Below are 72,089 nucleotides of genomic sequence, written 5' to 3'. Positions count from 1 at the left end.
TTAACATACTACGCATAGTACAGTATAGCACACTGGTTAGAACCACAAGCTTTGGAATAAAATAAATTCAGTTCAAAAAACAACTCTGCCACTTTACTAGCTGTGTGTGACATTTAGAATGTTATTTAACGTGACCCAGTCTTTCTTGGGCTCATTTGATCATGACACCATGTTGATCTTAAACATCCAGGCTCCAGAACTGTGAAAAATAAATGTTTGTTGTTTGTAAGCCACTCAGTTTATGGTATTTTTTTCCTATACAGCCACCTTAACAGACTAAGATAGATGCATTCTAAATGAATTCTTTAATACTTTCTTCCAAATTACTATCTTCAACTGCATGAAGAGCTTACAGATGTATTGTGTGTATATGTACGTGTGTGTATATATATATATATATATATATATATATATATGTATATTATGATATTTTGAAATCTTAAAAAACTTTTCTAGTTAGGCAGAGATTATACCTCACAGGGTTAGCCAACTCTTAGAGGTAGAAGGAGATGCAGGGATTCAGCTAGGAAACATACCTTTGATATGCAAACCAAGCAATGCAAAGTCACACCATCTCTATACAGTGATGCTAGTACCACAAGGTACTAGGGATAGAAGCTTCTCTACTGGCCTTCTTACTCACTTCAGCTCAGTTCAGTTCAGTCACTCAATCATGTTCAACTCTTTGTGACCCCATGGACTGCAGCACACCAGGCTTCCCTGTTCATCACCAATGCTCAGAGCTTGGGCAAACTCATGTCCATTGAATCAGTGATGCCATCCAGCCATTTCATCTTCTGTCATTCCCTTCTCCTCCTGCCTTAAATTTTGCCCAACATTAGGGTCTTTTCCAAAGCATCAGATAGTTCTTACATCAGATGGCCAAAGTATTGGAGCTTCAGCTTCAGCATCAGTCCTTCCAATGAATATTCAGGACTAATTTCCTTTAGAATTGACTGGTTTGATCTCTTTGCTGTCTGAGGGACTCTCAAGAGTCTTCTCCAACACCACAGTTCAAAGGCATCAATTCTTCGGCCCTCAGCTTTCTTTATAGTCCAACTCTCACATACACACATGACTACTGGAAAAACCATAGCTTTAACTAGATGGACTTTTGTTGCCAAAGAAATGTCTCTGCTTTTTATTATGCTGTCTAGATTGGTCATGGCTTTTCTTCCAAGGAGCAAGTGTCTTTTAATTTCACTGCTACAGTCTCCATCTGTAATGATTCTGGAGCCCAAGAAAATAAAGTCTATCACTGTTTCCATTGTTTCCCCATCTATTTGCCATGAAATGATGGGACCAGATGCCATGATCTTCATTTTTTGAATGTTGAGTTTTAAACCAGTTTTTTCACTCTCCTCTTTCACTTTCATTAAGAGGCTCTTTAGTTCTTCTTCACTTTCTTCCATAAGGGTGGTGTCATCTGTGTATCTGAGATTGTTGATATTTCTCCCAGCAATCTTGATTCCAGCTTGTGCTTCACCCAGCCTGGCATTTTGCGTGATGTACTCTGCATAGAAGTTAAATAAGTGGGGTAATAATATATAGCCTTGACATACTCCTTTCCCAATTTGGAACCAGTTCATTGTTCTATGTCCAATTCTAACTGTTGCTTCTTGACCTGCATACAGATTGCTCAAGAGGCAGGTAAAGTGGTCTGGTATTCCCATCTCTTTAAGAATTTTCCACAGTTTGTCACGATCCACACAGTCAAAGGCTTTGGCATCGTCAGTAAAGCAGAAGTAGATGTTTTTCTGGAACTCTCTTGCCTTTTCTATGATCTAAGGAATGATGACAATTTGATCTCTGGTTCCTCTGCCTTTTCTAAAACCAGCTTGAACAGTATGAAAAGACCTTCTTACTACAGATGACCATTTCCTTCTGCCTTAATCATACCAGGGCCAAGTATCAGACAAGTGAAGCCCCCAGCTATAGCTCAAAGTACACTGAAATCATGCAAACTAAATAAGGTGCTATGCTCAATCATTTCAGACATGTCTAACACTTTGCAGCCCCATGGACTGTAGCCCACCAGGCTCTTATGTCCATGAGATTTTCCAGGAAAGAATACTAGAGTGGGTTGTCATTTTCTTCTTCAGGGAATCTTCTGGACTCAGATGGGGTCTCCTGTGGTTTCTTTACCACTGAGCCATCTGGGAAGCCCATGGAACCTAGCACTGACAATAGTGCCCGTTGACACAGCACTGTCTTTCTTCCTTCCCATGAAAATCCCCAAAATGGTCATAGCTTAGGCACTTCCCAGCTCCTGCTTCTGCTTCCTGACTAAAACCTGGTGTTTCTCCAGCAGCCTCATGATACAAGTTGTGCTGGTCATTTCTAAGAAATAATGAGTAATTTAAACTTTTTTTTGTTTTCAATGGCATTGCCTTTCTGTGTTGTCTCCAGTCATATGTGTAAATGAAGACCTGGGCCTAGAACAATATGATTAATTAAAATATTTTCATATTTTAAAAATATATTTTTATTTTCAATATTTATAATTTCTAAAAAACATAATTCCTTTAAAAATCTGGCCTATGTTAGCATAAAACAGGTTTGCTATTATAAATGAATCAACAAACATCTATTTTTTTCAATTCTATTTTCTATGATGGTAACTATGAAATATAACAACATACTGAAAACCCCCTACAAACCAAAGCTTGGGGTATCTTCAATCATTTTTAAAGGGACAAAGGGACTCTAAAACATTTGAGAGTCACTGCTTTCTAGTGAATGGAAGCTTTTTCCTTGTCTCAAGTGAAACATGAAGGAGAAAAAGTATAGACAAAGCATTCTATTCTATAGATGTGCCAAGAAAACGCTGAGAATCCACACATTAGAAGAATCCACCCATTTTAAAATGCCATCTTAGCACAGGTACTTGTGGACATTTTTGAAACAAAAATTAAGATTTGGCCAAGCTTCATACTGTTTTTAATGGATTGTCAATAAACATTAAGGCAGTTCTTATTCGAGTCCCTTAATGTTGGGAAATGACAGAACAGGAAAACAAGTGAGTCGTAATCCCAAAACATGCCACGCTGCCGCAGAAGTAGATGAGTCAGTTTGCCCTCGGCCTCCTTAAATCCTTGTGGTTTCTTACCCATCTCACGGATGAATGAATATTTGGGAAGAAATTGTCTTTATTGAACACGTTATTTCTCTACTATGAGCTTCTCCACTTCAAGAGAACACTTCTGGGGCAATGAGTCAAGTAACGTATTTGTTGATTTCACATTTGTCAAAAAATAAAATGCTTCGGGAAGCTTCAAACCAACATTCACTCTAGTCCAATTACTACCGTCTTGCCTTCACCATCCGTAGCTCTTTTTGCACGCTTCACTTCCTCTTCAGCTTTATTCTAATGGAGATCCTCAAATTGTGTGCTTTTTGTATATAACGCGTTGCCATCTTGCAACTTTTTCCACATGTTTATCTCACTGGTGAGTAAACCCTGCATTGCATGAGCCACTTGGAGTCACTGTCCCATCTATTTCCTTTTATTATACCTCTGAGCAGCTTAAGTGAAATTGTTTACATGGTAGATTTGAGCCTTTACTGAATTCCCTTTTCAAATCTATCCACTTATTTTCTAACTTAAAGCACAGCTGTTTTACACTGATTTGTATTCACTTCTACCACCAATAAAACTAGTGACCTCCTCTGAAGAAATGTCCGTTTGAAAAAAACAGGAAGTTTTAATCTGTTTTTGGGGATTTTTTTGGCCTATAACACTTGGCTCAGAAATTAATTTTCTCACATCCTGGAGGATAGAAGTCCAAAGTTAGTGTCAGCTGGGTCACATGCTCTGTAAAGGTGCTAGGGCAGAAATCTTTCTTGTATCTTCCTAACTCCTGGTAGGTGCCCGCAAACCTGAGCATTCTTCGGTTTATAGCTGCTGAATCAGTTCAATCTCTGCTCCATCTTCTCATAACCATCTTCCCTCTGTGTGTATATCCTGTATCTGTGTCTTATAAGGACACCAGTAATTGAATTTGGGACCCACCCTGATCCCTTATGACCTCATCATAACTAATTACATCTGCAACAATCCTCATTCCAAATAAGGTCACATTCTGTGGTTTGGGATGTCTTCTTTTAAAGAAACAAAGACTTAGGGTTTTCATTTTTTGCTTAATCTCTTTACCTTAGCTTTTCATTGTGTGTTAAATACTTGACAAAATACTTGACAAAACAAAACGAACAACAAAATCCTGAACCAGAAATGTCAGGCAAGTGCCTAGGCTGCCTAGGAATTTTCCAGGCAAGAATAATGGAGTGGATTGCCATTTCCTACTCCAGGGGATCTTCTCGAGCCAAGGATGAACCCACATCTCTTGGTGTCTTCTGCATTGGTGGGCAGATTCTTCACCACTAGCGTCACCTGGGAAGCCCAATAAGCACACATTCCGAATTATGAATTTCTGTGTACTATGTATCTAAGTTCTTCCAGGAAACACTGAGAAACTAAAAATGTGAATATGATGTCCATTAATCCTAAGGGTTGACTCATTGGAAAAGACCCTAATGCTGGGTAGGATTGGGGGCGGGAGGAGAAGGGAACGACAGAGGATGAGATGGTTGGATGGCATCACCGACTCGATGGACGTGGGTTTGGGTAGACTCCGGGAGTTGGTGATGGACAGAGAGGCCTGGCGTGCTGCAATTCATGGGGTCGCAAAGAGTCGGACACGACTGAGTGACTGAACTGAACTGAACTGAATCCTAAGGGTCCCATATATTATATCCTGTAATGAGAAAGATAAGGGTCAATAAGTCTTCCCTCAAGTACCAACAACCCATACTGTATTGTTACCATCTCTGCTCTAGACATCGGAGTCTAGAAGGCAAAAGTTACTATTAAACAGAGTTATAGATGGTCACGATTACTTTCATAAGCTGTAATTATTTCCATTTTCCTTAAACTCAGATCAAGATAAAAAAAAAAGAAACAGGAATTAAATATTTTGTGCTTTATCTCTCCTCACTTAAACCCTGTGGGATTAAAGGAGATGAATTTAATTGAAATAAATTAAAGCCAATGTTTGTCGAGAATTTATGAGGTCTGATGTTGTATGCACTGAAGGTGTGTGGAGATGGGTGTGACTGTCTTCATACTCTGGGATGGCACTCTAGAATGTGGCAGAAGGGACGGAAATATAAGCACACAAATGACTTCAACATTATCATGGAGTATACACACAAAAAGACATGAACAGAAAAAGTAAAGTGCTTTTCTTTAAATTCATCTTTACAAGTTCACTCAGACATCAAAGGTAATGACCATGAGAAGAAGCACCTCTCTAGGCCCTTTTAGGGTTTCCACTTTGCATCAGGCTATTCTCCAAATTTATCACCTAGAATGCTTTAAATATGTTATCCTTCACAGCCTGAGTGGTGTTCTTTCAAAACCTCCTTTAAGGACAAAGTCAGAGAGACTCTGAGCCAAAATACAAATGGACATGAAAGAGTTAACGTAAAATCCACAACTGCTGCACTGGGATGAGAATAATTATAATTATATGTGTGTGCTCAGTTGTGTCTGACTCTTTGTGGCCCCATGGACTGTAGCCCATCAGGCTCCTCTGCCCATGGAATTTTCCAGGCAAGAATAATGGAGTGGATTGCCATTTCCTACTCCAGGGGATCTTCTCGAGCCAAGGATGAACCCACATCTCTTGGTGTCGTCTGCATTGGTGGGCAGATTCTTCACCACTAGCGTCACCTGGGAAGCCCAATTACAATTGCAATTGTAATACAATCATATGATAATAATTATAATAATTGTTAATATTTATTTGCTGTTCACCAGGTACTTCATGCATATTTAAACCCTTAAATTTTCTAAGAACCCAGGAAGATATGTGTTCCTATTGTCACTTTTTTTGCAGATGAAGGAATAGGTGCAACAAAGGGTCTAAATGATTTCTAAGTTACAGGGATCACAGACAGTGCCTGGCCTGAGATAGAAACTTGGGCTTTTCGCTCGTTGCTGCTGATTGGAAAGATGGGCTGAACCAGAGAGCAAGTTGGCACAGAGTAGACTTTCTGCCACTCCTATGCCTCACAGTTTGGTAGAAGAATTTTCTTATGATGTTCAACTCTGGCGGTTTTCTCTAATTACCAAGAGCCTGGGATGAATGTCTCTCCATGCTGTGGGGCCGACACACAGAGGGGGCAGGGAGCCAAATATCTCTTGAGAGCACACATCAGAGGGCTGCTAGGTATCCTTATGTTCCAGGATTTCACAGACACTAGCAGTGCTTAAATAGATTAAGCAGATTTAGAATCAAAGAAATACAACTGAAGTCTCAGATTTCACTAATCATAAATGTGAACATTTCTGTAATTAATGAATCAACCCAGATAAAAACTGTTGATGTTTTGACACTGATTATCATGAGACACAGGAGAACATAAAACACAATAACAGGAACTACAGTAATAGGCCAAATGTGCCATCCATTTATTAGTATAAGTTTCACAGCTAACATGAAACAAATATATTAATATTATACATTCATTCCTATAATCATTGATTCAAAAAATATTCAGACGTTTATCACATGCAAAGCACCATGTTCCAGACTAGAGGTACTGTGTCAAACAAAACAGGGATGTGTTCATTTAGGTTATTTCTATTTGAGGTGACAGAATTCCTAATTAAACTAGCATGAATGAAGATCTTACTGACATTGTGGTCCTAATATTACTGTTATCCCTTTTTTCTCCTCCCTCTATCTTATTTTCTCCCTCTTGCTCTCTTTCTCACCATGGCTTGGCTTCATTCATAGTCTTTTTCCATTTGGTGGTCTATCTAAGATAAATGGCTGTCATCAAAGACAGACTCGATATTATTTTTGTCCCTTTTCTTCTTCTTGGTTTCATCCCTGCCTATCTCAGCTTTACGTCTGGGTGGGTCCCTATGTCTGGTTATACCAATGGACTATTAGCTGAAATGAAGTATGTCACTGGGCTTCCCAGGTGGTGTTAGTGGCAAAGAACCCACCTGCCAATATAGGAGACATAAGAGACGCAGGCTCCATCTCTGGGTTGGGAAGATCCCCTGGAGTAGGGCATGGCTACCCGGTCCAGTATTCTTGCTTGGAGAATCTCATGGATGGAAGAACCTGGCAGGCTACAGTCCACAGGGTTGTGAAGAGTCAAACATGACTGAAACAACTTAGCATGCATGCACACATTGAGAAGGGAGAGTATATACATACATTTCTATGTTTGTACATATTAAATCCTACTGCCACAGACAGGACAGACAAGCGATGCTGCTCTGCTCGGCTCACAGCACTGCCAGGAAGAGGTAAGTAAGAGAGTGCCTTACCTACTCTTTCTTTCTTGCCTAAGTGAGAATTTGGGGCAACAGGTGAAGGATGGGGTAGATTACAGGATAAAACAAGGTTGATTCTAGATGGATTGTATGGAGCAGCACTCCACCTGCCATAAACTAGCAAAGAACAGTGACACCAAAGGCTAAAACATGATTATGTAAAAACACTGAGAATTTGAGGAAGTTTATTATAACAGTTAGAATAAACTTTAATTGTGTGAGACCACTGAGAATTTTTTTTTTTACAGCACTTAGATTTCCATTTTTATTAATTGTCCTTATATCTTCTGATCATGGAGAAAAAATTAGATGGCTAATGACCTGGGCAAATGTCCCAAGTGGGAATCCAAAGGGCAGAGTTCTTTCTGGAACCCACCAATTTCTGTGGCCAGGTCAACGGGGTGTTCTGAGCTTCCAGGTTTGGTATCAAATGCCAACACATGTGGGAAAGGGGTAGCAATGGGATCAGTTTTACACAAAGCATCAATTGGGTTTCCCTGAAAAGATGTGGTTTTCTTGTTAGAGAAAGAATGGCTAAGAAAGGTGACACAAATATCAAAAAAACACATGCAGAAATAACATAGATGTTTTGCATATATCTACTCATGTATCCCATTTGCCAGTTACCAAGAATGAAACTGAAGTTACAAGGTGATAAAGATAAGCACGCTTCCTGTTTTCATGGTACATACATTCCAGTGGAGAAGACAAACATAAAGAAAGAAAGAGGGGACTTCTCTGGTGGAACAGTGGTTAAGAGTCCCCCTGCCACTGCAGGGAACACCAACTTGATCCCTGGTGCAGGCAGATTCCACATGTCACGGAGCAACTACCCATGTACCAGAACTACTGAGTCCACATTCTAAGGCATGCAAGACACAACTACTGAAGCCCGAGCACCCTAGAGTCTGTGACCCATGCAACAAAAGAAGCCACTGCAATGAGAAGCCCATGCACCACAACTAAAGAAAAGCCCTCACACAGCAGCGAAGACCCAGTGCCACCAAAAATAAATAAATAAATTTAAAAAAGAAAGAAAGGGAGAAAGAGGGAGGGAAAAGGAGAAAGAAGGAAGAGAAAAAGGCCAAGAGTAATTCTGAGACATGGAGTTATCTTCAGCTTGCATAAAGTTGACTTGTGTAGGAGGAACCCAACCATTAGACTTGTCAGTGATCAAAGGCAAAAACAAAACAAGGTTTATGATAGAGAGGGAGAGGGAGGGAAACAAAGACAAAAATGCCTCATAGTCTCAAGACACTGTTTTGCATTTTTAGGGAATAAATGGTTTGGCTCAAAGCTAGCGGAGAATCAGTCAAGATAGTTTGTCTTTTAATCCTCTGAATACCAGTATTTTAAAAAATTATACTCAGATTTTACAAAAATTCTGTAGAGTTTAACTATGGAATATATGTGAGACTTTCTTTTTTAATTTAATTTTAAATTGAAGTATAATTGCTTTATAGAATGTTGTTTTCTGTCAAACATCAACATGAATTATCCATAGGTATACATACGTCCCTTCCTTCCCAAACCTCACTCCCATCTCCCTCCCCATCCCACCCCTCTAGGTTGATTCAGAGCCCCAGTTTGAGTTCCCTGAGTCATAAAGCAAATTCCCATTGGCTATCTATTTTACATACCATATTATGAGTTTTCATGTTACACTCTCCATACATCTCACCCTCTCCTCCCACTCCCGTGTCCATAAGCCTGTTCTCTTATGTCTGTTTCTCCATTGCTGCCCTGCAAATAAACGCACTGGTACCATCATTCTAGATTCCATATATATGTGTTAGTATACAATATTTATCTTTCTCTTTCTGACTTACTTCACTCTGTATTATAGATTCTAGGTTCATCCACCTCATTAGAACTGACTCAAATGCATTCTTTTATATGTCTGAGTAATACGTGAAGTGTGAACTTCCAGATGTTCAAGCTGGTTTTAGAAAAGGCAGAGGAACCAGAGATCAAATTGCCAACATCCGATGGATCATCGAAAAAGCAAGAGAGTACCAGAAAAATATCTATTTCTGCTTTATTGACTATGCCAAAGCCTTTGACTCTGTGGATCACAATAAACTGTGGAAAATTCTGAAAGAGATGGGAATACCAGACTACCTGACCTGCCTCTTGAGAAACCTGTATGCAGGTCAGGAAGCAACAGTTAGAACTGGACATGGAACAATAGACTGGTTCCAAATAGGAAAAGGAGTACTTTAAGGCTGTATGTTGTCACTCTGCTTATTTAACTTATATGCAGAGTACATCATGAGAAATGCTGGGCTGGAAGAAGCACAAGCTGGAATCAAGATTGCCAGGAGAAATATAAATAACCTCAGATATGCAGATGATACCACCCTTATGGCAGAAAGTGAAGAAGAACTAAACAGCCTCTTGATGAAAGTGAAAATGGAGAGTGAAAAAGTTGGCTTAAAATTCAACATTCAGAAAACTAAGATCATGGCATCTGGTCCCATCACTTCATGGCAGATAGATGGGGAAACAGTGGAAACAGTGTCAGACTTTATTTTTCTGGGCTCCAAAATCACTGCAGATGGTGACTGCAGCCATGAAATTAAAAGACGCCTACTCCTTGGAAGGAAAGTTATGACCAACCTAGATAGCATATTAAAAAGCAGAGACATTACTTTGCCAACAAAGGTCCGTCTAGTGAAGGGTATGGTTTTTCCAGTGGCCACGTATGGATGTGAGAGTTGGATGGTGAAGAAAGCTGAGTGCCGAAGAATTGATGCCTTTGAACTGTGGTGTTGGAGAAGACTCTTAAGAGTACCTTGGACTGCAAGGAGACCCAACCAGTCCATCCTAAAGGAGATCAGTCCTGGGTGTTCATTGGAAGGATTGATGTTGAAGCTGAAACTCCTATACTTTGGCCACCTCCTGTGAAGAGCTGACTCATTGGAAAAGACCCTGATGCTGGAAAAGATTGAGGGCAGGAGGAGAAGTGGACGACAGAGGATGAGATGGCTGTATGGCATCATCGACTCAATGCACATGGGTTTGGGTGGACTAGGGAGTTGGTGATGGACAGGGAGGCCTGGCGTGCTGCAATTCATGGGGTCGCAAAGAGTCGGACACGACTGAGTGACCGAAATGAACTGAACTGAATATTTCATTGTGTTTATGTACCACAACTTCTTTATCCATTCATCTGTCCATGGTCATCTAGGTTGCTCCCATGTTCTAGCTATTGTAAATAGTCCTTCAATGATCACTGGGGTTCATGCGTCTTTTTCAATTTTGGTTTCCATAGGGTATATGCCTAAGAGTGGGATTGCTGGGTCATGTGGTGGTTTTATTCCTAGCTTTATAAGGAACCTCCACACTGTCCTCCATAGTGGCTGTATCAATTTACATTCCCACCAACAGTGCAAGAGCATTCCCTTTTCTCCACACCCTCTCCAGCATTCATTTCTCGTAGACTTTATGATGATGGCTGTTCTGACCTGTGTGAGAAGCTTTCTTTATGTCATACTTTACAGTTTCTTGCCATGAATGCCTCTACCTTATTTATTTCCTATCTGCCTCATTTTTCTCAACCCACTTTTCTAAAAGATATATCGAGCAAAGAGTTAGTAAAGTGTTAGTGGCTCAGTCACATCTGACTCTTTCCGACCCCATAGACTGTAGCCCACCATGATCTGGGTCCATGGCAAATAGAAGGATAAAATAATGACCTAATTGATTACTCCTATGGCAGAAATAAATAAGGATCTGAGATGCAGAAAATCAGGTTAGAGAGATTATATATAGCTCATTGTAAATATGTGTTTAGTAATTCACAACCAACTACTGATAACTAGTTCTAAAGTCACGAATCAAAAGAACTCTTTCAGGTATAATTCAAGTCGCCTAAAACATTTGGGCCCAAACTGACATGGACCATCAAGACTCTGATAATGTTTGTGAACGGATATGGTGAGGACTCTGTTTAGAGGATGATTTGAACGCAGGTTTGAGTTTCATGAATGACAGCATCACTGCCTCAGTCTTTCTCATCCAGTTCTGTTTTCAAGAAAATGTGATGACCCACATCCTATTTTCAAAGACGAGCGATTGAACCTTATTGGAACCCTGGGGCATGTCAGTAATGGTGAAAGGGGAATTTCCAACAGGTCCAGGATGGGCCAACTGGAAGGAAAAAGGAGGGAGAGTTGATGGTGATTGTCAAGTAAGGGGTTCCTTCTTGGAACTTATTGATAGAGTAAAATCTTTATTCAGTCAGGCAGTCAGAGAGTAATGGTGACATTGTTACTTCCTGTTAACTCTGGGAAGAGGAATATAGGAAGAGTGACACATGTGAAATTAAAGAAAATAAGTAAACACTGCAAGCTTTTTACTTGAACTCCCATCCTTATGTAGGGTCATATCCAGGGTAACTGCTCCATCCATCTACTAGTACCTGCCCAGGAAAGGTATATGTTGGACAGGTTTGTGTTGGTCCACGGACAGTCATGAAAAAAATGATACCATGTATCTCTTCTCAAACAATCTAAGCAACTTTCAGTGATCCCAACAGCATGGGTGTAAGGTATGCTTATTGATTAGATAGCTACTGTGTTCATTTCCTTACTAGCCAGGGGTGAATGAGGCAGGAAAAAATAGCTTTGTCTGGACTAACTTCTGCTTCTTACCTGACTGAGCAGAATAAGGCAAATGTGCTTAATAAGGATTGACTTGTTTCTAGGGAGATCAAGAAACCGGAGAGCTTGAACAAGGTGTTGTTACCATGTAAACTTAAAAAAAAATAAAAACTAATCGTAGGCTTATAGAAAACAATTCCTAGCTACTACAATTACAATGGCAACTACTACTCATTAAGTAATTTGAAATTTTTGCTTAATTTGTCATCATGAAGGAAAAAATTAAAACCTCAAATGTTTCAAATTACTCTAGGCTGGAAATTCCTGATTTTCCATGTGTTTCCAGTAAGGTTTGACTTTGAGATGATTTCCGGAAAATAAAGAAAAAAAAAAGAACTGGAGCAACTCATAAAAGCAAGTAATATGCACATAATTGTGTGAGAAAAGCTAAAACAACATTTCACAGCTGGTCAGCATAAAAACTGACTTGTCGGTTTTACTTTACAGATAGCACCTGTATGTCTTAAATAATACACATGTACATTATTCACGTGAAGACTTTCATACTGTATAAAATTTCTGTGTGAGAAAAAGGAAAATCTAGCTTTTCCCAGCATTTTTTTTTAATCAAATTAAGTAACACTGATTCTGAAGCATATGCTATCCATCACAACAGATAGACTGTTCTGTAATCTGTCCTAGACAGAGACAAAAGAAAATGATTTTGAGTTTTATCAGGAATGTGGCATATTTCTCTAAAAAAACAATCTGCAATGCAGGTCTCAAGGTTTATTTTCTCTGCAAGGGGAAAGGAGGAATTGACATAATACCTCCTCCCATTTTCTCAGAACTTGCTATACTCTCATCATGTCAGTACAACCTACATGGAATACTGAGTTAGAGCAGAGGGTATGTGCGCATGCCTGCACAAGGTGATGTGTGTTGTGTGTAAAATATGCACAGGATTGTGCATGTGCATTGGTGTGTCAAGGAGCACTTTACACCATTGTGGATTGTGGGAGGAAAATGGACAAGGAGATAAAAGGCTAGGAAAAAAGAGAAGATAGTTTAAGTAATAGTTTCCCCTTTAAAAAAAAATTAGGGTTAATATCAAAGCTAGCATAGTATATATACTCCCTTTCCTATTTCCAAAGTGCAACCTTTGGTTTTCATTTTGTTTCGTGTTAAGAATATTTAATGAAATCTACCATCAATAAACATTGAGTGTACAATGTAGCATTGTTAACTACGTGCTCAGTTGCAGCTGACTCTTTCCGACCACATGGACTACAGTCCGCCCAACTCCTCTGTCCCTGGGATTTCCCAGGCAAGAACACTGGAGTGGGTTGCCATTTTCTAATCCAGGGGATCTTCCCAACCCAGGGATGGAACCCGAGTTTCCTGTGTCTCCCGTATTGGTAGGCAGATTCACTGAGTCACCTGGGAAGCCCCTATTGTTAACTATAGGCACACTGTTTTACAGAAGATCTCTAGATTTTAGTATTCTCAGTAACTGAAACTTTATACTCTTAAAGAGCAACTCTCCATTTCCTGCTCCTGCAGACCCTAGCATCATCATTCTTCTCTCCAATTTTAGAAATTTGACTCTTTTATGTGCTTGACACAGGTGAACCTGAAGGACACTGTGTGTGTGTGTTCGTCACTCAGTCATATCCAACTCTTTGCAACCACATGGACTGTAGCCCAACAAATTCCTCTGTCCATGGAATTCCCCAGGCAAGAATACTGGAGTGGGTTATCATTCCCTTCTCCAGGGGATCTTCCCAACCCAGGGATTGAACCTGGATCTCCCGCATTTGCAGGCAGGTTCTTCCCCATCTGAGCCACTAGAGAAGCTCCAAAGGACATGAGGTAAAAGGAAATCAACCAGTCATAAAACAGACACTGCATGAGAGCACTTGTATGAGACATCTAAAATAATCTTTGGTTTTGAAGCAGGTCTTCTGAGAATTTGCAAAGGTGAGGGGCACTTGCAGGGAAGGGTGACCTAGAAGCTTTAAAATGTGCATACAAGGCCTCAAGCAGCAGTGAAGCTGGACTACTTGCTGCATCTAGCATCCGGCCACTTGGGGACATGACACTCGGGGACCTCAAGATACAGCAAGACCTATAGGGTAGGGACCATGATATGGGAGAAACTATTACAGAGTTGAGAGACTGAGATTCTCCAACTTGGGAGGTAAGGAACAGGTGTTTGGCTGGAAGGGAATATTTTATTGTCCGTTATTTCCTCACTCTTAGCATTAAAATCATAGATGGGGGAAGGGGAGGAAATAACACTTTAGCGAATGGAAATTTGAGAAAATATTACTTGCAAGAACATACACATCCTTTGCAAGGAAGCTGTGCTGGAAATACACAGCTGAGAGCACCTGCAGAAGTTGTTCTCTTGCTTTTTTTCCCCTCTCTAGTTGAATTTTCCAGTTTGCACTCCAAGTATTTCTTGGTACAGTTGGCTCTTTTTCTGAATGGTTAGCATCTCTGAATATTAATCATGGCTTATTCATCTTTATATGTCTCTGGAGAACCTCCAGAGCACTCTGCAGTGGGTGCTTGGCAGGTATTTGTTACACTGGGTGGATTTTAAGAGACATGGATTGAGCATCACATTATAAGGGAAGTGATTTTAGCTTCAGGAGAGCTGGCCACTGGTGGACTTTTGGCTTACTGGCAACTCATTTTGGTCTTGACTTTCATAAAATCTCTAGTTTCCAACTGATAACATTCTAGAGTCGAACATCTGTTTTCCTTTGGGGAAATGTGAAATTACACATCAGGGGTGTTCATGTACTCTAGAAATGCAGTAGACACCTCTCATTAAATATGCACAAACAAAACTGTTACTTAGAATAATAAAGTAGCAATTAGTCTCCCTAAAAGTGATGCCTCGTATATTTTCTCTTTCTACTTTAAAAAATGAAAATAAAAACCCAGACTACTTCCATACAGTGCAAATTATTTCCTTGGACTGGAACATTTCTGGAATTTTCATCTTAATCCACAAGAGTAACATTTTAAAAGTGTTACAAGATGAATTTCCTAAAGTGCCCAAGTTACTTTCACAGAAAAAAATTATATCCAAGTAGAAGTTTTCTGAATGTGTAAGAATTTACTCATTGTATTTATAAGCTGTATTAGTTTCTGCCCTTGTAAATATGTGGTTATATTTATTACTCGATATTTATGTTTGGAGCTTTATCTGTTTCTATTCTGTTGTTCAACATATCTCTAAACATTTAAGTCATCTACCAAACCAGTCAATCCTAAAGGAAATCAACCCTAAATATTCACTGGAAAGACTGTTGCTGAAGATGAAGCTCCAATACTTTGACCACCTGATACAGAGTCAACTCACTGGAAAAGACACTGATGCTGAGAAGGATTGAAGGGAAAAAAAGAAAGGGTTGACAGACAACGGGATGGTTGGATTGGATCACTGACTCAACGGGCTTGAGTTTGAGCAAATGCTGAGAGATAGTGAAGGACAGGGAAGCCTGGCGTGCTGCAGTCCATGGGGTTGCAAATAATCGGACACAATTTAGCAACTGAACAACAACCTGAGTACAAATATCATTCTATAATTAAAACTGAAGGCCTAAAATTCAGAGACGTGATTCATGGGAGAAATTCAGTGCTTTGGAAAGAGGAGAAAAATGTTCACTAAGAATAAAATTCATTTGGAATTTCCTTAAACGCTAAATAAGAAATCTGTGAATGCAAATGATTATAGTTAATTAATGCATACCACTGTCATCTAAAATGCTTCTCTATCAAAACGATCCTTTGAGATTAACCATGATGAAAAGGTTAAAATTATTGAAACTAAGTTGTTTTAGAGATGGTATTTTGCGACATATATTGGACTGCTTTTTACTGAAAATGGTAATAGCAATAGTAATAATAATAAATGCTATCTATGGGCACAAGACAGTGACCACTAAAGAGAGAATGGCCAGCACAAACTTGAAGACTATTGGAGGAAGAGGAAAACTGCAAGAAAACTAGGTTGTCCCCCTTTATTTCCTGATCTTGAAAGTCTGCAGTTCCTCAAAATATTCAACTGGTAGTATTGGTCTTAGACTGAGAGCCTGAGGGATTGTGGAATTAAAAGCAATGGCCCGATATAAATTCCCAGTAACAGTGTAGGAGGGTTCCCCTTTCTTCACACCCTCTCCAACACTTAATGTTTGTACACTTTGATGATGGCCATTTTGAGTAGGGTGGCAAGGGGTCGGGGGAGTGTCGAGGGGGCTTCCCTTTTGGCTCAGATGGTAAAGAATCTGCTTGCAATGCAGGAGACCAGAGTTCAGTCCCGAGGTTGGGAAGATCCTCTGGAGAAGCAACTGGCAACCCAGGCCAGTGTTCTTGCCTGGAGAATTCCATGGACAGAGGAGCCTGGTGAACTACAGTGTATGGGATAGCAAAGAGTTGGACATGACTGAGTGACCAGCACTTATTTACTTATTCTGACTGGTGTGAGGTGATATCTCCTTATAGTTTTGATTTGAATTTCACAGCTATTGTGGAGAACAACATGGAGATTCCCTAAGAATCTAAAAATAGAGCTACTATATGATCAAGTAATCCCATTCTTAGGTATATCCAGAGAAAAGCAAGGTTCTAAAGGACATATACACCCCAATGTTCCTTGCAGCAGTATTTAAAATAGTGAAGACATGGAAGAAACCTAATGGTCCATCAACAGATGAATGGATAAAAAGAATGAAATAATGCCATTTGAGGCCACATGGATGAACCTGGAGATTATCATACTAAATGCAGTAAGTCAGAGAGATAAAGACAAATATCATATGATATCACTTTTATGAAGAATCTTCAAAAAAAATGTCACAAAACTTATTTACCAGACTCAGACTTAGAGAAAGAATTTATGGTTAGTAGGGGATAACAGCTGGAGGAGGGTTAGCCTGAGAGACTGACATGTATACATTGCTACATTTAAAATAGATAACCAACAAAGATCTACTGTGTAGGATCTCTGCTTGATACTCTGTAATAACCTAGGGAAAAGAATTTGAAAAAGAATAGATACATGTGTAAGTATAACTGAATCACTTTGCTGTACACCTGAAACTAACACAACATTGTTAATCAACTATGTACGCAATCTATGTGTGTATGTGTCTGCTCAGTTATGTCCTATTCTTTTCAACCCATGGACTGTAGTCTGCCAGGCTTCTCTCTCCATGGAATTTTCCAGGCAAGAATACTGAGGTGGGTTGTCATTTCTTTCTCCAGGGAAACTTCCCAACCCACATGTCTTTTGTCTCCTATATTGACAGGCAGATTCTTTAGCGCTGCGCCAGCTGGGCTTCAACTATACTTCAATATAAAATTTTAGAAATAAATTTTTAAAGGCAATGGCCTTCAGCAATAGTAACTTCTTCCCAGATGTTGTGGTATTTCAGAATCCACTAGGGGTTATTGAGTGGTCCTGAAACCCCAACGATCATTATAATCATTACAATTATAAGTGAGAGCTAACTGTCAGAATGTGTTTCACCCCTCCTCTCCAATGACTCCAGAGGGTGCTCCAGGCACAGGGCAATGGGTATCATTGCAGGGCAATTCTGGCGTTCTCAGCTTCATTCCTCCTCCGAGGACCTGAATCCAATTCAGGACCCTCCTGATTCCCTGAAAAAGTGATTAAATCTCTTGGCAAGGATACAAGAAACCATCAACCGCTTGGCCTACACAGAGGTGCCCCTGCTATCCTTGGCATGCATCCCTGTGAATTTAAGGTAGAAAGCAGATTCGTTTTTCACTGATGTATTCATTAATTTGCCTAGGAATAATGGGGAAGGAAGATGCTCTTGTCCCTACAGTAGACCTTTAAATCATTATCAGTAGTGGTTAGGATGTTTTTCCAATAGTCATGTATGGATGTCAGAGTTGGACTATAAAGAAAGCTGAGCACTGAAGAATCGACGCTTTTGAACTGTGGTGTTGAGAAGACTCTGGAGAGTACCTTGGACTTCAAGGAGATCCAAACAGTCCATCTTAAAGGAGATCAGTCCTGAATGTTCATTGGAAGGACTGATGTTGAAGCTGAAACTCCAATACTTTGGCCACCTGATGCGAAGAGCTGACTCATTTGAAAAGACCCTGCTACTGGGAAAGATGGAAGGCAGGAGGAGAAAGGGGTGACAGAGGATGAGATGGCTGGATGGCATCACCAACTTAATGGACATGAGTTTGAGTAAACTCTAGGAGTTGATGATGGACAGGGAGGCCTGGCATCCTGCAGCTCATGGGGTGGCAAAGAGTCAGACACGACTTAGCGACTGAACTGAACTGAACTGAGTGGTTAGAAAGTCGTTGGATTTTCCTTTTTTTTCTTTTTCTGTTTTTCTGCTAGAGTTGATCATTTCAGGAAAGAAAGGGGAGGGACAAATAAAGTTGCAGTCACAATGCCGCTCACATACTAACACCAGTTGGCGCCCTTCCTCCCAAAAAACAGTCTTCTTTTTCACCTACAAGGAATTTCTGAGAATGATAGCATGTCAGGACCAAGGGTGATGAGTGGTTGTTTTAAGAGAAATAAATATAAATATGGGTATTTGTGGGCTTCCCTCGTGGCTCAGCTGGTAAAGAATCCACCTGCAAGGTGGGAGACGTGGGTTCGATCCCTGGGTTGGGAAGGTCCCCTGGAGAAGGGAAAGGCTACCCATTCTAGTATTCTGGCCTGGAGAATTCCATGGAAGAAGTCCATGGGGTTGCAAAGAGTAGGACACGACTGAGCAACTTTCACTTCACTTCACTCATGGGTATTTATCATGTAAGTATCATTTTAGCTGAAGGAAGAAGTGAGGTGTGGGTACATTAATTTTTTAATCTTATGAGGAGTGAAATGAGTTACCACTTTCAACCTGGCCGTCATAAAGCAAAGCAAAGGAAGTTGCAGTCATCCGGGATTGAGTGACAGATTGCGGGCGCAGATGAAACGCGCGTGGAGAAAGGGGGGAGCGCGCGGCTCTCACACAAAGGCGAGGAGTTCCCAGGCCTCCCGCGGCCCTGCCCGGGGACACCGCAGCGGCGCGCCAGCTGTCCGGCCACTCTGCTGGAGGCTGGGAGAAGTTAGTCACCCGAAACCCTAGCCTAGCGGGCATCCGAAAGCGACAGCGCAGAGTCTGGGGAATGTGGAGGGAGGAGATTGGTACCGGGAGCGCGGGGCGAGGGGGTGCACGGGAAGCCGAAAGCCCTTGGCTGGTGGATGCTGCTGCAAGGTCTGCGAGGCCGGCGCGCACCAGCGTGCAAAGAGAGAGGGGAAAAAACTTGCGGCAGGAACTTCCTACTGAGGGAAAGAAAAGCAGGCGAGAAGGAGGCAGGGAGAGACTTGAAACGTCTCAATAACTTGAAAAGCACACCAAAAACACCCCTTCTGGAGATGAGGTAAGCCGAGGTTAGCCAACCCCATTGGTTGTGAAATATCAGACAAACCCCGAGCCGCTGTGGCTTTAAATGAGGCCAAGGAAATCTTCTGTTTTTCTTCCTCAAATACTTTTTTCTCCCCCTCTCCCTTGCTCTCTCCCTCCTCCCTCCTTCCACCTCGCCGGGTCCCTTCCTCCTCCGCGGTCGCCCTTTCCTCGACCACCCCCACCCCCAGGCCCGCCCTCCCCCATCAGATTAGGCGCGGACCAGGAAGGGTGGGAGTGGTGGGGGAAGCTCTCCCTTTAAGAGGCAGCTTGCAGTGACGAATTGTTGAAATTGCCATTGCAGGATGGCATGCCGCTATAAATTCATTGTTCCACCTCCTCGCATCTTCACAGCGCTCGCGCTGCTCTCGGCGCTCGCAGCGGCAGACTGGGGATGACGGAGGGCAGGAAGACACCGCATCCGAAGGGACCCAGACGCGCCGCTTCGCTGGCTCGCCGCAGGCTGCCCCTTGCATTTTTGTTTTAATTTTTCTGCCTTTTTCTCCCTCTCTTTCTTCCCTTCCGGCCGGTTCCAGTAGAGTCAAGGAAACCCCCCAAATAAGAAAGGAAGCCGGCTCCGGAGCTGGGAACCCCGCGGCCGGCAGGTCGGGAGCAGCAAGGAGCCTGGAGGAAAGCATGCACCAGTCGCCCGCCTGGTGCACGGCACCTTCCTGACTTTTCTTGGTGCCCCGATACTGGCTGTGTTGGGTTTTCCCCCCTTTTCTAGTACTTGCTAAATCTCCGCAACCCGGCTTTTTTTTTTTTTTTTTTTTGGTCTTTTTTTTACCCCCCTTTTCTTTCTTTCCTCCTGTTTCCGGAGCCCGAATCCAAACATTTTCCAAAGCAACAAAGAAAAGTTCGCACGCTGGCATCGCGGCCAGGACAGGCTGGCGCTGCTACCGGGTTTCCCCTCCCTCCGACACTAGCCGCAACCTTGCAAGCAAGTGTATGTGTCCCCCACCTCCCGCCCCGGTAACTTCCAGAGCTAATAACAAATAACCCACCAAGTCCCCCCCCGGCGCGCAGCCCCTCCCCGCGGGCAGCGCAGTATGCTGCTCGGGTGGGCGTCCCTGATGCTGTGCGCGCTCGGCCTGCCCCCGGTGGCCGCCGGCCCCGCCGCGGCACCTGCCCAGGATAAAGCTGGGCAGCCTCGGGCTGCTGCTGTGGCTGCTGCCGCCCAGCCCCGCGGGCGGCGGGGGGAGGAGGCGCAGGAACCGCCGGAGCCTCCGGGCCACCCGCACCCCCTGGCGCCGCAGCGCGGGAGCCGCGGGCTTGTGCAGAACATCGACCAGCTCTACTCCGGCGGCGGCAAGGTGGGCTACCTCGTCTACGCGGGAGGTCGGCGGTTCCTCTTGGACCTGGAGAGGGACGGTTCGGTGGGCGCCGCTGGCTTGCTGCCCGCAGGAGGCGGGCCGAACGCGACCCGGCGCCACCGGGGCCACTGCTTTTACCGGGGCACGGTGGACGGCAGCCCGCGCTCCCTGGCCGTCTTTGACCTCTGCGGCGGCCTCGACGGCTTCTTCGCGGTCAAGCGCGCGCGCTACACCCTGCAGCCGCTGCTGCGCGGTCCCTGGGCGGAGGCGGAGGACGATGCGCGCGTGTACGGGGACGGGTCCGCGAGGATCCTGCATGTCTACACCCGCGAGGGTTTCAGCTTTGAGGCTCTGCCTCCTCGCACCAGCTGCGAGATCCTCGCGTCCCCGCCAGGGCCCCGCGAGCGCCCCCCGGCGCCCCACCGCCCGGACGAACGCTGGGCTCTGGCCCCACAGCAGCTCCCGGGCCAGTCGGCTCCCTCGTCCGACGGGAATCAGGGACCACGGACGTGGTGGCGGCGGCGGCGCCGCTCCATCTCCCGGGCCCGCCAGGTGGAGCTGCTCCTGGTGGCCGACGCGTCCATGGCGCGGATGTACGGCCGGGGCCTCCAGCATTACCTGCTGACCCTGGCCTCCATTGCCAACAAGCTGTACAGCCACGCCAGCATCGAGAATCACATCCGCCTGGTCGTGGTGAAGGTGGTGGTGCTGGGCGACAAGGACAAGAGCCTGGAGGTGAGCAAGAACGCGGCCACCACGCTCAAGAACTTTTGCAAGTGGCAGCACCAGCACAACCAGCTGGGGGATGATCACGAGGAGCACTATGACGCGGCCATCCTGTTTACTCGGGAGGTAGGTCCCGCCTGAGTGAGTGGTTCAAGCCCTGCAGTAAGGAGGTAGGTCAAAGGGGCAGCCTTGTTGACAGCCTTCTTTCTCCCACGAACTGCCTGGCCCCATGGGTTTGCTGACCTGCTCCTTACGGGAAACCCATGACAGCCTCCCACTGTGCTCGTGTTTTCAGAGGATACAGTCAGCAAATCAAACCTCAAATGACCAAGTCGGGCTTAGACATCAATCCATCAGGTAGGATGTCTCCAGTCTGAGATTTGGTACCATAGAGGCACAAATAGGATAAAATGGGGCTAGCATGCTTGGGAAAATGTGCACGGTTCGTGGGGAAAAGGGGAAAGCTGAGTCTGTCTTTGGAATCAGGGGTCATCTACTTTCCATTGAACCCAAAGGTAGAACTTTGGCTAACCTGATGGAAAGGGCTGTGATAGTTGATTGACTGTAATCACTCTTATCCACCATCTTATCCACCATCTTCCTCTGTAAATGTCCAACTTTCTTCCTTGAACCTCTCAGGACATAAGTCAAAGGAAGACTTTCTAAAGGAAGGATTCATTTTCTCATCTGGCTTTCTAATGGAGTTCTTACATATCCACCTTGGTGGAAACTTGGTTCCTTGGATGGAAGAGATGCGGGAGGGCCAGGAGGCTATAGAAACCAGTCTTGTGAGGTTCCTTAGCAACGCCTTTGCCTGGTCCTTCAGTGCACAGCAAGCACTGCTAGGTTGTCCACAGCTGCCAGTCAAGGGTCACATCCAACTCGCATGTTTGGGTTTTGGATGAATGTTTCTGAAGTCCCAGAGCGGAAAGATCTGGGCAGAGAGTCAAGACATGAAGGAATGTTTTTCCAGGATTTCCCTCTTTTAAGGACGGAGGTAATGGGAGGGGGAAAAAATGATCTTTATAGACTCAGAGGTTCTGGGAGTAACCCAGTACCTATGTAGACCACCACAAAAGTGTGACATTCAGATACAGAGTCTGAGCTGGTTTTGTGCTGGTTTTGCTGGGAGCTCTGAGCCTCCGTTTTCACAACTGTCCTCTGATTGGCAGTTTTGAGTCATGCTCTCAGATGTCTGGTAAGAATGGACCTTGAGAGCACATTCTTTAAGTGTTTGAGATCCATCCAGGATAGATGAAGGATTAGAAACTTTGGAATATTGTGGAAAATCATGGTACAAAAGGGAATGAACAGAAATAGGACAGGAAATTCAATGACGGCTTGCAGGAGGTTTCAGAATCACACAGCTCCACCACCTAATTCTCCTATTTTTACTAAGGTACTCCTGGTATGAAGGAAAAGTGTTGATAAATTTGGAGTGAAGAAACACTTGTGATTCATGGGGTGGACATAAATGTAAACCACATGTAAATAAAGACGCTGGAGGGCAGCAGTTAGGGAGACGCCGCCAGTACACGGTGCTTTGCAAGATGGAAAATCTTTCTCTTCATTAAGTGATCTCCTGGACACCATCCTTTAATTTTTCTGCACAACATTAATCTTTAAAACGGAAGAACATTCACTTCTGTAGCCTTCCATATGAAGTGAAGTTCTGTAAAACTATCCCTTTCTTATTTGGTTTCCAGGTCTCTTTTTTTTTGGTAAGCAACTTTCCGTGTCTGGATTTCTTGCTTTGCTACATCACTAGAAGCTGCCAAGAAGGAGGCTTCAGAGAGTTTATGGAAGGAAGTTCTCCAAAGACAGAAGAAAAAATACTTTTGTAGGAATACTACTCCAAAGTGTTCTCTTTGAACATTGTCATGGTGCACTTGCATTTTTAATACAAATGCAGATTCCATAATTTTTTTTAAATAAGCATAAATAGAAGACCCCATGACTCCCTAGTTCCTGCCCTATAATTTTCCTAATTGCGTCTTAGAATAAAAAGAAAAAAAGTAAAACTAGTCAGTGATTCTAAATGATTTGTCTGTTGCCTTTTCTGGATTTGATTTGAGTAGTTAACAATTCCTATTTTCCAAGCTTTGGAATATATCAGTACCTTTTAATAGATAAGGAAGGAATAAATTAACATCTATCTTCATTTTAATAAGTACTATAAGGACATTCATTTTTCAAGCTAGTCTACACATGGAAAATATTTTACATGGGCCCTCCCTGGCCTCCTTGCCAAGCAGAAGCAGTAAAGTAAATCTCATTTAGTTGGTGGCTGGCCCTCTGGTATATACATCTAACTTGATGAGAACCAAATATTTGAAAAGCATGTTATCATGGTTATATGCATCTAATTTTAAAAAGCATGATTAATTAAGGGGCTGAGAAGAATATTGCAAGATTCTCACACAGCATTCATTGGGGAGTACTTTAAAACACAACGTCAGTCTCCGGTTAATACTTCAGAGTATAGAAACCAAGGGGAACTAAAGGAGAAACGATCTGAGATCTTCAGTTTCATGGAAATCAGATATCTGGGATCTAAAGAAAAACTTTCATGGCTGTTTTTTTTCAATGAGAAATACCCGGAGTTGGCACCAGGATCCCACTTTTACAACTCTGTTTTGAATGTAAGAAGGACGTTGCTTAGCAGCCAGACGCCAAGCCATGAAATCCATGTTTTCATGGGCTCTGAGCACTGTTCAAATTCTGTGTCCAGATGTCTTCTCCTAAATTGCTTGTTTTCCAGGCATAAAGCAAATGTGTGAGGATATGTTTTCCACCCCTGTTGACTAGCTGAGGCCACCTTGAATGCTGTGTCTAGGAGTCAGCAGAATACTGCTGGTAATTCATTTATCAAACTAACAGACTTCACTGTTAGGACTGTACCCCAGCACTTGGCGCTGTCCTAATTAGAGAAACAGCACCAGTCACTTTTTTTTTTTGCAAGAGGAGCAGTTTTCATTCCGGAGTGGCACTTACCCTGGAATTCACACCACTTCTTCCATCAAACAGTAGAAATCCGATCGCCCTAGGATTTACTTTTGCCTTCCAGAATCCTTCTCTGGTTCTTGGCTTCCTCTTTTTCTTTTTTTTTTTAAGATAGTTTCTTTAAAGACAAACTCCTAAACCCATTTTGGAGGCCAGGCAATTTTCTTTAGAAATAATACACCTACCTGCTTGACAACAAAGTGGGAAATTGTTTGATATTTTCTCTCCTCTGCACCACATCAATGAAAGCTTGACTTTTTCATGGATTGGAAGTGTTGGATTGAAACTGAACCAGCTATCAGACTATACAGTAGAAACAGTTCATTCATTTTCATGAATCATCAGTGTGCCAGTTAACTAGTAACTGTCTGTCAGTTAACATCTTGCTCCTATAATTGGTCTTATTTTTTAAGTATTTTTTATATTGGTGTTAGTTTCAGGTATACAGCAAAGTGATTCAATTATGCAAATACATGTATCTATTTTTTTTTCAAATTCTTTTCCCATTCAGTATATTACAGAGTGTAGAACTGAGTTCCCTGTGCTACACAGTGGGTCCTTGTTGGTTATCTGTTTCAAACATAGCAGTATGTACATGTCAATCCCAAATTGCCAATCTACATTCTGCCTTATAATGCTATAAGGGGGATTCTTAACATTGTAACGGGGACTCCACTCAGAATTACTAGCTAGCTTCTTGCAAGGTTATCATAATAGGGGGCCCTAGAAGAAGATTGGGAGCTTGGAAGAAGCAGAAGGATGAGCTTTTTCTTATTTGCTTGTAGGGTAGATTAACTGATTCTATCACACATTTGAGTTCAAATCCCTTTTAAACTGAAAAGGGAAGGCTTCTCAAAGAATCATAGCCAATAGGTCCATTCTAACTGGTAAAAAGCTAAAATAACTCAGAAATGGGAAGACAAGGGGCAGCTTCAGCAGCTCAAGTTGATGTTTAAATAATAAATTATGAATTGAAAATTGCTAAGAGTAGATCTTAAAAGTTCTACATCATGAGGGAAAAACTTTGTGATGGATGTTAAGCAGACTTACTGTGGCAATCAGTTTGCAATATATATGTCTATTGAATCATTATTTTGTACACCTGAAACTAACATAATGTTGTAAGTAAATTATGTCTAAATTAAGTAGTTGTGAAGAATATTCCACAAAATCAAAAGCTATTAGATCGGAAACAATAAACCATGACACAGAGGATGTATTTCACTGTTGTCTCTCTCATATTCAACTCATGTATCTGAGCATCTCCTATTTATGAGACTCATTTGGGAGTTGATGGGAGTAAGAAAATATCTCATCCTTGTCCTCTCTGGCTTGTCACCAGGGGAGAGGAAGCAGATGTATACATATTGTTGTCGTTTAGTCGCTAAGTCATGTCCAACTCTTTGTGACCCCATGGACTGCAGCATGCCAGGCTCCCCTGTCCTCCACCATCTCCCATCATCCACCATTGGAGTTTGCTCAAATTCATATCCACTGAGTCAGTGATGCTGTCTAACCAGCTCATCCTCTGCTGCCCTCTTCTCCTGCCTTCAATCTTCCCCAATAACAGGGTCTTTTCCAGTGAGTCAGCTCTTCGCATCAGGTGGCCAAAGTATTGGAGTTTCAGCTTCAACATCAGTCCTTCCAGTGAACATTCAGGACTGATTTCCTTTAGGATTAACTGGTTTGATCTCCTTGCAGTCCAAGGGACTCTCAAGAGTCTTCTCCAGCACCATAATTTGAAAGCATCAATTCTTCCAGTGCTCAGCCTTCTTCATGGTCCAAATCCCACATCTGTACATGACTGCTGGAAAAACCATTGCTATGACTATATGGACCTTTGTCAGCTTACATATATATATGTGCTGTGCCTGCAATCTAAGTTGGTTCAGTTGATGCAGTGGATTATAGCCTGACAGATTCTGTCTGTCCATGGGATTCTCCAAGCAAGAATACTGGAGTGAGTTGCCTTGCCCTCCTCCAGGGGATCTTTTCAATCCAGGGATCAAATCCACCTCTCCTGCATTGGCAAGCTGGTTCTTTACCACTAGTGCTCCCTGGGAAGCTCACATATATACATACATCACTCTAATGTTGGGAAAGCTCTAATAATTGCTGCAACTGAGCTATAAACAAAAGCTGAGAAAGGAAAGAGAAGGGAACAATCAATTCTGCCTCTGGATCTTTATACAGGCTTTATTGTAAATGGAGAATTGAATTGGTCCTCAAAGGATGGATAGATTTGATTTGGATTCAACCAGCTTTTGTTGAACATTTCATAAGATGCTATTCATAGTCATAAATCATTTAAGAATTAATTCTTTCAACAATCTGCACACATCTGATCTTATTATCATTTGACAGATAAGGACATTCATACAAAGAGAAACGGAGATAAACTTCTCCCAGTAACAGGTGACCAATGGCTGAGAGGGAAGTTTGTCCTGTCAAGTGGTCTCTAAGATAAAAATATTACAATGAATTTACGCAAACATTCAGTGTATTTCTAATCGACAAAGAAGGATTCAGAGGTTTGAAAAGTGGCCCTTTTCCTAAGAATCCTAATGTATGAAACTGAAAAGGAAGTAGATGATTGTAATACAGTGTGATGATGTTTTAATAAATGTGGTCATTAAGTGTCATAGGAGTACATTAGAAGGTAGCCTAACCCATCTGAGTTCAATTTGGAAGAAAGAGGAAAATTAACCAGATCCATAAGGAGGATATAGGCATTGTAGAAACACCAAATTAATTCTTGCAGTTGCCGAGGCAGCATAGCAATCCTGGGAAATATAATAAGGTTTAGGTATGAAAGGACAGGGGCTTCCCAGGTGGCACTAGTGGTAAAGAACCTGCCTGCCAATTCAAGAGACACAGGAGACACAAGAGACTCAGGTCCGATCCCTGAGTCAGGAAGATGCCCTGGAGGAGGGAGTGGCAACCCACTCCAGTATTCTTGCCTGAAAAATCCCATGGACAGAGGAGCTTGGCTGGCTACAGTCCACAGAATCACAGAGAGTTGGACACAACTGAAGCTACTTAGCACCCAGCGTGACATCAGGATGCTAAAAGATAACTGACTGCAGCATATAGGCAGGGATCTCACAGGAGACAAAGGACCCTTTAGAAGCCTTAGGCAATAGGAAGGAACAATGAAAGGAACGAGAAAGAGAGGACAGCTACTTGAGACATTTGGTAGATGGAGTCAGTGACTCACAGTGACTGACTCGATGTGGCCAGTGAGAGACAGGCAAGTTAATGATGTCACCAGGTGTCTTATCCATCACTTTCAACTTCTTTTCTGGAATATCCTTCTCATGTATTGTACTGTGCCTGTAGATTATTGAATTTCACCAGATCTACCATAGAGACAAAGATTGTGCTTCCCAGGTGGCTCAGTGGTGAAGAATCCACCTGCCAATACAGAGGCCGCAGGAGACACGAGTTTGATCCCTGGGTTGGAAAGATCCCCTGGAGGAGGAAATAGTAACCCACTCTAGTATTCTTGCCGGGAAAATTCCAGAACAGAGTAGCCTGGTGGGCTGTAGTCCATGGGGTTGCAAAGAGTCAGACATGACCAAGAGACTAACACATTCACTTTTTTTTTTCTTTTAACATTGTCAAACATCTTTTCATCCCTCAAGATCCAGTGACCTCCTTTGAGACACCTTTATTGATTTCCCCAAGGAGAGTGTGTCATCCCTCTTCTGAAATCCCTCAATAGTCTGTTCAGTCTGCCTCCCTCTTGACGTGTCTAAATCATGTCACGTTTCTTAACCGTTGAGATCAGATCTTATTTTATTTATTCAGTATACTGTCAGCACTTAGTACAGCGTCTGGCAGGTTGTGAACACACAGTAACTGTTTTAGGAATAAGTGTACCCAGGTCCCTTGGTCCCTAATCCAGCAGGGCTCTCTGTGTTTTGTGTCACCTAGCTGTATCCAGAAGCACAGATGGAGACTGCATAACATGGGACATTGTCTTGGTCAGCTTAACAGACCCAAATAATGTAGTCTCTCCTGAGGTCCACATAAGACCCTGTATTATTGGGGGATGCCATTTCGATAGCCAGAAAGGGAAATAACACCTCAAGAATAAGATGCAGGAAAACTTCCCCATCAGTCTAGTGGTTAAGACTTCACCTTCCAAGCCAGGGGTGCTGGTTCAATCCCTGGTCAGGGAACTAAGATCCCACATTCGTAGAGGCCAAAATACCAAAACATAAAACAGAAGCAGTATTATAACAAATTCAATAAAGACTAAAAAATGCTCCACATCAAAAAAAATCTTAAAGAAAAGAATCGGATCCCACAGGACAAATATGAATTATGATGAATAAGTGTATATCTGAGTTAAATCGATGGCCATAATAGGTACCACACCCCTTTCTCCTATCAATAATTCTTCTTCATTAGGAACTGGGCAGACAGAGAGGCAGACACACAAGGCTACGTAAACCCTCTTCTCTGCCCTTGCCTTGAGCTCCAGGCTTGTCCTCATGTGTGTGCTCAGCGGCTCAGTTGTGTCCAACTCTTTGCAACCCCATGGACTATAGCACGCCAGGATCCTCTGTCCATGGCATTCTCCAGGCAAGAATACTGGAGTGGGTTGCCATTCTCTCCTCCAGGGGATCTTCCCAACCCAGGGATCAAACCTGCGTCTCCTGCGTTGGCAGGTGGATTCTTAACCACTGAGCCACCAGGGAAGCCCAGGCTTGTCCTTATCAGTGGTAATATCTGTATAAATATTTAATAGAAAGTACTGTTATGAACACCAGGAGAAGCAGAGCTGAGCATCACTTCACCAGAATTGTCGAGCACCTCAACAATGACGACCAGCCAAAAAACAATAGGTGGGAGTCTAGCTGAAAAGCCATGAGAAACCCAGACAGCGCATTACAAAGCAGAGACATCACTCTGCCGGTTTTTCCAGTGGTCATGTATGGATGTGAGAGGTGAACTATAAAGAAAGCTGAGTGCCGAAGAATTAATGCTTTTGAACTGTGATGTTGGAGAAGACTCTTGAGAGTCCCTTGGACTTCAAGGAGACCCAACCAGTCCATCCTAAAGGAGATCAGTCCTGGGTGTTCATTGGAAGGACTGGTGTTGAAGCTGAAATTTCAATACTTTGGCCACCTCATGTGAAGAACTGACTTATTTGAAAAGACCCTGATGCTGGGAAAGATTGAGGGCAGGAGGAAAAGAGGGTGACAGAGGATGAGATGGTTGGATGGCATCACCGACTCGATGGACATGAGTTTGTGTAAACTCTGGGAGCTGGTGACGGACAGGGAGGCCTGGCTTGCTGCAGTCCATGGGGCTGCAAAGAGTCGGACACGACAGAGCGACTGAACTGAACTGAACTGTGTTCGTTAACTCCAGATTCCCCCTTCCAAAGCACTCTGCTTTCATTCTGGCTGCTGTTCTGCAGTTGTGATCAAATCTGCTCTTATCAGCCCCCGTGTTTCCTTCCTTCCCTCAGCACATTTGTGCTGCTTGAGAGACCAGTCTCCCCTACATCTCTTGCTATTACTTCCAGTTTACACATTCATGTCTACTTAGTTCCTTTTCCCCACCCAGTACCAACCACTTTGATTTTCCAAGTTGTATTAGCTTCTAGGCACCTGCATTTCAAGGTAGTGTCCTTTTCTGGCTCCCTGCCCCCCGCTCCACCTGCAAGAATAGTTCTGGGACACTGTGAGTCCTTCTAAACTCCATGATGAATCACAGACACTGCCATATTCATGATATTGTAAATGGCCACCCCTAGGCACCACGTCAATGACCTCTCTGTCAAGCTTTCCCTAGTCTTGCTGACCATTTCAGCTCTATTTTAGGTACAGTGTCCCAGTCCTGCCCCTGGCCTGGAACACCCCCAGAAGCCCACTGGTTAAATCTCTGCATGCTCTTGCAACCCTTACATTGTATTAAATTTTCCATTGCATCACTGTCTACACATATCAATATCATGAAATCAACCCTGCTTAAAAAGAACCATCTTTAACATAACAGATATAACTTACCTTCAGATTTACACCGACTAAGCAGAAAAATCCTTGTCAGCACTCTTAATTCATTTGACTCTTATGTGGATACCTTATGTGATTTTCATTCCTTTAGTATCTCCTACCTCCAGTTTTGGAAGATAGATGGATGGATGGACAGACTGATAGATAGGTAGATATGCTATTGCCTCACTAGGATACTTCATCCTGCTCTGAATTAAAAAAACAAAAAACCCTATAAACTTCAAATGAGCTTTGCACCTGTAAATGTTGTTATAAATCATCATCAGAAAATAGAAACGAGTTTGATGTGTTATATTCTTAATAATTTGATGCACAAGTTCAGCTTTAATGGATTGGAGTGAACATTGGATCACAAAGAGGCACAGGCATTCATTGTCAGTCATGAGGAAGACACCCTAACTGGGCTGCCATGATTTGAAAGGGCATGAGTAAAAGGGAAAGGTTGCCAGTTCACATAATTACAGTTACAGAAATAAAGACTGTGGCTATGCAGTCAAGGGGTTTAATCAATGTGATTAAAAAAAAAACTGCTTTTGTTCATAATTTTGTCACATGTACAAATTTCCATGGCAAAGGGCCAAATGCATTTAATGCAATTCAAGGATGACAAGGAGGGTTGATGGGCTCTAATGAGCAATTGATTATCAGTAAACAGAGAGAGATGAAGAATCCACATTAAACTCCATGTGGAACAAGAGGCCATTTCCATTAGCTGTGACTCTTCATCCAAGCTTATTAATGAAGTAAAGCATAAGAAGGGGAAACATTTCTTAGATTTTGTCATTTGAAGATAATAACCTCAAACTGTGAAGGTAAACATAAATCCTGTGTTTTAAAAAAAATGTGCATGTGCAGAAATAACCTACAGTGTCCAGCAATTCACTTAAACCATGACCTGGGTCTTTGGTCTTAAAGCTACTAAAGTGATTGGAGGAAAAAATGGATTAAAACATGCATTCTCCTATACAATTATCTCAAAGACCGATTGTTATGCAAACTTGTGTTCTAATTTCAATTTTTAAACCTACTAATTTGTTCTCAACAGCTGTAATTTGACATCCCACGGGATGACATACGAGGATACTCAGGAGACTTTGGGAGGCTATTGTTGGTTTGGTGACTCGATTCACCAAAGCTACTTGGCTGAGACTTCCACTGTCTGAAGTTATAATGACATGGTGGCCACAGTACACTTCATCACAGCTGGGATCTCATAATATATGGAACACAATAAGGATCTGAAAAAGTACTAGGGAGATTGTAGGGTGTATCTTTTAAATATTATTCACCTTGGCTGGACTTCCAAGCAGCAAAATAGAGAAGAGTTAGAAGAGTATGTAGACATTGACCAGGCAGCACTGGTTATATAATAGTAACATCTTGTGTTGGCTTCCTGGAGTCTGTTGTGGTCTTGTTAGCATACAGCATATTAAACATGTGTGACAATGTTCACTAAGGCAAAAATCCACATAAGATAAACATTTTTTCTCTTTGTCCTGGTAGAATAAAAATATTAGCTTATGTCGTCAAAATATAAATGAACAAAAAATAAAGGTGTGTGAGGTCTACATTGCATCTGACTATATGTCAAAATTCACCTTCAATTAAGCAAATGTTTTTTGAGTTCCTGTTAAAAGTCAGACATTGTGGTAGTTGGCGACACAAAGATAATAGCTACAATAGAAAGAACAATTTCAATTAGTAAACAGTCATCTTGCATAGTAATTAATATTTTAAAAAACTCTTCTGCAGTTATTCACTTATGGCTTTTTTAATAGAAATATGCAAACTCTTAATTCATTTTCATTGAAAACAGGAGTCAAATGCAGGAAAAGCTAATGTCCATTAATATTCAAATAACATTTAGTTGGAAAGTTTATCATTACAAATCTATATCATAAATTTTGGCTTCTATTTTCTCTTTATGCTTCATAATTTAAAATTGTCTTGTTGATGTCTCTTTCATCTAATTCGATCATCTTAACCATTAGTAACAGACTTCCCTTGTGGCTCAGCTGGCAAAGAATCCTCCTGCAATGTGGGAGACCTCAGTTCAGTCTCTGGGTTGGGAAGATCCCCTGGAGAAGGGAAAGGCTACCCACTCCAATATTCTGGCCTGGAGACAATCCATGGGGTTGCAAAGAGTCAGACACGACTGAGCGACTTTCACAACCATTAGTGAGGTGTGATCGTGTTCTCCTTTGAGAAACTCTTATAAGCTATACAACTTCTCATCAGACAAATACATACATTCATTTATATAAATATAATATATTACAGGAGCTTCCCAGGTGGCACTAGTGGTAAAATTCTGCTTGCCAATTCAGGAGACTAAAAAGACTTGGGTTCAATCCCTGGCTTAGGAAGATCCCCTGAAGGAGGAAATGGTAACCCACTCCAGTATTCTTGTCTGGAAAATTCCATGGACAGAGGAGCCTGGTGGGCTATAGTCCATGGGGCCACAAAGAGTCAGACATGACTGAGTGACTGAGCACCCACAATATGTTACCTATATTTTCTGAGGATTGATCAGGTTGAGAAACACTACATTAAACACTATGGGAAATATTGTATACATTTCTGAAGAAACAATCTATGAAATTACAACTCAATTTGGAAACTGAGATGATCTTTTGAGGAATTACCCTCATACATTAAAATTTAGTTTCCTATCCAAATGACTGAGAAATTTATATTCTGCCATAAATAGGTGGAAGAATTTGCAGTTTTGCCCCTGTGATGGAAAATAAATTATTATGTTTGACTTCTGATACATTTAACATGAATTTAGGTCAAAATATTAAGACGTTCTTAAGCATGACCCTACTGAAAATGGTCCATAGCATACATGCCTACATTTACATAATACAGCTTTGTTAAGACTGTGGCTACTTTTGTAACGGACAACCCACAATCTTGGACATCTTTTAAAATGTAATTGAGTCCCATCATCCTTCTGTGCTTCTGGGGCCCAGAGAAGCTTAGCAGAGTCAATGCCGTTAGTTTGTCTTTGGACCATTTCCAGAGCTGAGCAGGTGATACCATAAACAAATCCCAGTGTTGACATTGGGAGTGAGCAAGTGGTTCTACAAGGTGGCTCCTTCTGGATGTAAATTGACTTTAATGATTTCTTTCTTTCTCCTGCGCAGGATTTATGTGGGCATCATTCATGCGACACCCTGGGAATGGCAGACGTTGGGACCATATGTTCTCCCGAGCGCAGCTGTGCGGTGATTGAAGACGATGGCCTCCATGCAGCCTTCACCGTGGCTCATGAAATTGGTATGCAGCGTCTTTTCTCTTCCCTGGCCAAATCAAACACTTGTAACAGCTGCAACAGGAACCAGCATACTTGGCAATTAATTCCAGATTTCTCCTGGTTCGGATAACCCTTGGGGATTACATTTGTTTACATTTGCACTTTTAGGGTTAACTCCTAAGACAGACGGAAACCAAAGTTAGGCACACGTGGTAGAGACTTCCTTTCTGTTGGTGCCATTTAAAAGTTTAAGAGAAAGTTACTACTGCCACTGTCTTGTAAAGTGTCCACCCAGGACCTGATGAGATAAAATCTGTCACAGTTGATAATGGAATGCAGAGATGTTTGTCTTAGAAGTTACTCTGTGGACTCATCCAGGGCGAATCAATTTACACAGAAATTCATCAGGTTTTATTCCACTGTCAGTGATACACTGACTCCTGGCAAAGGTGATCAATAGCTTATGGCCACCATTCCAGTCTTGTTTTTAAGAGTATAGCAAATGAAACGAAACCTAACAGTCACCAGGGTTGGTTGAAAAGTGTTCCTTACCTGGTGACATTAAGAAACTCATTTCAATCCTGAAACTGGAAATTATATGACAAATATTCCAGCAATTAGGAATATGTGTTTTGTAATCACTGACCAAGGCTACTAGATATATGAGAAATTAATTTAGTATTTAGAATTAGGTTTTAGAGTTAGATACATCTGGGCTCAGTTCTTGCTAAAGTACTTTCTGCCTGTGTCCTGTTGGTCTGATGATTTAAACTCTCTGAGCTTCAGTTTTCATATCTGAAATATAGAAATAATAGTGCCTATTTCATTGAATAGGGTAAGTTATAGATACCAGCTGTTATTTATATTCATATACACTTCTGTTTTGCTTTTTAATTAACTAATTCATTTACTTTTTGATGTATCACCTTTTAACATTATCCTTTTGGGGGCAAAGTATGGTTTGATAATTATTGCACTTTTTGCGGTATTTTATTAAACAGATGTAGTTTTCTTAAGCTAACACAGTAATTTTAAAATAGAAATTAAAACTTTTCTTCCACTTTAGTAGGGAAAGAACATTTCACAATATGTTGATTTGTGGCTGCTGTTTTCTTTGGGGACTTCACATCAAAAGTGCAATTGCATAAGTTAGTATATTAGAGCAGTAAAATAGAAATCAGTACTTAAGTTCCAATTACTATGTATTAATCATGATCTTAGTTTTCTTAACTGACACTCTTCTTACCACCTAGGCAAAAAAAATAAAAAAGCACAAATATGATATCTTAATGTAAGTAACTGTCCAGTAACATCACTGATAATAATCCAATTTAACACTTTGTTAATTGAGCCTCTTTAGCTTCAAGATGGAGTCCCAGCTCCGTCTCCATGTTCTCTGTTTTATTTCAGGCAAGAGATTCAGACAACAAGTCTCCATTTTTTCCCTAGAAGGTAGACCAATAATGAATGAGACATGGCTCTCTGGTGACTGCACTAGAAGACCTGATATGGCTGCAAATATTTTTAAAACACAGATGCCATTTGAATTTCAGGGCTAGGATCATGCCTTCACCTATCTCTCACTCTTGCTTATTAAACTAACTGATAGAAATACAGCCTAACATTGGCCTTTCATCAATATTTATTACATATATCTATATGTGCACAAGTCAGTAAGTGAGAGAAACACAAGACCCACCCAAGGAAATATTCTGATTTTTCAGCAAAACTAAGAAAAATGAGCTCAAATACTCAAAAGCATTGTAATTACCCAGAGATGATTTAAAAAGTACACCAGTAATTAATCACCATTATTCAGAATGGGAGAAGTTCCATAAGGAAAGTTCTAAGCCCTGGTAGGCAAAGACTGGTTAAAGAATGATGAGGGATAAGCAAGAGAGTGGAATTGTGGCATCAACCACCATAAGATCATGAGCCCTAATCCTGACCTTCTAAAAAAGAGAGTCCAGATTCCATGAAGGATGGGCTTTCTTCCTTCAATCCTCTTGTTGTTGTTCAATTGCTAAGTCACGTCTGACTCTTTGGACCCCGTGAACTGCAGCACTCCAGGCTTCCCTGTTTTTCACTGTCTCCCAGAGTTTGCTCAAACTCATGTCCATTGCGTCAGTGTTGCCATCCAGTCATCTCATCCTCTGTCACCCCCTTCTCCTTCTGCCCTCAATCTTTCCCAGCATCAGGGTCTTTTCCAATGAGTCAGCTCTTTGCATCAGGTGGCCAAAGTATTGGAATTTCAGCTTCCGCATCAGTCCTTCCAATGAATATTCAGGGTTGATTTCCTTTCAGATTGACTGTTAGATCTCCTTGCAGTCCAAGGGCCTCTCAAGGGTCTTCTCCAACACCACAGTTCGAAAGCATCAGTTCTTCAGCACTCAGCCTTCTTTATAGTCCAACTAGTGATCTATTTTCACACATTGACAGCATCTGGGAGGTTTCTTTGTAAAGAAACCACAGTGGCAGTAAATGGAGCTTCTTTGAGGCTTCATGGACCCTCAAAGCAACTGAATTGGAATGAAGAACCTTCTAGCACCACCTTTCTCAGTCCTCCTGAGTTCCTAAACCAAGAGATTACACAGACAGATACAGCAGAGAGGTAGGACACCAGATGCTAATGAGAACAAGTGTTTTATTAAAACTATTTATGTACAATAAGTTTTTTTCTTAAGTGGACATGGTTCTACAAGAGAATAATGTGGGATAAATGTGGGTTTCTCTGCAAAAAGTCAAACCTAAATCTTTGATGTCTGACTACACTCCATGTTCCTTTTAATTTCTTGATTGGGTCATTTCTATTTACTTCTTTAGAATTCTCTGTAATTTATTCTCCAATAAAACAGTGCCTACTTCATTTCTCTTTATGTGTCACATATGGCCTAATCTGAGAAATGTAAGGTCTGGGGATAGGGGAATATGGGTTTAATTTCCCTTTCATAAAGGAATCTGGCTTTCATTCATTTTGTTTTCTAATTGCTTTATCATTCTTTAATTTCACTTTTCACCTAAATATTGCGAACACGTGTTATAAAGTATGAGCCTTAAAAATTGTAGCACAGATAACCTTACAAAATATTTCCTAATCATCTGTGTACGATTACAGAGCTTTGCCTGCGCAGCCAGTGTGCTCCTGGGTCATGGAGTTCGCTGTTCTGTTTCCAGCGCTTTATTTTTAGATTGTTGCTTGCAGCCATCACCCTGAGTTTACTATGCTCGGGATTCTAGTTCTACTCTGTCCTTCTATGTAATTTCCTCCCTTTTTATTAGACATTTACTACTTTCCAGATCTGGAGGTTATATCCAGGCTACATATGGTGATAAAGTGTCGCCGTGAAACCTCAGTTTTGCCAGAGTGTTTTGAATTCGCTTGAGTCTATTCCAAAATGAGCAATTTGCTGCACGTGTATGGTAAATACGTTTCTGTGCTCAAAACATAAGCTGTGGGGAAAATTTCCAGGCTGTTCTCATGATTTTTCTACTTGATTTCGTCTATCATCTATGAAAGGTATAATTAAGAATCAGTTCGGTTCAGTCGCTCAGTTGTGTTCGACTCTTTGCAATCCCATGGACTGCAGCACGCCAGGCCTCCCTGTCCATCACCAACTCCTGGAGCTTGCTTAAACTCATGGCCATCAAGTCGGTGATGCCATCCAACCATCTCATGCTTTGTCATCCCCTTCTCCTCCTGCCTTCAATCTTGCCCAGCATCAGGGTCTTTTCCAATGAGTCACTTAGTTCTTCACATCAGGTAGCCAAAGAATTGGAGCTTCAGCTTCAGCATCAGTCCTTCCAATGAATATTCAGGGCTGATTTCCTTTAGAATTGACTGGCTTGATCTCCTTGCAGTCCAAGGGACTCTCAAGAGCCTTCTCCAGCACCAAAGTTCAAAAGCATCAATTCTTCCACGCTCAGCTTTCTTTATGGTCCAACTCTCACATCCATACATGACAGCTGTAAAAACCACAGCTTTGACTAGACGGACCTTTGTTGGCAAAGTAATGTCTCTGCTTTTTAATATGCTGTCTAGGTTGGTCATAGCTTTTCTTCCAAGGAGCAAGTGTCTTTTAATTTCATGGCTTCAGTCACCATCTGCAGTGATTTTGGAGCCCAAGAAAAAAAAGTCTGTTACAGTTTCCACTGTTTCCCCATCTATTTGCAATGAAGTGATGGGACTGGATGCCATGATCTTAGTTTTTTGAATGTTAAGTTTTAAGCCAGCTTTTTCACTCTCCTCTTTCACTTTCATCAAAAGGTTTTTTAGTTCCTCTTTACATTCTGCCCTAAGGGTGGTGTGATGTGCATATCTGAGGTTATTGATATTTCTCCCAGCAACCTTGATTCCAGCTTGAGCTTCATCCAGCCTGGCATTTCGCATGATGTACTCTGCAAATAAGTTCACTTTTATTAACTGGTTTAGTTTCTCGTGGCATGCTCTAGTCACTACTTCCTCTTTCTATAAAGTAAGGGTTTAAAACTCACAGTCTTGAGAGTTGAATATAAAGTTTTTGTTCGTTTTTGATAATATATTTGTTTATTGGGTCTTGGTTTCTTCGTACAGGATCTTTCATCAGGGTCCACAGGCTGTGGAGTGTGCAGGCTCGGTAGCTCTGCAGACATGTGGGATCATAGTTCCCTGACCAGGGATCCCACCTGCATCCCTTGCATTGTAAGGTGGATTCTTTAACCACTGTGTCACCAGGAAAGCCCCCCAAAGTTTTTTTTTATTCTTTTACTTACTTTCACTCACTCTTTCACTCGGTGCATTGAAACATATCCCTACATTGAGAATTATCATGTAAGACAGAGGCAAGCCTTAAGTCTTTATCTTGTACGTTTTCTGTCCATGATGTTAAAGTCATAATGAGGTGACTTAAATGAACAGTTCTGAGAAGTGATGCTTCTGTGCCACGTGTGAATGGGAATACTTCTCTTTTCCTGCTTTCCTGTTCCTTCCCAACAGAAAGCCAGATTTTGGAGACACGTAGTACACTGATGTCAATACAGCTTTCTGGAAAATAGATTTTGATGCATCTAGACACTGTCTAGGCAGTAACAAATTGCCTTACTGCCTGCCTTCTTGCTATCTTATGGACAGGTCAATATCAAGTAATGTTAGGATCTTTGAGAAAGCTTTTTAAACTATCAAGAGCATGATTCCCATCCCTGGACTATGGGTGGAGGTAAGAACATGACTATAGCTGTTTTACAATCCAAATGTGAGCTGTAGCAAGTTTCAAGTGAATGTAAGTTTACATTTGGAGTTTATGTTTTTAACTTGTCAAACTTTTATTATGGGCTTGTAATAATGATTTCACCTGCTATACACATGGTTCTCCAACATAATAATTTTATTGATGTTGGGCCAGCCTCTAATGTGCTAGGGGAGCCATCTGATTTTATTTAGACTCACGAAATCCATAGTTTGCAAACAGGCTGAAGCTCTGCCTTGGAGTGGTTAATTATAAAATGTGCTAAGTGAATCTCTCCATCATGAAAGACTCCAAAAATGCTTCCTAAGCTAAAATCAGGCAGCTCAAAGAGTCAGGGCCAGAGAGTCAGCTGGAAACTTAGGAAGTGGTGGAGACACAACAGTATGGCTGCCTGTGTTTTGCTGCGGTTGGAGCGAGTGCTCTGGTCTGCTGATCTGCGTGTGACTCTGCCCCTGCCATCGATTAGATTAAACGAGGCCATGTTTTGAAAGGCTGCAGAGGCCCTGGAAACACCATAGACCAAAGCCAAATACACAGAATCAGATGTCAGGACTGGCTGTGAGATGTGAGGTGAAAGGAAGCCAGGATTAAACTTGGTATTTACCCTCAAAACCCATAGCTTTAATCAACATGAACTGAGCATTTTTTTTCTGTCCGGTTTGGAGCAGTGCCACACTGTGTCTTTCTTGGCCCCCAGATGAAAGGTGGGAATAGGTCTTTGCTCCGTGTCCAGAGGCAGCATTGAAAGATGTAGTGTTAGTATCAGTTGGTTTGTTTTGAAATCAAATCCCAATTCATATTTCTCTAGGGAAAGCCTATAGATTGTCTGCCATGGGTATGGAAAGCCAACAAGTTGAAGGTGACATAAAATAAATATATCACACACAACATGTAATTTTTTTTTCCTTCTTAGGATTAGAAAATTTCCCCTTGTCTCCCAAACTGAGTGTCTAATAATCAGACACTAGTAATCTAGTGTCTACTAATCAGACACTAGTAATCTAGCATCCGGTAATCAGAATTTATCAAAAACTACGTGAGGCTAGACTACTCAAAGTTAAAATTATAACAAACCCAAGATATCACTGAGAACAATAAAGTTCAGTAACAATCACTGGGCCTTTATATTTGTCAGGCACATTTTCTAAGCACTTGCAACTTTTATATCCTTTAAGCCTCACAAAATCCTGTGAGGTGGGTACTATTAATGAGTTACCCTAGAAAGGAGGATGCTGACATGCAGAGAAGTCTAAACTGATCTAAGGTCAACAACTAGGTATACCGCTTGGAGAAAAGTTAAATCCAGTTTATCTGGCTCCAGAGCCCAATATTTGGATACTATGCTAGAATGGCTTGTTAGCGTCCCTTTTGAAAGATAGTCTTGAATTTGAATCAAAAAGATATTGACACAGCTATTTACAAGGTGAAAAAAATTTATTTTCTTCCTTTTAAATTACATTATTGATATAACATTTAGCATTTGTGTTTAGGGCTTCCCTATTAGCAGCAGCAGCAGCAGCAGTGGCTTAGATGGTAAAGAATCTGCCTGCCAATGCAGGAGACCTGGGTTCAATCCCTGGGTCAGGAAGATCCCCTGGAGAAGAGAATGGCTACCCACTCCAGTATTCTTGCCTGGAGAATTCCATGGACAGAGGAGCTGGGCAGGCTACAGTCCATGGGGTCACAAAGAGTCAGACAGGACTGGGTAACTAACACAAATGTTTTGAAATGGGAGTTTAAGAGTTCTATCACTTCTCTTAAGGATTTGCATTTGAATAGATGTGTAGGATCCAATTATTGGGGCTCCTGGCTTCCTTCACCAAGGATTTTAGGTCTTGATTCCCTGTGAGTTTTTCACTCCCTTTTCAACCCCTGGCAAGACCTTCCTGAACCTTATTAATCCCAGCTGGAAAATTAGGTAAAAATAAAAACATGACCTCATTAAGAAACAGATGCTTCATGAGCGGGGCTTTCTTAAGTAAACGCATGACAGAGCTTCTTGTGACATTTTTTTAGGATGTGGTGCTGTGGCCCCTTGCCTATTGGCCAGTTTGGGGTCAGGACACAAGAGCTTGAAGTTCTGTTTAATTTACAGACCAAAGTTTAGAAAAACAACCCAATTTCCTTCCTGAGGTTAATATTATAAATCAGCCCTGGTTGTACAGTAATACCTGAGTTGAATAAGAAGCTGAACCAACATTTTCCTGTAAAGTAATGTGTCTTCACCAGGGTGTCCATTATTTCAGATTTTCTGACACCAAATTCATGTGTGAATTTAAGGAGGCAAGATGCTTTTTAAAATCGACATTGTGAATATCCAAGATGAAATTTATTTAATGAAATACTGCCTAGTTACCAATTTTTAAAAATGATTGCTGTCCAAAAAAATTACCAGGTGACTAATAGTTTGCTGTTTCTGAACTAACACTTATAACTCAGACTCTTACCCTACAGACTTTGCTTTGACATAATTTACCCGAAACTCGTTTCCTTGGCATAATTCAAATAAACTCCTTTCTGAGGTTACTTTGTGTGATGGGCACTCATTAGCAGGACTGTCATGTTTATGACATGGTTTAATATCTATTAAGAATAGATGGGTATTTTCTGGCTGATTCATGTCAATGTATGGCAAAAACCACTACAATATTGTAAAGTAATTAGCCCCCAACTAAAATAAATAAATTAAAAAAAAAAAAAGAATAGACGGGTATTTTCTACAGAAGCCCTTATAATTTACACCTTGATTTTTACTAGTGATTTCAAACATCAAGATACAGTTGTAAGGGCTACATCACTTGGGAAAATAATGAATTGGACCCCTGCATCACTGTAAATTTCACTCTGACTTCTGTGATACTTTTTAAAGAAATTTAGTGTATGAATGCCATTAACAAACTCACCCACTGCCTAACAGCGTTTCATCTGTAACTGTGTTAGGATTTTACATGAGAAGTGGCTTCCAATTACATCACTCAAGAATTAAAGATTCACTAAGAAAGATAGTATTGTAAAGAAGGTGGCTTAACTTAGTTAAGGCAAACAAACTGCTCTTCAATCCTTTGTACATCTACTGATTCCAAATGGTTCCAAATACAAATGCTAATGCTTCCTTGAAGCAAGACTTTGGAACCTCTCCTTTAAACCCAGATCTTGAATTATGGTCTTTAATCCATATCAGCCTTGCTCCCTCACCAGGATTTTTCACATCCTGTTTTAGTAAGGGAGCTTGGAAGAACTTCCTCAAATCTCTTCCTTTACCCTTCAAAACTGCCTTGAATCTTCTTCACTCTTTTCCCATACTTGGCCTAGAGAAAGAAATGTCTCTCTCTTTCCAAGGGAAAGAATTGCCGTTCTCTGTGGCTTCTGGATCCTATCTCCCTGACTCTTCCGCGATCTTGTGCTAAGTCACTTCAGTCGTGTCCAACTCTGTGAGACCCTATGGACTGTAGCCTGCCAGGCTCCTCCATCCATGGAATTTCCCAAGCAAGATTACTGGAGTGGGTTGCCATTTCCTATTCCAGGGAATCTTCCTGATGCAGGGATCAAACGTGTGTCTCTTCCATCTCCTGCACTGGCAGGCAGGTTCTTTACCACCAGCACCACCTGGGAAGCCCACCCTTCAACTAACTTTGGTTTGCATTGCTCAAAAAACTCATCATAAAAAAGCCTTTTGATGGAAACAGTACATTATTTTAGGAGATGTCAACATTTTCTCTGACACTGTTTTATCCTCTGGGGCACGTGTGTTTAAATCTCAGCTTCACTAATCCTGCTCAAGGCTGCTTGTGGCAAAAGGCTTAATCTCCAATCCACACCTATCATTTTACGCATCTCATTGGATGATTTAAGAAAAGATTCTCACTGGAAAAAGCCATCAGTGATATCATGATAAATTCTGGTCAAGCCCTTCACAACATCTACTTAAAATGTGTTGTTGTCAGTTGCTACAGAACATTCGAAATTTCCTAGGTTCCAGGCTTTTCTTTGTTAATAAGTGTGTGGTCTCTAAAGTGAGTGTCCCTTGAAAATAACTTATGCTTTTATATGTATCTTGTCCTTCTAGGGCTCAAAGATACGGGATAATATCAGACTGACGTTAGGTGTCCTATCTTAATGATGAGGGGAATTGTATTGGAAAATGCCATTTCTTTGGCTGTCCACAGCCTTTAGTATGCCTGTCACGTCTCTCCTGAAGAGCGTCCAGACGTCCCACACATTGTTCTTCCATTTCAATCCCTCTCCAGCTCCTGAAGGGAAGTCACATGGGTCTCCCTCGCCGTGCCCTGGATCCAGCTCCTGTGGCACTGACTGCCTGTTTCTCTGAGTGCTGAAACGGTCTTCACATTGCCCATGATTCTCCTTGTCCTGGGCAGACCATTCCTCTCCCAGACAGCTGACAGGCTTTCTTCATGGAGAACAGAACATTCATCCTCGCTCCAAGGAGTCTGTCTCTCTCAGTTGACCTGCAAGTAGTCCTTTTCTGACTGACTCTGGGAAATCTTATAAAATTCACATCTCCTTTCAGCTCTTGCCAAAGTGGAACTCAGATTTGTTCATGCCCAGAGTTGCAGTCTTTCCTGATGACCGTCTACCTGTATCTTCAGCAACAAGTTATTGCATTGATAAATTAGCAATTCAGAGGCCAAAGAGTCTGCCAAAGATTCATTTAAAAAGACCAGAGTGTCTTAAAATAAATTGCTTTGCTTTCATAATTGATATTTAGCATTATAGGCATCACCATTCTGTATAAAAGAAAAAAATCAAGGTAGTTTCCCCAGCCCCTCAAAATGAATTTAGCTTGTATTTAAATCAAATATCTAAAATTTAGCCTCCAGATAAAGTGACTATCTCTTGAGGCAATAATGCACATGCATATGAACTGTACTTTTATCTAGATATATTTGGAGGAAAAGACGATTAATCCATTGAAAGTGCTAGTCAGTCAGTCATGTCTGACTCTTTGTGACCCCATGGACTGTAGCCCACCAGGCTCCTCTGTTCGTGGAATTACCAGGCAAAAATACAGGAGTGGGTAGCCATTGCCTTCTCCAGGGTATCTTCCCGACCCAGGGATCAAATCCAGGTCTCCTGCACTGCAGGCGAATTCTTTACTGTCTAAGCCACCACTGCTCCATTAAATAAATATAAATGTCTTATGAAATAGAGTGCAAAAATCACATTTTTTGAAGTATAAAACCTAGATTCATAATACAGAGTTTCCCTTAGGCTACTTTCTCTACTATGCCAGGGGGGGAAAACTGAAGTGTGAAACCTCCACACTAATTCCACAGTGTTCACTGATAAACTTTCTACATTCTCAACAAGTATTTGATGTACTAAGTAACTTTTAGCAGTTTTGAATAGAATATGAATGAAAGGTACTATTTTTCTGTGGGCGCAGTGAAACTCAACATACCACCCAAAACTTGGATGAGCTCCTGCCAATCTTCTTTTGCATGTTATTTGGAAGATATTTTATGAACTACAGTGAGAGTTTATGCTGCTGACCAACTAGAACGTGAGTGGCGGTAAGAGGGTTTCCCACAGAGAACTGACTAGCTGAGTAAATGCTATTGAAGTAAATAACTGTATAAATAGCATCAAAATGCAAAGCTTAGAAGGTCACCGAGCCCTGGCCACTTAATTTCAACCACAACAGCAACCAGCTGCTCAGTGGACAATTTTGTTATGAGGTGTTAGTGATTTAACAAGTTGGCCCCAAGTAGTTGGAATTTGGCGTGAAAAATTTCATCTCTGTTGGATTTTACTGTTGCACACTGGACTTTTTCTTGGCAGAGTGGCCAAAGTTCCTGCCTTTGGTATTCAGGAACCCAAGGAGAATGCAGTAATCACTTTTCTATGGTATTTTCCACTTTTTTTTTTTTTTGGTGTTTTGTGTAGGGTTTTAAAAAGCTTTGTAAAAAACACTACTAGGATGTCTTGTTTACTTTTTAGAGTCGTTCCAATCTGTTGTCCTGAATTTTAGTGTTGACGTATATACACTACTGTGTGTGAACTAGATAGCTAGTGGGAAGTTGCTGTGTAACTACAGGGAGCTCAGGCTGATGCTCTGTGATAACCTAGAGGAGTGAGATAGGAGTGAGATAGGAGGCTCAAGAGGGAGTGGATGGATGTGTACTTTTATAGCCAATTGACATTGTTGTGTGGCGGAAACCAACACATCATAGTAAAGCAATTATCCCCCAATTGAAAAAATAAAAACTAAAAAAAAAAACCAATATTTTAAATGTATTGAAGAATGTATTATGCCTTTAGACTATGTGAAAAATCAATCTTATGTAATAAGAAAATTTTAGTCAGATTATAAAAATGGGCTTATGTACTCTGTAGAATAATACCTAGCACGGTAGAACAGGAACACCAGTGTGGGGTCACAGAGAGTGTGTTTGGTAAACTTAAGCACAAACACCACCTAACTGAGTGGTTTTGGACAGTCACTTCCCTTCTTAGTATTTGTTGTCTCTCTAAGGGCTAACATTTGGTGAGAGTCACATTGGTGTTTCAGACATTTCTTAAATGAAAATGGGTATATCGTCAAGAGATACCATTTACTTGTGAAACTAGTAAACATTCACAACTCACTGGATGACTAACAGAAATGAAAGAGTGAAGCAAGCTAACATTTGCATGAAACCAGAAAGTTACTAAGTTCACTTCTTTCTTTTCTCCTCTAGACATCTCTTATATGGCTACCTATTTACTTGGCCAAGAAAATGAAAGTCCTTGACCTTCAAATACCATGTATTAAGTGCTTGTAACTTGCAGAACATTGAGTTAAATATAGATTTTCCAGCAGTGGCCGACAGGGAGTCGGAGGTGGGGGGGATGCTCTCTGATCTCATGGGGCTTATAGTTGAGCCCAGAAGATGGAAAATTAACAAGCATTCAAAATAATATGTCGTGAGGACTATGACATAATCCCACAGTTGCCTTGCAAATTCTAGATTCTAAATAAGGTCTGTTTCCACATATTCTTGAGCATGTGTGATCCAGATGGATTATGGGAACATCTTGTCTAGTGTAATTTTTCAGTTTTCCCCAGAATGTTCACCAGAAGTGACCGCTCTGATGACATGCAGCTTTAATTTCCCTGGGGGGAGTCCAGTCTCTGTGTGAAAAAGCAGTTAAAATGAACTCATGTACAATTGGGAGGAAAAGAGTCAAGTGCTAGTTTAATTGCCACAGAAAGGTAGACGTGCAAAAATCGCTCATTATTTGCAATTCATCTATCCTGTCTTTTAGGACATCTGCTTGGCCTCTCCCATGACGATTCCAAGTTCTGTGAAGAAAATTTCGGCTCCACGGAAGATAAGCGCTTAATGTCTTCCATCCTAACCAGCATTGACGCATCCAAACCCTGGTCCAAATGCACCTCAGCCACCATCACAGAATTTCTGGATGATGGCCACGGTAGGTACCGTTCCACAGGCTCAGAAACAACACTTCATTGTATCCTCCTGGTGTTCACCTTGCCCTCTAAGACAATGGTTGCTGAGACAGTGTCAGAAAAAGGAACAAAGGGGTCTGTCTACTGGTATGGAATGCTAACATTCTTGGTGGCATTATAGCTATGGTCTTTTTTGCTTTTGAATTGCCAAGTTCAAAGAGAAGCAGTGTGGGAGACCACACAGAAGGCCTCGCTAGTGCCCTGAAAGCCTGGCTTTTATTCCCTCTTTCACCACACCAGCTTCCTGTGAGAATGCTGGCAGATATCTCATTTCCCTGTTACTAATAGGGCTCTCAGAATTATTTGTTACACGCTTATTATAAAGGTATGGTTAGAATGTAGGTGACAATTCTGTCAGATTCTCTTTATGGCGGCATAAAACCAAGAAAGGAAGCTCTATAGATCTACATTCACTGCAAGACTTGGCTTCATCCTGACAGCCCGTTTTCCTGAAAGTGGAGCAAAAGCTGCAGAAACAGAAATAGAAAATCAATATGAACTGTGAGAAAACAGTTTAAGACCTTCAAAAGAAAATCTTTGGCTTTATCCTCTAAATGGAGTTCAAGAGCACAGCATACTTTATTAAGGTCTATTAAATCTAGGATTAGTGCTATAAATTATATCAAAATACCAAGGAAGTCACAGTTTTTAGAAATAATAAGTTCTGACCCTGAAGTAATCTTTGAAACAAGCTACTGCTAATTTCCTAGCATCCCTGTTACCTTAAAATACTGGAAACGCAAGCGAATAGATGAGTTAAATTTGGAAGAGATTTTCAGAGACCAAGAGTTCACGTTTCTTAGATTACATGTGTGCGTGCTCAGTCACTTCAGTCCTGTCCTACTCTTTGACACTATGGACTTTTTTGCGACCCTTTGGACTGTAACCCACCAGGCTTCTCTGTCCATGGGATTCTCCAGGCAAGAAGACTGGAATAGGTTGCTATTTCCTTCTCCATGGAATCTTCACAACCCAGGGGCTGAACTCACATCTCCTGCATCTCCTGAGTTGCAGGCAGATTCTTTACCCACTGTGCCCCCGAAATGGACATATTCCCATTCCTTTTTCTTTCCTCTTAAGATTTATTTCTTTCTAAAACTGATGGTTGAAGTAAATGAGACAGAAATTCTTGATCATGATAATTGTTCACAAATTTATCTCAGGATATGGTTCAAAGCTGGATAAAGAGAATCTGGGGTAACTGTTTTTCCCTAGTTCCACAGCAGTTATGGCTTGATATTTTGGTAATTTCTTAGTGAGTTTGCCATCTTGAGCTTTGGCTACATAATTACAAAACAATTAGTAAATTCAGTTCTTTTCAGACAAAAAGAAATTCTACTATACAGCCTTTTGTTTTGTCTTATAGCCAAAATGTTCACCAACTCATTTTTGCTATGTGTGAATGGTGAATTGATAATGCTTTAGCTACTTTCGACTATTTAAATTTCCTGTTCCTGAAAACAATCTCTACCCAGCTTGCTTTAAAATTTCCCTTAACACAAAATAAATGTTCTTTGTTAGTTGAAAAGATGGCCTAATTATTTCAAAGATTTAGAAACAATTTCAAGAATCAATGTATTAGGTTTATCCTAGACTAATAATAAAGTGGTAATTTTCTGCTTAGTTAGCTCAGTTTAAAACGCTGAGTAAATGCAGAGAGTCCTGAGGTGAATGCTTACCTAATTATCTGCCTACCTACATTGATCAAATCCATATCTAGTAACATTTCTTCTTAGGTGGAATCTTAGTTTCCACTCTTAATATTACTTTTACTGTTTTTTTTTTCCAGCTTTTGTGAATATGGAATAACATTAATATTTTATTTTAGAATCCCACATTACACATTCCAAAAGGTTGAGCTAAACTTTGAATCACTAAATGAACAGATTTAGTTGCTAAGGCAGCAAATACTTATGGCTAAAATGGGACCAAGTTTTTTTTTTTTTTTTTTTTCCCTATATAAGTATTAGGTCAGCTAATTACAATGCTGTGCAAAATCTTGTTCCTTATTGCCATATTTCTGGAATGATTCATTTATTTCATGTTTATGGAATTTATGATTCTACTTTTCATGCAGTAAAGATGCTTCCAATATTGTTTTCACGTTCTAAATCTCATTTCTGTATTTAAAAGAGTCTACACTCAGATTTTTTAAATTTTTTGCAGCAAATTTTATACATCTTTCTGCATCTGCTCCAAAGAATCTCCTGGTAGATAACCACCAAACCGTACTTTTACTAGAAATAGGTTTCATTCATTTGCACCAAGAAAATCTTATCTAACTTTCCCATCTATATGTTAAGTAAATAAATAAATTTCATTACCAACATTTGTTGAACAGGAAATTCTCATAATATAGTCATTCATTCATTTGTTTCATCAGACCTAGATTCTCTCACCTTTGAATGTTGAGTAAGCAGTTTTGTGTTTTAGCTAACCCCTCAACCCTGCTCCACCCACCAAAAGAAAACTGATTTTATGAAGAGAGTCTAGGAAAGGCACTGTAGCTGTGACACAGTGGCAAGATCAATTATATTCATTTCAAACCTAACCTATGCATGCTCAGTCATGTCCAACTCTGCAACCCTGTAGACTATAGCCCACCAGGTTCCTCTGTCCATGGGATTATCCCAGCAAGAATACTGGAATGGGTAACAATTCCCTTCTCCAGGGGATCTTCCTGATCCAGGGGTCAAATCCGAGTCTCCTGTGTCACATGCAGATGCTTTACCACTGAGCACTGGGGAAGCATTCATTGAAAAACAGATACAGAATTGAAGCTACAATACTCTATGTAGCACTGTCATTTAAGCGTCATTTTAAATACATTAAAAACTTTTAGACTGCAACCTAAAACTGACTTAAGTCGGTTCAACTGAGAGTGTGGCGATAGGAATTAGTCAGTGGGATTTTGAGATGGTGGCGGTTCTGATATTTCAACTTCAGAGCTTAGGAGAGAATCAAGGGGACCATCAAAGCCCAAGACAATGGAAAGACAAACAAAAGCAAAACAAACACACATCTTTGTTAGAAGACTAAGCTGATGTCATGAAACCATATCATCAAACCTTCCTTTTCCATCTACTCATAGGGAACTACTTGCATGCAGAGCCCATTCATTTGCATACAGTAGGAATGAAATGGTTCTACTGTTTTTCTGTTCTTTTCTAGGCCACTAACAATTTAGGGCTTCCCTCATAGCTCAGTCGGTAAAGAATCTGCCTGCAATGCAGGAGACCCGGGTTCGATTCCTGGGTTGGGAAGATCCACTGGAGGAGGAAATGGCAACCCACTCCAGTATTCTTGCCTGGAGAATCCCATGGACAGAGGAGCCTGGCAGGCTACAATCCATGGGGTCTGCAAGAGTCAGACACGGGTTAGTGACTAAACCAACCAAACCAACCAACAGTTTAGAGCAAAAATAAAAGTCGTTTGTGTGCATAGGGCACCTCAGATAAGTAAGCTGAGAACAAAAAGTAAAATCATTTGACAATGAGAGAGAAACCAGAAACCAACTGTAAAATGGTAGCCCTCAAACAGTAAAAGCATAGTGATCTGACACTAATTTCCAGGTCAAAAACTCTTATACCACTGTGATCCTTCGATGTACCTGTATTTCAGCAGAATACAATAATTGATACTCAGAAAAGAAATGATTTTCAGTTATTTTGGAAGATTAAACTCAGAACCTAGTATAATATGTAGCAAAGCAATTTCTGTTTTTAAGTAGGTATTCTCACGAAACTGATACAATTTTTAGGTGGTCCCTAAAGAGTACCTGGCTTCCCAGATGGCGCTAGTGGTAAATAAAACCCACCTGCCAATGCAGGAAACATAAGAAACTCGAGTTCTATCCCTAGGTCAGGAAGATCCCCTGGAGGAGAGAATGGCAACCCACTCTAGTATTCTTGCCTGGAGAATCCCATGGACAGAGGAGCCTGGTGGGCTACAGTCCATAGGGTCTCAAAGAGTTGAACACAACTAAGCAACTTAGCACGCACGTATGCAGAGTACCTACAAAATCCATTTATGTAATTGCTTACCTGTCTCCTTCCCACCTCCAGCAATGCTGAAGAAATGAGTTCTTAGAGTACAATTTGATTTGTATCATTTGAGTTGTTTTTAAAATAATTAGCCATAAGTAGCTAGACATGTGTAGCACTCTACCACTACCAAATTTAAATTTATTAATATTGAGTGCTTTCTGATTTAGTTCCAACAAGAAATACATAGCAATTAGGTTATGATTGAAAATTCAGTTTGCACACTCTAAAATAACTGGGTCTGCAAATTTGCGATTCAGAAAGGAAGAAGTCATGTCTTATGGGGGACCTCCCCCCCACCCACAACCCCAGCCTGGCCAAGATACTTGTAACTTTCTGCAGTGTTTATACAACCTAGCTCTAGGCAAATTGGCTTAGGAGTATGATCCTCAAAAATAAAGGTAAGCACTGGCAGAGAAATTGCTTAGCAAAAGCAAGTTATTAAATTTCCTTTCTCAAATGCTTAATAATCTTGAAGCCAAAAATAATAGCCGTGTCCTCTGGATCCCTGAGTCCCCAACACCAGGTGATGAGAAAGTGTGCCACTGCCTAAGCAGATATAACTCAAGCACACCTAAGACACAGGCTGCTAAGGAAAAGCTATAGACACCTTTGAAAAATTCATATTTAAAGAACTAAGTTAGCAGCCACTTACTGAACACACAACTTTGGAGAAAAAGTGGTATTAAAAAGCCATTCTCTTAATCTTTTGTAAGTATAGACAGTAGAGGTTGCAATATGATCTTAACATTTGGCTTTTAACATCTTATAAAACTCAAAGCCCACTATGGTAGCCTCTTGATTTTTCACAGTAAATGTGTTTTTAACAGAGTCTACAAGTAAGACATGAATTTAACTCCACAGTGACCTCTGTTTAAAAAGCTATGCTTCATCCTCAAACACAGAGAATTTTTAATTGAAATTTCCCTGGCATAACATCTGCTGAACGGTGTACTAATGCTTCTCACAGTTTCACAAACAGATCTCTTGAATTACCTTGGCCAGCAAGTAATGTCTGTGCCTTTGTCATTGCTCAAGTTAGTTTAAGGGCTTCCCTAGTGACTTCCCTTTAACTCAGATGGTAAAGAATCTGCCTGCAATGCAGGAGACCTGGGTTTGATCCCTGGATCGGGAAGGTCTGCTGGAGAAGGTAATGGCAATCCACTCCAATATTCTTGCCTGGAGAATCCCATGGACAGAGGAGCCTTGAGGGCTGTAGGCTGAGCAACTAACTACTGGGTCAAGTGACTCAGTGGTAAAGAATCCTTCTGCCAATGCAAGAGATGTAGGTTTGATCCCTGGGTCAGGAAGATCCCCTGGAGAAGGAAATGCAACCCACTCCAGTACTCTTGCCTGGGAAATCCTATAGACAGAGGAGCCTGGCAGGCTACAGTTCACAGGGTCACAAAAGGGTTGGAAATGCCCTAGGGACTAAACAACAAGCAAAAAGTTAGTTTACCATCACTGAACCCATGATGCATCAGTGTCTCTTTTAATGTTAGACATTCAAATAAAGACCTCAAAGAAGAGTTGCAAGACCAGAGAGATGATGATAAAGAAAAGAGTTTGTAGTTTTATGAGGGTTCTTTGAATGAGTTTCATTAAGAATATTAATTTATTTCTCCTAGGCCAAGAATATTTGGGCCATTTTTTTTGTGTGTATGTGTGTGTGCGTGTGGCCACTCTACTCGGCTTGCAGGCCTTGGTTCACTGACCAGGGATCCAGTCCAGGCCCCTGGCAGTGGAAGCATGAAAACCTAACCACGGGGCCGCCAGGGAATTCTCTATTTGGGTCAATTCTTAATTTCATTGTGTGTATTAAAAAGGAAGAGAAGACAGAAATAACTACAATGCTAGAAATGGGGCGGGGCAGGGGGGGAGAAAAAGAACAACTGACCTTCATCTGATAATTTTAATTAATCATTAATATGAAAGATAAACAGTGACACCAGTCAGATATAAAAAAGAAAGATTTTTCTGCTCCATTTCCTGGAGACCTGGCATACCTTCCATCACCCAAAAGTGTACTTTATGGCCATGGGGTATGACCATATTATTCCCTTTATTTGTTCATCGCAAATCACTGAGTCTTACTTTTTATAACTTTTCACCTTACTTAAAGCATTTAATTTAACGTGGATAGTGAAAACAAATTTGCAATATGCACACATTTTCATCGTCTTTACACAGAATGTTAAGACAAAAGGAAAGAAGGAAGGAAAAGGAATGGGGAAAGAAAAGGAAAAAAGAACCCAGCAATTTTATGGAGCAAAATAAATAGACAAAATGTTGGCAGCAAAGTGCAGATAGGATTTCAGGCTAAGATAAATCTTAAAATATGTAATGAGATGGTTGATAATAAATGTAATAGAGATTAAGAAAAGTCAGCAATAGACTGAACACTTTTAGAGGTCAATATAAACAGTATTAAAAGACTGATCAATGTCCTTGCTCACCTCTCCCCAAATTGTACACATTTTTTAGATGAAAGATGTATATCCAACCCATTGTTACTTAGATCTTAAATATTTCATATCGTGAGACTCAGAATCAAACTGTATTTTGATTTTTTTATTCTTGTTCCCTGGCAGCAGTCTGCCATTTGGCAGTGCTGTCTATATCTATTTTATCGCCAAATGACATGCCAACATATAGATGAAATTGATCAACTGTAGATTTCAGTGTTATTAGAAACTAATGCAGCAACAAATCCTAATGCTGAGAACACTAAAGTCATAAGTAAAAGGCAAATCTGGATAAAGCATTTTTTTTTTTTTAAGCAAGAACAGCTCCTCTCCAAATGACCTCTAAGGGAAAACCACAGAGCTGAATATGTTTTTTTTAAATAGTCAAGCAAATATGTTATACATTTTTAAAACTTTTATACTTTGATATTGAGCTTCATAGGCTTCCCTGATGGCTCAGTGGGTAAAGAATCCACCTGCAATGCAGGAGACAAGGGTTTGATCCCTGGATCAGCAAGATCCCCTGGAAAAGGAATTGGCAACCCACTCTAGGATTCTTGCCTGAAAAATCCCACAGACAGAGGAGCCTGGCAAGCTACAGCTCAAAGGGTGGCAAGGAGTCAGACATGACTGAGCATGAGACACGTACATTGAGCTTAAATAAAGAGGGACCACATCTTGAAGCCTCCTTTGTTGCAAGCCAGTTTCCAATTGCCTTGTCCATTTCTTTTCACAAGTCATCTGTCAGGGAGGTTGAAAGGGTGTCAGTGACATATCCATGGGGAGGTGATGAGTTGTTTTGACTTGGGGAAAAACAGTGTCAACCCATGCCACAGGCACCCACGCATGTTAAATACTTCCCAGCTAATATTTAGTTGCCCAGTGCTACAGTCTGTGATTTTCAGTGAAAAAAAAACAAAACACAAAAAGATTCGTCAAACAGTACTTTTGAAGATCTGGAAAGCATTCTTGATGCCTCAGAGATCTGTTGACAGTCTTCTACCTTCATCAATCCACTAAGCATTCTCTGCTTTACACAAGTCTCTTCTTCTATGTAGCAAGGAAGATAATGCTTTTCCTGGAGTCCAAAGGGTCTCATCTCACTTTATCTTCTAAACAAAGCTCACTGAGGTTTTACTATCATTCCTTCCTATTGACTTGCTGTTGATGTTTTTCTTTTAACTTGATGTTTTTCTCCCAAAGTTCTATTTGGCTGGATAGTAAGTTTTAATGCTTTTTCTGGCCTGCCTTAAGAAGCTTTACCTCTTCAAAAGTTCTGGCTCAGAAGTTAAATAGTAACTTTGCTCTTTATTCATTTTCATATAATGCCTCCATCACAGATTGACAAATTTCAAGGTATTCGCTTTGATGAAACTTGAGCAGAGTTGTAAAAACATTTGCAGTGTACTTAAAATGTGCTGCATATTCCATTTCTCAGTGGAAAATAGGATTTAAACATGGTTTTCTTTTGTTGGATAAAAAGAATAACTCTAAATAAATCTGAAATGTTGTTGAATATGTTGGGCATAGTACCAGTATGATTGTTTTATGTTTTTCTGGTCACCCCCTAATAGCTCTGTGAGCTAATTTTGCCCCTCCAGTGTCACAGTGAGAACAGCAACATTTCATAGATCTTGAAAATAAATTAGGGATGGTGAACTAATTTGGCCAAGAACACTCAGCCATTTAGTGTTTTGCCAGAATTAGACTTTAGACCGGGTGTTTCTACCATTAGACCTGGTGTTACCATTTAAAGGATTCGTACACATGCCTGCCCTTTAGCAATAAAATAAGCAGCCTATCCACATGGTAAGCAGAGTCAGGTTTGTATATGATGAGAAGAGCAGGCTCTGAGCATAAAGCCCTAATAGCTATGAGACCTTAGGTAACTGATCCTTAGGTCTTCAGGTTCCTCAGTTTCCTTATCTGCAAAATAAAGAAAATAATGCTCAAGTTGACCAAAAATTCTGTTCCAGTTTTTCCATAACATTTATGGAAAAAAACCCGAACGAACTTCTTGGCCAACACAACAGAATCTGCTACATAGAATTCTCCTAAAGATTGAATAAACTGATACATTTAAAGAACTGGAAAGAGTGCCCTGCTAAGTTACTCCATTCGTGTCTGACTCTGTGTGACCCTATGGACTATAGCCTGCCAGGCTCCTCTGTCCATGGGATTCTCCAGGCAAGAATACTGGAGTGGGTTGCCATTCCCATCTGCAGGGGATCTTCCCAACCCAGGGATCAAACCTGGGTCTCCTACATTGCAGGTGAATTCTTTACCATCTGAGCCACCAGGGAAGCCTGAAAAGAGTGTCAATATATAACAAAAATATTAATCATGTTTAGTATTGCTGATAATCAGTGTGTAAATCCTAAAATCAAGTAAATAGAAAAATACTGAAACTGATAGACAATATATAAGCTCCTATACAAATTGAGGAAATTAACAGAGTTCACTCACTCAGAAGGAATTTCTTAGGGAAGCTTTCTGGGGAAGGGGAGGTGTATTTTAGCTTCTGAGTTTGCACTGTCTGTGTGTCAGCTTCTACTGACTCCCCACTGCCTTTCTGCTCCCCCCATCACTGTGCACTCAGACACCCTCCAAAGACCCAACAAATACCAATTGCATTCAACAACCAACACAAAGGGCAGAAAAGGAGGTGAAGAGTGGCAAAATGGGCTCAGTCCCAATTTATCACAGATATTTTCCTTTCTTTTCCCACTGCTCTGATACATGGTGCCTGAAAGCTCTTTATTAAAATTCTTTCAGTCTAAGAGAAAGACTTGATTTACTTTGCTTCCTTCACCTTATCAGGAGCCCTTGAGGGGTGGATCTGGGTCATTTTTCTGTATTCTCAATATCTGGTATGTTTGGTAGAACACTGTACATGCTAAGCAGATGCTTATTGAATGCAGCAGTGACCGCAGCATCTCATTGTTCTTTATTTATGGAATTAATGGAAAGGTAACATGGATGGGGGATGAGTGCATGAAAAAGAGATAAGAATTGGGGTTGGTAGTGGACAAAGGGGTATAGAAAGGGCACAAGGACAGACTCTGTTTCTCAAAGTTGTGAACACAACTTTATTATTGTTGTTTTTGTTGTTGTGACACCCAGGTAGCACTAGTGGTAAAGAACCCGCCTACCAGTGCAAGAGACATAAGAGTCATGGGTTGGGTCCCTGGGTCGGGCTGCTCCCCTGGAGGAGGGCATGGCAACCCACTCCAGTATTCTTGCCTGGAGAATCCCGTCGATAGAGGAGCCTGGCAGGCTACAATCCATAGGGTCGCAAAGGGTGAGACATGACTGAAGTGACTCAGCACACAGCACACACATTGTTATTATACCCACCTTCTGATTTCTGCTAGGTCCATCCCAGTTCTGTTAGTCCCTCAGCATGATGGTTATTTTCACAGCTAATTATTGCAAAATCTTATTTTATCAAATAAAATTCACTGCCATCATTATAATACCATCATTATGGATACCCCAGGGCACATCATCCATCAGAAATCCTGGCGGGTGTTGGCGAGTTCATGGAGGCACCCAGCCTTGTCCAGAGAGTCCCCTCTCCGAGCTTCTGTGGATGCAATGTTATCTCCACACCAACCGGAGTCTTGCCTCTTTAGATCCATCATTTTCCAAGTTGGAAACAGAAATTCAGAACAGTGGCCAATCTTGGTTGTTCTTGTAGGTAACTGTCTGCTGGACCTACCACGCAAACAGATTCCTGGCCCCGAGGAACTCCCGGGACAGACCTACGATGCCAGCCAGCAGTGCAACCTGACCTTCGGGCCAGAGTACTCTGTGTGTCCTGGCATGGACGTGTGTGCCCGCCTCTGGTGCGCCGTGGTGCGCCAGGGCCAGATGGTGTGTCTGACCAAGAAGCTGCCGGCCGTGGAAGGAACGCCATGTGGGAAAGGGAGGATCTGCCTGCAGGGCAAGTGTGTGGACAAAACCAAGAAAAAATATTATTCGGTAAGTTCTTTTCTTGTCACGCAAGGCCTGGAGCCCCAAGGGCTGAAAGTACATTCCTGTGACATGTGGAGGGGACTGTCTCCAGAAGGCTCTGTTTCCTAGTTCAAATATTTTTCCTTGAGGGATCTGTTTACCGCTTCCTCTTCTACCCACAGGAGTCATCCTCAGCTGTCATTTACTGGAGAAAATGCAGGTCTCGGGTTATACCCTGTAATAAATAAGTAGAGAGCCCAGATTCCGTCTCACTGAGACCACAAGTAGGGCCTCCGAGTCACCGCTTGGGAGTTTGCTTTCAAACTGCTCTTCAAGTTATTGGAATACATTTGTTTCAATTCAGGAAGGAAAGAACAGCAGAGCTGACACATGATCCTCAGGCATCCTTGGTCAACTCCAAAATGGTAGTGTCTTTCCCCCTCATGGTGTGCCTGCTGCATGCTTAGTTGCTCAGTCGTGTCCGACTCTTTGCAAACCCATGGACTACAACCCACCAGGCTCCCTTGTCCATGGGATTCTCCGGGCAAGAATACTGGAGTGGGTTGCCACTTCATTCTTCAGGTGATCTTCCCAACCCAGGGATCAAACCTGGGCCTCCCGCATTGCAGACAGATTCTTTAACCATCTGAGGCAATGGCATCTGAGGCATCTAACTTCAGGAACTAAAGTAGCCACACCTGCTGCAGGAAGCACCCGACCTCCTTCCCTGTACACCTAGTCCAGCTTCAGGTCAGCTCCCACCATCTTCATTGTCAAGCAAAGCATTGGTTCCTTCTCACTTGCGACATTCTCAGAGTCCCTGGAAGACGTTTGCCCTGGGTACATTGCTGCTGCCTTTCAAGGCTTACCACCCAAGCTAGCAGTCTCAGATACCCTGACACAGACACCCTGGCCCATGCAACCAGAGGAGGTTCTTCAGGAATGCCCTTGACAAAGGAGTTTCTAGTATCTTCCTTTTGGCGTCTCTTGGCTTCCTGCTGCAGCGTCTCCAGAGGAATCAACCTGGGATGCCATAACAGGGCTCTTCACTCCCTGTGGTATTGGTCCATGTGATTGGGTGCTCTTAGTGTCTGCCCTGTTTCCTTTCTACTGGGTGTTATGAAGCCAAGCTCAGGTCAGATACGTTTACATGTGACAGATGGGCTGTGTGATGTCTGCAAAGGAACTGCAGAACTTGAGCGCTCAAGAGGAAGAAAAGATGGAAGCATAATCAGCCTGGGATCATGCAGCTTCTTTAGCATCACACAGTTCTTTAAAGATGCAAAGTCAGAGTGGACACAAAGTGAACCATGATTCGGTGGTGACTGACAAAAATGCACAGTATCAGAAGGTCCTTGCAGCGTGCTCAGTACTTCAGGTAAAGTGTTCAAACCCTCTGGGCTTCTCAGGTGGCTCAGTGGTAAAGAATGCACCTGCCAGTGCAGGAGATGCAGAAGACATGGGTTTGAGCCCTGAGGCAGGAAGATGCCCTGGAGGAGGAAACGGCAACCCACCCCATTATTCTTGCCTGAATAATCCCATGGACAGAGGAACCCGTGGTGGGCTACAGTCCATGGGGTCACAAAGAGTTGGACAAGAATGAGTGACCAAGCATACACCCATTCAGATCCTCTAGGGGGCAGAAAAGGTGGATCGTTTAGAATTGGAATCGCGTTGCAATTTCAGAGTGTTCAACATCTGTGACCATGCTAAACTCAGAGATGATCGTGTTTTATCTGCGATGACATTTCCACCGAGTTGTTGCATGCAAGTGATTTCTATATGTACATTTTGAAAGTTGTCCACCCTTCTAAGTAAAAGATCTCTTGTTTTCTATTTTAGACATCAAGCCACGGCAACTGGGGGTCCTGGGGGTCCTGGGGCCAGTGTTCTCGCTCGTGTGGGGGAGGAGTGCAGTTTGCCTACCGCCACTGCAATAACCCAGCGCCCAGGAACAATGGCCGCTACTGCACAGGGAAGAGGGCTATCTACCGCTCCTGCAGTGTCACGCCCTGCCCGGCGAATGGTACGCCGCTCCCAAGTGTCAGCAACCACCTTATGTCAAGTGTAATTTGTATTCTGGGGCTTCCTTGGTGGCTCAGTGGTAAAGAGTCTGCCTGCCTATCCAGGAGACATGAGTTCAGTTCCTGGGTCAGAAAGATCCCCTGGAGAAGGGAGTGGCTCCGGTATTCTTGCCTGGGAAATCCTCTGGACAGAGGAGCCTGGTGGGCTACAGTTCATGGGGTTGCAAAAGAGTCAGGCACAACTTAGCAACTAGACAACGACAATTTTATTCTAACAGTCGTCAATAGGAGAGGCTGAAGAAATATTCCGTTAATCTTGTACCGCACTGTTCCACCAGTGTGCAAATCAGTAACAAATACATGAGTGGTTTTTAAATTATTATCATAAACAGTTGAGTGTTCCGGGAGTAGGAAAAAAATTGCTATTTTCAACTCTGTGGGTAGAAACCTTTCAACACTGGTGTGTAAAGAGACTATAGGGAAAAAAAATGTTAGCATCTTCTCCGTGAAAGTATTTACACGAATAAGAATGTATCTGAGTTTCAGAGCAGAGTAATAATGTGCTTTTTTTTGTTTTTAGGTAAATCTTTTCGTCATGAGCAGTGTGAGGCCAAAAATGGATATCAGTCTGACGCAAAAGGCGTCAAAACATTTGTGGAATGGGTTCCCAAATATGCTGGTGTCTTGCCAGGAGACGTGTGCAAACTGACCTGCAGAGCTAAGGGCACTGGCTACTACGTGGTGTTTTCTCCAAAGGTAACTGCTCACAGACTGTCCAGAAACAGTGGGTGTCCTTGGTAGAAATTATTTGGTAGAATGGAGGCTGCACATACCAAATGTAAGCAGTCATTATTTGAGGGGTGGCTAGATTTTAGAAGCTTTTATTTTCACCTCTGTAATTTCTGTATTTTCAAACTTGCTACAATGAATCAAAAGGATTTTGTAAACAGAACAAGTAAATGTTTTAAAAGCTATTTTTTGAAAAAGTGTAACTGTGTCAAGAAGATGAGTGGTGACCTTAACTTCAAAACAGTGTTTGTTCCCTTGGTACGTTTATAATTTGTCATGTCCGACTCTTTGCAACCCCATGGACTGGAGCCCACCAGGCTCCTCTGTCCATGGGATTCCCCAGAATACTAGAGTAGGTTGCCATGTCCTTCTCCAGAGGATCTTCCCGACCCAGGGTTCAAACTTGCATCTCCTGCACTGGCAGGCAGATTCTCTACCACTGAGCCACCTGGGAAGCAAAGATAAATATAAAGGATACTTAGAGTTTGTATTCCCTACATAGATGGGATGACTACTTCTCAAAAGAATACTTTTTCATATTTTTAGCACAAATTATATTTGTAAAGGGGACTATAAAACAAGAAAATTTTCTATTTTTCTATTTTTCTATGTTTTATTGAAGAATTCCATTGGTGATTCATGAAGCAGGATGTCAACATCATTATCCCTGACCTAGACTTTAAAATGTCCTGTACTTTTAATATGAAGCAGTGTCCCTCTATCGGAGATGGCAGTGGCAACCCACTCCAGTACTCTTGTCTGGAGAATCCCATGGACGGAGGAGCCTGGTAGGCTGTAGTCCATGAGGTCGCGAAGAGTTGGACACGACTGAGCGACTTTACTTTCACTTTTCCCTTTCATGCACTGGAGAAGGAAATGGCAACCCACTCCAGTGTTCTTGCCTGGAGAATCCCAGGGACGGCAGAGCCTGATGGGCTGCCGTTTATGGGGTCGCACAGAGTCGGGCATGACTGAAGCGACTTAGCAGTAGCAGCAGCAGCAGCAGCAGTAGTAGCAGCAGTGTCCCTCTATATATACACATCATAATATATACATGTGAAATTATCCTTTATCTACCATGGAAGAGCATTTTCTAAATTACTGAAGTTTCACTTCTCACAATCAACATTATGCTATGGTTTAAAATACTGTTAATCTAATTTGCAAATAGGCATGATATTTAAAACCACCTCTGTAACAGGTCTTCAGATATTTATGCCATATTATTGAAAAATAAGTTAATATCCAAGTTATGTATGTTTTAAAACATTTCATCTTTTATTGTAAAATAATGCATTTTCTTTTAAAAATATTAAATAAAAGCAAAAAACTTTATCTGGAAATATAATCATCCAGAGAGTTGTTAATCTGTTGAAGAATACCACACCCCAATTAACACACATCCACATATTCATATACTCACAGACATACATGATAAGAGGTTTTGTTTATACACAAATACAAAATACGTACATTTGTTCATATGACTATGTGTGTTACTTGCACTAACATGCACAAACCACTAAGAGATCATATACATACTATTTTATAACTACCTTATTCAATATACTCTAATTCTTTTTTTCGAAAATATGCAATCTCTTCCAGTAAGTACTTTTCTCAGACTTCCCCATACTTCTTTTTTTACACAAATTTGTCTCTATTTGGGGCTTCCCTAGTGGCTCAATGGTGGAGAATCCACGTGCAATGCAGGAGACACAGGAGACTCGGGTTTGATTACTGGAGGGTGGCATGGCATCCCACTCCAGTATTCTTGCCAGGACCATCCCATGGACAGAGGAGCCTGCTGGGCTATGGTCCATGGGTTTGCAAAGAGTCCGACATGACTGAAGCAACTGAGCATGCATGCACATATCTCTGTTTCAGCATCTCACCATTTCACACAATAGGGAATGCTTTCCAACCATGACAAGGCTGTGCGTGTCTGGTGTAAATTTTCAATTTTATGACAGTAATAACAAGTATGCAACCAAAAAGGATATCCACATTCTTGAGCCTGTTCAAATCCTGCTCTCCCTCTCTCCACACAAGTGACAAACAGTCCCACATACTAGGTGAATTATTGTGTCTATCAATAAAAAGACAAGACTGTACCATGGGGACTTATCGCAGACACAGAAACGGAGATGAGGACCTTGGTTCTCCTAACACATTCAGAATTAAGCTCAAGAGAGAAAGAAGAAAGAAAGGACATAACCCTGATTTATCCCAGTTCTTCTTCCTGCCAATATGTCAAAGATTTTCTACTCAATACTTAAGGAAACTATGGGGTTTTTTTGGTGGGGGGGGATTGTTTTTCTTTTTTTTTCTTTTTTTTTTTCTGGTTGTTTAGCTTCCGATATAAAATCTATTCCAATCAAACTTAAAAGTCCCAAATTAAAACTTGGTTTTATCAAAGAAACAAAGTATGCAAAGCCAGTATTTCCCATCGCTAAGGTGTTTCTCATTATTCAGGTGACCGATGGAACGGAATGCAGGCCATACAGCAATTCCGTGTGTGTCCGGGGGAAGTGTGTGCGGACAGGCTGCGATGGCATCATTGGCTCAAAGCTGCAGTACGACAAGTGTGGCGTCTGTGGAGGAGACAACTCCAGTTGCACAAAGGTGGTTGGAACCTTCAATAAAAAAAGGTAACGTGAGAGAACCGTTGCCTTTATCTGACCTGAACAAGACTTTCAGTTCAGTCACTCAGTCATGTCCGACTCTTTGCAACTCCATGGACTGCAGCACGCCAGGGCTCTCTGTCCATCACCAACTCCCGGAGTTTACTCAAACTCATGTCCATTGAGTCGAGGATGCCATCCAACCCTCTCATCCTCTGTCATCCCCTTCTCCTCCCGCCTTCAATCTTTCCCAGCATCAGGGTCTTTTCAAATGAGTCATTTCTTCACGTCAGGTGGCTTTAGACTCTTGCAAAATTGATAAAGGAGGACTTGTTACATCCTAAGCTAGCTGTGGGCATGTTACCCACCAGGATTTTTGGCCTCCTCCAAGCAATAGAAATTGACTAGAGGCCAGACAAGAAATTCAGGCAAGGCTTTACTGGAGGCCCTGCTGAAGCAAGGGGGAGGAAAAAACAAGCAACAGGTTCTCTTGCTTGCTCACTCCCCTGGGCAGGGGGAGCTCATTATTTATATGTGGTGAGGGTAGAAGTGTGTCCATGGGTCGGCCAGAGGAGTGGTCTAGGTATTTTGCCCACCCTTCTAGTGGTATGACTCAGATGGTAAAGAATCCGCCTGTGATTCGGGAGACTGCAGGTTTGATCCCTGGGTCAGGAAGATGCCCTAGAGAAGGGGGAATGGTTACCCACTCCAGTATTCTTGCCTGGAGAATCCCATGGACAGAGGAGCCTGGCGGGCTACAGTCCATAGGGTTGCAAAGAGTTGGACTCGACTGAGCGACTAACACTTTCACTTTCTGGTGGTGGAGAGTGAAGGGAGGCAGGCACAGTACCCTGTTTTTTTGTTCCATGCTCTTCAAAAGTGGTGGTTGGGTTTTTTGATCTCTTCATATCTTTTGGCCCAGAATTTGCCCTAGTTACACACACACAATCACACATGTAGTAAGTTTTAGTCCCATACAGTTTCTTTGAGTTTTGTTGCTGGAGGAGAGGTGTGTCCAGGTGCAAGCATTGCAACACTACAGCAAAGTATCCCAGGTCCCAGGCCTGTCTCAGAAGGAGGTTTAGCTAGGCCCCCCTACTTAATGCTTTATGAATATGAGAAGGGAAGGCAAGGACGTGAAATGAGCCCTGGATGCCAACTGGAAACTCGTGGCACCTCTCGAAGCAGATGGAACCACAATGGCCATGGCTCCAGGTTTTGTAGAGTGTAAAAAAGGCAAAGAAAAAAAATCTGTGACATTCCACTTGAGCCATAACTTGCAGATCTGTTATTCCTGAAACACAATTTAGGAAGAGATGACTGGTTTCCATCTTAACTACTTTTTTTTAAACAAATAAATTCTCTTTGGGCTATATTTTTCTTGAGAAAACATTTCTCAAACCAAAATGTAAGTGATCTGCAGTGGTGTGGAGGGCAAGCCTGTTTTTGAGTGCACTACCCTGGTTTCTATCTACTCTATGAAGCATAATATCTGTTTCCTGCTCCCTCTCATGGTCCTTGATTACACTCTTGCTTTAAAAATGTAAGTTTAGAAAGTAACCAGTTTCTGGCACGAAATATTATACTGTGAGCTAGGATGACTGAGTCATCTAAAGAGTCTGCAGGAATGCAGAATTGTTTTTCCTCTTGACCAGACTACTCTTACGCTGCGTGGTATTGGTCAGATGGGGCTTCCCAGGTGGCACAGTGGTAAAGAATCCGCCTGCCAATGCAGGAGATGCCAGAGACGTGAGTTTGATCCCCAGGTCGGGAAGATCCCCTGGAGAAGGAAATGGCAACACACTCCAGTATTCTTGCCTGAAAAATTCTATGGACAGAGGAGGGCTACAGTTCCATGGTGGGCTACAGTCCACTAATTCACAAAGAATCACCACCAGGAGGACAAACACCACCATCCAGTGGTCATCCTCTTTGGCTGTATCAATCCAGCGGTCTTCCTATGGGTGGCTCCCCAGCCCGTGGGTCTTCATGGTCTCTTCTTGACAGAGCAGAGAGAGTCATCCCTTTATTACCTGAGTCAGCTGGTGGCATTCCTGGACTCAACTCTTCAGTGGTTGCCATCTCACTTAGAGTCAGTGTACAAGGCTGTTTTGTAACCTGGGTGATGCTAAAAGCTTTGGTCCCTGCACTGCTCTGAGTCTCTTCTTCCCTGGCCTCTTCTCTTGTTCTGCTCTGACATCCTGGACTTCCCAACTTCCCAGTGCTCTTCAAACAAGGCAAGCAGGAGCACTGGCACTATTTCCTCTGCCTGGAACAGTTTTTGACAATGAATATAACCAATGCTTCCTCTAGAATTCCTTTAAATGTCTGCTAAGTATAACCCCCATCCCCGCCCAGGCAATGACTTCCTAAATCAACTGGAGGTCTCTCCCGCTTCCTCCTTGTTCCACTGTCCTCTTACTTTCCTCTCTTCTTCACAGCTCTTATCAACAGATATCATCACATATTTTGTTTGGGTGTCTAACTACCCCACTCCTGCTAGAATGTCACTTCCATGACAGCATGTGTAGTATGTAAGAATTCATGTATTCCTTCATGGCATGTTCTGTTCTTAGTACTATGGAGAAAGCTCTGGACATAAGATTCCCTTTGCAAATAGGTTCATCTGTACCATTTTTCTAGATTCCACATATATGTGTTAATATAACATTTGTTTTTCTCTTTATGACTTCATTCTGTATGAGAGTCACTATAGGTCCATCCACGTCATTGCAAATGGCACAATTTTGTCCCTTTACATGGCTGAGTAATATTCCTTTGTATATATGTACCACATCTTCTTGATCCATTCCTCCGGACATTTAGGTTGCTTCCATGTCCTAAATAGGAAGGAAATCCAAAAAAGAGGGGATATGTGTATAAAGAAGAAAGAAGACTCCTTGCCCTGCCAGCCACACTTCATACGTATATGAAAACAGCTGCATTCATTCATGGTGACCAAGGAAACTGGTTAATGCCCAGAGTTTAAATGATACCAAGGAAGGTGAAAAAAAACAAATAAGGAATAAAAGGAAATCCTATTTTACTGAACCATCAAGAAATCGGGGCACAAATCTTCATACTGCCCAGTGCCTTGAGCTACTCAGTCTGGAGACCCACACAGGGCTGAGTTCCCAGTGATTCTCATGACTATGAGTCAGACTCCAAGAGCAACGATTAAAAAAAAAGTCTGTGCTGTCTGATTTTCTCAACTGACATTCTTTACTTTCTTGACACTCTGTTTGTTATCTCTTAAATTCTGAACATCACCAGAACATATTTTCATTTAACTGTTATGAAGTTTTGCTGATTGAGCTAAGGGTTCCATGCATAGAGACATAGTAAAAGGAGCAGAAATTGAGAGTCGAATGTCCTAGCACTGCCGTTGGTTAACTCTGAGTGAACTTGGGCAAATACTTTAATACATCTCCCCCTGATAGGCTTTTTTTTTTTTTTCTGAACATGTATTTGAGTTTTATTTAGATTTAGCAGTGTAATTCATTTACACATTGAATTTTTCTGCTTTCCTTTTTTTAAATTTATTTATTTTTAATTGAAGGATAATTACTTTATAGTATTATGTTGGTTTCTGCCAAACATCAACATGAATCAGCCATAAGTAGACACCTGCCCTCTTCCTCTGGAACCTCCTTCACCATCCCACCTGTCTAGGTTGTTACAGAGCACCAGTTGGAGTTCCCTGAGTCATACAGCAAATTCCCATTGACTATCTGTTTTACACATTGCAATGTATGATTTTGTTGTCGTTGTTGTTGTTGTTCAGTCGCTAAGTCACGTCCAACTCTTTGCAACCCCGTGGACTGCAGCACGCCAGACTCCCCTTTCCTTCATTATGTCCCAGAGTTTGCTCAGATTCATGCCCAATGAGTTGGTGATTCTAACCATCTCATCCTCTGCTTCCCCCTTCTCCTTTTGCCTTCAACCTTTCTCAGCATCAGAGTCTTTTCCAATGAGTTTGTTCTTATCATCAGGCGACCAAAGTATTGGAATTTCAGCTATAGCATCAGTCCTTCCAATGAATATTCAGGGTTGATTTCCTTTCAGATTGACTGGTTAGATCTCCTTGCTGTCCAAGGGACTCTCAAGAATCTTCTCCACCACTGCAGTTCAAAAGCATCAATTCTTTGATGCTCAGCCTTCTTTATGGTCCAACTCTCACATCCGTACTTGACTATTGGAAAAACCATAACTTTGACTAGACAGACCTTTGTTGGCAAAGTGATATCCCTGCTTTTTAATACACTGTTTTAGTTTGTCATAGCTTTTCTTCCAAGGAGCAGGCATCTTTTAATTTCACGGCTGCAGTCACTGTCAACAGTGATTTTGGTGCCCCCCAAAACAAATTCTGTCACTGCTTCCACTTTTTCCCCTTCTATTTTCCATGAAATTATGAGACCAGATACCATGATCTTCATTTTTTGAATGCTGAGTTTTAAGCCAGCTTTTTCACTCTCCTCTTTCACCCTCATCAAGGTGAAAGGCTTTTTAGGTAAGATGGAATATTTTTCTCCTGGCTTTGTTTGAAGCCATTGTAGAAACATCTCATCTCTTACTATTAGACACTTAAAAAAAAAAAATCCTGTGACAGAATCTAATCCAAAATGTACTACATAAATAAAGTTAATGAATCAAATTGAATAGGTAAGCCATATCATCAGCATTGCATCTTCTCTCTTCAAGACAGTAAGAAGCTCTGCCACCTGCCTGACCATCACTGTAGATCAGATGCCCAGTACAAAGGGGTCTTCCCTGGGAATAAGCCTTCTCTCCAACTCAGAGGAAATGCTTGAGTGGGAAACACACTTGGATTTTCCATATATGGATCAGTTGCCCCATATCCTCTAAACTTGAGTAAGAATTTGAAAGTAAATAAGTAAATTTCACACACATTAGTTAAACTGCACAAGCAAATTATTTGTTTGTATTTAAATAGCTAGGAACGTAAAATATATATAATTACTTAGAGAGACAAAGATTTTAGCAAAAGATGCCTCCTCTGCACTGGTGTAATGCCTTGGTGCTCAGTTAACTTTCATCCTAGCCTTTTCAGCAAACTTATGAGTATCAGAGATACTTATACCTTTGCCCACTTTCCTGAGCAGAAGATGGATCATTATAGATCTATCTCATTTGTTGCTCATCATAAAAGCCTCAGTCAGTCCACCATAAAGTTTTGCAGACCTTAATAATTCTGGGAAATTTGCCAAGGCATTGTATCCCCCCCCCCGCCCCCTTTGATACCAGTAAGCTGTGGTTACCCAGTTACAGAATTTTATGTTTTCTGTCCTGCCCTACCAAATCCAGAGTGTTAGTAGAAACAGAGCCTCTTACCCTGTCTCTAGTCTAACAAATAATTGAGTCCATGGTTTCTCAACTAGTCTGCACTCTGAAACAATGGGAGAAACTCCAAAAGTACTGCTGCTTCTGATCCATCCTGAAAGATGAGGATTTAGCTGCCCTGGATTCAGATTTGCAGGCTTTGAAGTTTTTAAAAGATTCCCCCATGTGATCTTAATGTGCAAACAAGCTTGAGGAACATTAATTGAAAGATTTCTATGAGATTAATTGATGGTAGATTTTTGTTGGTTTCTGTTTATGTGTATCCCATTTTGTGCCAGAAAGAACATAGAGTAGCTTTGTAAATTTTGCACATCGTAATAAAAATGTATACAGGACATCCCTTCATGGTTCAGTGGTTAAGATTTCGCTGTCACTGCAGGGGACATAGGTTCAATCCCTGGTCAGGGAACTAAGATCCCTCATGATTCATGGTGTGGCCAAAAAGAGTAAGAGAAAATTTTAAAAATAAATAAAATTCTGTTGTTTAAAGAAATGCATACAATATGATAGTCTAGCTATAATTTTATCTTGTTATAAGAAAACCAACTTTTGAAACCAATTTTAAGCTTTAATAAATTCAAAAATTTAAATTTTAATACATTAAAAGTGCACTAAGTTAAGGTGATGTGTGAGTGTTAATCATTCACTCAGTGTCCAACTCTTTGTGACCCCATGGACTGTAGCCTGCCAGGCTCCTCTGTCCATGAAATTCTCCAGGCAAGAATACTGGAGTGGGTTGCCATTCCCTTCTCTCCATTCCCTTTGATACCCACCCGGGGATCAAACCCGGGTCTTCCACACTTTTAGAGAATTTCTATTTCTGTATCTATTTGTTAAGCGTTTTACTTATTTTTTTATTTTCCTTCCTCCCCTCGCCCCCTTTCTTTCTTTCTCCCCTGCGGAACATTTCTGCTTCCAGTAAGGGTTACACTGACGTCGTGAGGATCCCCGAAGGGGCGACTCACATAAAAGTCCGCCAGTTCAAAGCCAAAGACCAGACCAGATTCACTGCCTACTTAGCCCTGAAGAAGAAAAACGGTGAGTACCTGATCAACGGCAAGTACATGATCTCCACTTCGGAAACCATCATCGACATCAATGGGACCGTCATGAACTACAGCGGTTGGAGCCACAGGGACGACTTCTTGCATGGGATGGGCTATTCGGCCACCAAGGAAATTCTCATCGTGCAGATTCTTGCCACAGACCCCACGAAAGCCCTCGATGTCCGCTACAGCTTCTTCGTTCCCAAGAAGTCCGCTCCAAAAGCAAACTCTGTCACCAGCCACAGCAGCAATAAAGTGGGCTCTCCCACCCCGCAGCTGCAGTGGGTGACGGGCCCCTGGCTTGCCTGTTCGCGAACCTGTGACACAGGCTGGCACACAAGGACGGTGCAATGCCAGGACGGGAATCGGAAGCTGGCGAAGGGCTGTCTCCTCTCCCAGAGGCCTTCCGCATTTAAGCAGTGTTTGCTGAAGAAGTGTTAGCCCTGTGGTTACGCCCTTCTGCCGGGACGACTGAAAGGATGGCTCGCGGATGCAGTCCTGGCGAACGCAGGGTCCACTGAAAGCGCAGAAAGTCACACCTTTCCGTGTCATCGTCAACGGGGAGTCCGATTATGGGCAGAATCTGCCCTCAGCGACCAAAATGAAGGTGTGCGCTGCTTCGTGGGACAGTGGTGGCCTTGGAACGTGGAAACACTTGCAAGTTCTTGAACATCCCCTGGGCCGACGAGATTGCAGAAGCACGGATGAATGTATAATCAGGGGACATTCGAAGATGGCAGAGCAGTCTCTCCCTCGTCACCTACCTCTTATAGAATGTCTTCAAAGGCATCATAATCATTTTCATGCATATTATTTACACAGCAGCTTATTTTTAATGTTTGTAAATACATTCTTCCTTGGTATGTCACTTTATATCACTTGGTTCTATTAAATATATATATATATATATATTTCTATAAAAAAAAGTATTTGACCAAAGTAGGTCTGCAGCTATTTCCACTCTTTCCCGTTTCCAGAAAGAGCTGTGGATGTTTTACTGGAAATTAAGAACTTGCTGCTGTTTTAAAAAGAGTTAGTTATACGTTCAGACTACGGGAGATATAATTTTTGTCAAAAACCATTTTGACAGCAAGCATCTTCTGAGAAATTCTGGAAAAAAAAAAAGGGTCTCAGTGTATCTAGTCATTTAAGTATATGCAGGGGTCCATTTATTTAAATCACTAACTGCCTGTATTTTTTTCAGGCAGCCAGACAAATTAACGTATCATGAGGAGGTAGAAGAAGTGTTTGTGTGTGCATTCAAAGGTCTCAAAATTAATTTCCTCCTGTTAGAATTTAAAAGTAAAAACAAACAAACAAACAAATACCTGCTTCACCATATTTTCAAGTTATATTTTCACAACTGCTTTCTCTCTCTCTGTGGCTCCTATCTGATATCTCACAATGTGTCTATCCATACAGAACACACAGCAAAGTTTTCAATCACACTCAACACTGGTATACCTCTTACCAGCAAGCCTTTATAGCGCATTTTGTTTTCGCTCGTTTGTTTGCTTTGTTCAAGGGTTCTGAACCTATGATGTTTTGAACTTGTTGACTTGGTAGTCAACCGCATGTAGAAGTAGTTATCGTTAATGTGGCTAGTGCAAAAAAAAAAGGTTAATATTAACAAGACTGTTTCCACACCATAGGCAATAATTCTTTGCATATTTTTTTTAATCCAAGTATACTGAAACTGTTAAGATTGTTCCCAGTTAGAAAACATTTGGTTGTACCAGTGAGTGATGAAATGTGATGGCCTTTGCAAAGTTTGCTCTTATTTCCATAGGCCTGTTTAGGTAGGTTGTGAGTTGAAATAGTTAGACATGGAAGATTTTTCCAGTCACCTGCATAAAAACTTCATAGGCAGTAAACCACATCCTTGTATGCCATGGTTCAGAAAAACTAAAACATTTCATTTTATTTGATTTTTCTTTGTGAAATAGCACAAACAATTTGCTTTTATGAAATTTTCTAATAATCCTACCAAATGTGCCCTATTATTAGAGATTTGTTTATAAGGATATTAGGGAACTACTATTTGAGTTTCCTTAAGCTCATGAAAGTTAATTTTTGTCATAACATATTTTTAATATAAAAGAATTATGTAATGGATCTTGCTATAGCACATTCATTTCAGTAGACTAAGGGAATGGATGTCTCTGTGTTTTAAGTATTTTCTCAAGAAATCAAAAGTGTTAATCATCCTTTGGGTTTTTGTAGGCTGACTTTGCTTTAGACGTGGTCCTTTTTCTTAATCAAGTACCAGCTAGAGAATGGAGGCCTGTACAAGACTGGTAACCTCCATTTGATGAAGGTACCAGATATGAGGCACTGAGAGCAAAGCTGTTCACATTAGTAAAAAAAAATAAAAATAACACCGATCATTTGACTATGCAGAGAGAATTAACAGACCAGCTTTACTTTTTCCAATATTCAAAATAACTTCAATCAAGTAATTCAGCTATGGCAATTTTTTAATCTTTTGTGGTTGTATTGGCAGTAACATTAAAAAATAATTGAAGAGCAAATGTGATTGTCTCCTATTCTGCTTCTCCATACTGTATTCATAGATTTTAAAATATGATTTATCAATGATTCCTTTTTCCCCCAAATACCGAAGTTTTACACTTCTCATAGGAGCAATCCTAGAGAGTTTAAAATAAATAAACCACTATTCCATGCTTCTATCTAAGGGGCTTTTTTAGATTTTGTTTTTTTTCTTGTATGGGTATCAGTAGATTGACTAAGGAATGTACATCTAAACTCCTGAGAAAATATATAGACTGGAAACTGAAATTTAGAGAAATGGAGTGTTTGGTAGACACAGAGAATAATGAGCAAAGGGGAAAATCCTCAATATATGCAAAATAATTTAGTTCAGTTTCAAGTTGTGTTATGTCTTTTCCCTTTCCATAGTTGCATCTTGAATTAAGAGTGTAAAATTCAGGATGTTAGAAGTCACTTCTTAAAAAGAAAAGAGTTTAAAAGAGTTTGTCTGAAAATGCTCAGGTTAGTAAGAATCTAATCGCACTCACAAAACTAAACACTCCAGATTGTTTCAGTAGATAAAAGGGAGCCCAGAACAATACAACATTTATTTCTTCTGGAACAGAAAATGTCAAATGAAGCCCTACCTTGTTATTTAGAGGTTTAAGGACATTGTTTTAATTTATTCAACCAATTCAATTTCCTCTGCCTTCCTGTGGAAACAGTTTTAGCACATTAAGAATGAAGGGATTAATCACAGTCAAAAAAAGTTGCAGCACTGAAAAAAAAAGTAATTTATTGTTTTTGCAACTGGTATGTGAATTTGTGTGATAAAATTATTTATTCTTATTTAAC

General features: G+C 41.3%; 1 protein-coding gene and 1 long non-coding RNA gene across 3 annotated transcripts; both read left to right on the top strand.

The window, feature by feature from the left end:
• Positions 1-18,332: 18,332 nt before the first annotated feature.
• ADAMTS5 (ADAM metallopeptidase with thrombospondin type 1 motif 5) lies at positions 18,333-69,605 on the top strand. 2 transcript variants are annotated; one of them, XM_081557875.1, is made up of 8 exons: positions 18,333-21,577; positions 33,633-33,765; positions 46,231-46,398; positions 56,644-56,927; positions 58,743-58,926; positions 59,505-59,680; positions 62,189-62,364; positions 68,618-69,605. In XM_081557875.1, the coding sequence occupies exons 1-8, from the start codon at positions 20,462-20,464 to the stop codon at positions 69,183-69,185; spliced, it is 2,805 nt and encodes a 934-aa protein (XP_081414001.1). In that variant the 5' UTR covers positions 18,333-20,461; the 3' UTR covers positions 69,186-69,605. The 2 variants fall into 2 exon arrangements, with proteins under 2 accessions (XP_081414001.1, XP_081414008.1); XM_081557882.1 differs by having other exon boundaries at positions 62,189-62,369; positions 68,622-68,701.
• LOC145532552 (uncharacterized) lies at positions 46,615-52,701 on the top strand. The gene is made up of 2 exons (XR_014073334.1): positions 46,615-47,317; positions 49,763-52,701. It is a non-coding gene; the product is annotated as an uncharacterized LOC145532552 (long non-coding RNA).
• Positions 69,606-72,089: the final 2,484 nt, after the last annotated feature.

The sequence above is a fragment of the Giraffa tippelskirchi genome, chromosome 2 (genome assembly GCF_054371585.1).
Source record: "Giraffa tippelskirchi isolate mGirTip1 chromosome 2, T2T-mGirTip1v1.2.pri, whole genome shotgun sequence".
Classification (NCBI taxonomy): Eukaryota; Metazoa; Chordata; class Mammalia; order Artiodactyla; family Giraffidae; genus Giraffa; species Giraffa tippelskirchi.
The sequence above is the reverse complement of the archived record's forward strand: the minus strand, read 5'-3'. Positions and strand labels throughout refer to the sequence as shown.

Excerpts from the sequence above, each read along its gene's own strand:
- ADAMTS5 (XM_081557875.1), top strand. The coding sequence starts at position 20,462 with ATGCTGCTCGGGTGGGCGTCCCTGATGCTGTGCGCGCTCGGCCTGCCC. Across the intron at positions 33,766-46,230 it reads CACCGTGGCTCATGAAATTG|GACATCTGCTTGGCCTCTCC; the intron begins GTATGCAGCGTC and ends CCTGTCTTTTAG. Across the intron at positions 62,365-68,617 it reads GGAACCTTCAATAAAAAAAG|TAAGGGTTACACTGACGTCG; the intron begins GTAACGTGAGAG and ends TTCTGCTTCCAG.